This window comes from Oryctolagus cuniculus, chromosome 13, assembly GCF_964237555.1.
Source record: "Oryctolagus cuniculus chromosome 13, mOryCun1.1, whole genome shotgun sequence".
Lineage (NCBI taxonomy): Eukaryota > Metazoa > Chordata > Mammalia > Lagomorpha > Leporidae > Oryctolagus > Oryctolagus cuniculus.
The window spans coordinates 29,632,574-29,704,662 of record NC_091444.1 but is presented as its reverse complement, the minus strand read 5'-3'; the positions used below and the strand labels follow the sequence as shown (position 1 = coordinate 29,704,662).

General features: G+C 39.3%; 1 long non-coding RNA gene across 1 annotated transcript; it reads left to right on the top strand.

Annotated features, from left to right (window-relative positions):
* Positions 1 to 36,417: 36,417 nt before the first annotated feature.
* On the top strand, positions 36,418 to 57,351 carry LOC138844865 (uncharacterized). The gene is made up of 3 exons (XR_011381264.1): positions 36,418 to 36,547; positions 54,824 to 55,446; positions 57,216 to 57,351. It is a non-coding gene; the product is annotated as an uncharacterized lncRNA (long non-coding RNA).
* The last annotated feature ends 14,738 nt before the right edge of the window (positions 57,352 to 72,089 follow it).

Genomic DNA, 72,089 nt, shown 5'->3' with positions numbered 1-72,089 from the left:
TAGAAAATGAGGCTGAGCTGTTATCTGTCAGAGGCATGAAGTTCCAAGGAGGAGCTTGGAAACCACTAGGAGGAGCCAGGGGGATATGGCCTTTTCCTTGTATCCCCGTGGTCAGGTGGAACAAGAGCAGCCCAAATAAATCTAGTCTGTAGCTTAATCAAATGTCATGAACATCAAAGAGGGAAGGAAGGTGGCAAAGGGTGGGCATGGCATGCAATGAGGCAGAAGTAGTAATGGGAGTGGAGCAGCCAGCAGAGTGCTCATCCCCTACGTGGACCCCAGGGTAAAGACAATCATGAGTAAAAGCCTCACAGTGAGAGGCTGGCAGAAAAAGCAATACCCTCAAAAGATTCAGTTTCATTGGAGAATTGAATAAAGAGCCTTGTCCTCTGGAGAAGCGAAAATCACATGGAAATTTACTCCACCACAAATTCATAATTTCCAGCCCCCTTAACCACTGTGTGACCATCATTTTCCCTGTCACCATTCCCCTTTCCCCTCCTTCTTTTTGGTTCCTCTCCTACCTTTACACTGATCCAAATGGCTTGTTTGAAAAGAAGGATGAGAGCACTCTGCTACCTTTTCATATCCTATCTCAGACCTTTAATGGCTCTAGTTCAGATTATGATGACTACTTGTTGCCACGTGATAAACGCATTGCAAACGTTTAATCTTAAAATATTTTGGAAAATTGATCTATCCATTACTAAAGAGCATCTCTGATTACTCTGAGCTGACTGACTCCCTGCTCATGTAGAACCTCAAAGACTCCTGTCATCATGCACACAGAAAGAGGACATTCTCAACAGGATGAAAATAACCAAAACTACTTCCAGGAAAGTAGGACAAGTCTTCTTGTTCATGATCGCCGGCCCCTCTTCCATAGCAAAGGACTATTGAAAATATATGTTTTGTTCCTCTGTGGAAGACCCAAGAATCACAGTGGTCATTTATTAAACAGAACTTCAGATGAAGCTGCTTCCTGTCATATTTAATATTTTGTCTTCTTCCTTCCTCCCCACAGCAGGTGGATTATCATTACAGCAAAGAACCAGTCATTTTACAATAACCTGTTGAGTAATTGTACTTCAGGAACTATATGTTTTATATCAGAAACATCTGAATGTTTGTATGTTCACAGATAAGGCAGTGTAACAAGAACTTTGTGTTTTTGGATTTATAAAATAAAAACAACTGCAACAACAAACTCTAGTGATTAGTGCTTGTCCTGCAGGAACAAAGCTCTTCAGATTTTAGAGATATATTGGATGGCACAATAACATTTAATATCAAGTGTTACTCATTTTGAGAACTACCCAGCATGGCTGTACTGTCCTGCTACAAATCGGAGCACCATCACAAGCTGTACCATCCTGACTTTGCACATGAGAAGACTAAGGGAATAAAAGAGGAAAAGTGCAAGCATGGGAAGGAGGGAGGTGGAGAGGGGAGTATCACTGTATTCATAAATCTGTATATAGGAAATAAACAAAATATGAATACCTTACATAAAATTTAAAAAAAAGAAACTCAGAAGGTTAAATAACTTATCCAATCTAACATTTCTGAACCATACTTTTTCTCAGCATTGTATTGCCTATAAATAAAATATTAATGATTTATTTCAGAAGCAAAACTACACATATTGGTATATTAAAAACAGTAATAGGAAGAATGAATGAGTTTTGCAGACACTTATTTAAATGAATAGACTGGAAAGATTTTTGACCCAATGTTTACCTTTCAATGACCATCTTCCCATTATTATGGAATAATTCAGGGAAAATATATGATGGCTTAATTTCCTAATATTTTCTTTCCAAGCTGTTACTGAGAATAATACATTGGAAAATCAATGATATTACTGAAGATTTTGAATTGAATGAGACAGCATTGAGGAAGGGGAACATCTGGCTTTAAGACAAACATTTTCAAACTGTTTTCATATTTATGTCCTCATGGCTTGGGGCAGAATTACCCTGGGTTTAAGGACCAGTGTCTTTTTTCATTTAGACTCTTGACTCCCTGGGGAGAGGACTTTTCTGACCTACCTTTTTTTTCTAGAGCCTTCTGAAACCAGAGGATCAAATCAGTTACTTCAAGGTGATATCCCAAGACATTTCCTAGAGTTTTGTCACCATCGTCCTGACCTCAATCAGTTGCTCCTCCTTCCCAGCCAGCTGTCACTATGAGCTTTGAACTTGACTTTGAATGAAGAATTTGGGATAACAGGTCTGTACAAAGTGCTTTTGGAGGACAGTTATAGGTGATTATTCTTTAAAAATTAAATACAGTTCAAGTAACATCAATTACTGAGAAATGGATTGCTTCTAATAATTTAAAAGATGTTATTTTTTTACATCTAAATTAATAGTTACATAAGTTCTGGCAAGGCCTATAATTAGCTGTCAGAATCAAGGTTCACCCCAAAGCAATAAAAAAAATGAGTTCTGATTCAAATATATTATCAGAATTATTTCTGTAATCTTTCTCAAGCCAGGTCTACCTTCAGGAATAAGTAGATCTTCGTTAAAGCCCAAGGACATGGCAATTCATGTACCTCTTTATGTATCTTCCTCAGCTCCTGCTTTTGGATGCATGGTAAAACTTCAATGGATCTTTTGTTGATAAAGTTAGGTGTGAATAAAAAATTGTTATAGGCTATTGAGAAAACCAGTTGACTGAAGTTTAACTTCTGTTTTGGTTTACTGTATCTTGAGGCACTTGCACTGTGATTTAGAAGTTTAAGCCTCTACTTCCAGTGCCAGCATCCCATATGGGTGCCAGTTCTAGTCCTGACTGCTCCATTTCCACCCCTCCCTGCTAATGCTCCTGGGAAAACAGTAGAAGATAGCCCAAATGCTTGGGCCTCTGCACCTATATGGGAGACCCATCTTTAAAGATGACCAATTAATTATCTTCTGTTTTTGTTGTGTGTCAGCAGGGAAGGGAACTTGCCAGCCTTACATTGCCTGGGCTCAGGATTCATGCGATATGCTTACTCAGAGATTTTGAGGCCAAGAAGGTGTCATACTTCTTGGTCAGCTTCTTGAGCAGCTTCTTGTTCTTGTTGAGTTTGTTAGCACTTTGATGTCCAGATGGGAAATATCCTTAGCTATGGCCTTGTCACAGTGCTTCTCTCCCTGAAGACATGCACAGAGAACCGGGGATGAGAAGCAGACTTCAACCTGATGGTACTCAGGATATGTTGGTCCTTCTGGAGATCACAATTCTTCAAGGTGATGCACAGCTCCACATTTTCCAAGTTTCCTCTCCTTAGGCTGGTTCTGCTGCAGGACCTCCTATCCTGCCTATACAAGGCGTCATGAGAGAATTTGCTGCTCATGGTGCTTTGTGCTACAGTAACCAAAAAAAAGACTGATCCTTCTTCTCAAAACTGGGTCGATCCTTGTGCCTATCATCATCCAATGATGTGATGCGATGCCACATGACTTTCAAGTCTAGATCATCAAAGGAGAGATAGCTTCCTCCCAGCCCTGTTTCTTGTAACCTTTGCTGTTGGAACCCAGACTTTATGCTGTGAGGAAGCCCAGGCCACATATGGAAGGTCTTGTACACAAACTTCTGATCAGTTGAGATTATACTGACAGCAGAGTTAAGCACAAGTCATGTGAGAAAGGGAGCTTTGGAACAACACTCATGCCAGACATCACCCCACTGTAACTCTGTGGAAGTCCATGGGGTGAGAATTGGCTAGCTATGCCCTATCAGCCCCCAGAACTGGGAGAGGGAAGAAATAATGCTATTGCCTTGTGCTTCTACATTTAGGATGGTTTATTGTACAAGATGCTAAAATTGGATTCACCCAGGCAAAACCTCTTTAATAAAAGCAGCTGTCCTCATTGTAGAAAAGGAATGCATTATTGAAATTAAAATGTAAAAATACTGTAAACCACAGCAAAATAGACAGAGGATAGACATCATAAGAAAATACATTCTATGCCTCCCACTTATCTTCTTTCCTGAAGAAATAAACTAGGAGTGATCAACATACCCCTTCCAACATGGCTCTATCCACAGCCACTTGTGTCTATTAGCACACCAGGGTTTGAGTTCAAAGTAGGACAGCAACAATTCCTGGATTTCCTGGGACTACACCTATCTACATCTGGGTCATCTTTTACTCTAAAAGAGTCCTAGTTTGGACAGTAAATTACATAACTCATTATTCTCTGAATTTATCTCATCCCAATTGAAATGATGGTAGGTATGTGAAAAGTTGATTAGTCAAGTGAGATCATGTCCACAATCATGCCTCTGTGGAAAGCACAGTGGCCAGGCTTCACATCCTGCTCAGGGGACCCACAAACATCAGGGTTACATGGCTGTTCACCACAGTCATCTGAATATAAGAAGGTTCTTTACCCACTGTGATATTAAGCTTTAATGAAGCATCACTTGCAATGTGAGCATTAACATGAGAGTACCTTAGTCAGTGTGCATTTGTTCCCAAAACACCACGTAGAACTCAGTGTGCTGCTGTGAGGCCTTGCTACGTATGCTGACAGACATCAAAGAAATAAGGAGAAAAATCTTGAATTACTAAGCCCTGAAGCCATCACTTACCTAGAATGAATTCTGTCTTGTTAAGGATAATGAAAACAAAAGTCTGGAATCAAAGGGAGCTTACAGAATGCCAATATTAACTCGTTGCCTTTAGTCAATGTTATACAACAGCAAAATGAAAAGGAACCATGAAAGTTGTATAGAAAAAATATTTGTTCAGGAAGGGATTCTAGACTACTCTTTATTTTGCTTAAAAAAGTGTCCAGGGAAAGCAATTCTAGTTTGCATTTTGCTAATCTCTTCTAAGGCCTAAGAGTTTTTACCATCAGAAAACTTTTGTTTGGGGACACACACACATACATACACACACCCCCTTTCAAAGAATTTTCACATACATGTATGTCATGTTGTCATTGAGTAGACCAAACAGATCTTTTTCCCTCAAACTATATAGTTCAAACATATATCTCCAGTTATTTCAACATTTCTCTTAGGGGCTGGTGCTGTGGCATAGTAGGCTAAGCCTCCGCCTGTGGTGCTGGCATCCTTTATGGGTGACAGTTTGTGTCCTGGTTGCTCCTCTTCCAATCCAGCTCTCTGCTATGGCCTGCGAAAGCAGTAGAAGATGGTCCAAGTCCTTGGGTCCCTGCACCCACGTGAGAGACTGAAGAAAATTCCTGGCTGCTGGCTTCAGATCAGCCTAGATCTGGCCATTGCAGCCATTTGGGGAGTGAATCAGTGGATAGAAGACCTCTCTCTTTGTCTCTCCCTCTTTCTTTCATTAAATTCAAGTCTCTCACTCCCATGCCTCTTCCTTTTTCACATTTAGCTCATTCCACATAGATTTTCAAGTCAGACACCTTCTTCACTTTTCTGATTCCTTCTGGCAAAATACAGAGAAGCTCTTGTCTATGCTTTTACGAAGTGTTTAAGTTCATTACTTTAATATAATTTCCCATTATAGTATGTATGTAAGTACAGCTTTATTTTATCTTTCATATGATTTAATCAATAGGTTGTTGGAGTTACAGTGAAGGGTTTAAATTCATGTATATGCACAGGAAACAATGTCCACTGAGATTTCCTCAGCTTTTTTTGCTGTTTTCAAAGTTGTCTCCTTCAGGTCAAATATTTAAGTGACATTATAATAGTTTCCATTATTATTTTCTAAAAGATTTATTTATTTATTTGAAAGTCAGAGTTACACAGAGAGAAGGAGAGGCAGAGAGAGAGAGAGAGAGAGAGAGAGAGAGAGAGATTCTTCCATCCGCTGGTTCACTCTGCAATTGGCCGCACAGCTGGAGCTGTGCCAATCTGAAGCCAAGAGCCAGGAGCTTCTTCTGGGTCTCCAACATGGGTGCAGGGGCCCAAGGACTTGGGCCATCTTCTTCTGATTTCCTAGGCCATAGCAGAGAGCTGGATCAGAAGTGGAGCAGCCTGGACTCGAACCAGCATCCATATGCAATGCCCGCACTGAAGGCGGCAGCTTTACCTGCTATGCCACTGCGCTAGCTCCCCATTATTGTTTTAAATTGTTCAAAGTACTCATGTTTCTATAAGTTTTCTAAGATAACAAATATCCTAAAGTCTTGTATATAAAATTTCTACTGGTGTTGTTGTGGTGTAGCAGCTTAAACTGCCACCTGCAATGCTGGCATCCTATATGAATGCTGGTTCGAGTCTGGTGCTCCACTTTTGATCTAATGCACCTGAGAAAGAAGTAGAAGATGGCTCAAGTACTTGGGCCCCTGCCATCCACATGGAAGACCTGGATGGAGTCCCAGGCTTCTGGCTTTGGCCTGTCCCAGCTTTGGCTATTGTGGCCATTTGGGGAGTAAATCAGCAGATGGAAGAGCTCACTTTCTCTCTCCTTCTCTTTCTGTAACTCGGCCTTATTAAATTGATAATTTTTTTAAATATAAAATATATATAAACATTGGATACACACATGCAGTTTAGAATTGTACATGCATTTGTATATTTAGTGTATATTTGCAGAAAATATGAAATAGAATCTAGATATTATAAGAACAAAATGAGATAGTCTATTTTATATATTTATACTTCCTTATAATGTCAAAATCTGTATCCAGAGAACTTTTATTGATAAACATTGGTTCATATCTGCCAGGATCTATAAATATAAAATGTAGAATTGTAAATACTTGCTTTAAATATTACTTCAAAGAAAACTTTTCTATCCTCAGTGCCTTGCTCTATTTTCCCAATAATATTGAATGAGCTGGATTTCTCATGTAGTTCACAAGCCAATGTCATATTAATCCATGTTTAGTTCTTTATATTAATAGAGATAATAAATAATAGAGCTAAGAAAGTAAGGAGCAGGAACCATCAACAGCCCAGCATTGGAAGGAATAGTGATTTATTTCTCATTGTTAAACATCACTGTTGAAATCTGTCAACCAGCTTGAAGGTCAACGATAAGAGTGTCAATATGAAACCCATGCTGGGGATCAGTAGAGAATAACTGAAAAACATTCATTTCCTTGGCACAGATAATGAGGCACGCACAGAGATATAATAGTTTCACCTGATTTTTTTTTTTTTTACAGCCCCAAGTTCAGGGATAACACTCCTCACATGCTGTGGGAACAATACAAGCTTTGAATAACTTTAGCCTGGCACTACCAAATAGGATTAAAACAGCATCAAATTTGTTTAGTTGAACAGCATGTAACGGGCTTGCAGTATGAACAGAAACAAGGCCAGCAGCATTTCCTAAAGTAAGAAGAGGAGAAGATGAAGAGGGAAAGAAATCAACAGGAAACAGTGGAGTCGGGGCAAGTCAGGAAGGAGAAACTGAACTTCAACAGAGCCTGAGGAATGAGAGAAGTTCTTCCTACAGCGAAACCATCCACCATACCCCATGCTCTCCCCCTGTCTGCTCCTGTTCTTGCTTTTTTCAATCCAAACTTCACAGAAATCTCCATGTTGATATCATTCCCTCTTTTCTTAGCTTTTACTGAAGATTTGAATCAGGATCAAGTACACAAAGAAAATCATCAGCACAAATCAATCCTTAGGTAAAGACGATTTGTTCAGTATAGAATTAGTTTAGCTTTATTTTTATATCAGCATGAGACTTCTTATATAAATACAACTCAAAAATGATTTTTAGACTGGGCATTAGTTATTTAGAAAATATGTGTGACAGTATAGTTGGTCACAGGAGACAATAGACTAGAAAGTTTGGTCGCCGTGCATAAAATCTACCTCTACTATGGAAATTCACAACACATGGGTGGTTAAGGAGGCTGTTCTGGTGGCATGGCCTTGATAAGAAAAACAGGAGGGTAGAAGTTCCTGTTATAGAGGAACCTCTATGACAGGTTTCTAGAATTCCATCAGTTCCCCCACCGGTACTTACAATTAATAATATAATCTATGTTATCCTTCTTCTCATGGTTATGAAGTCAGGGTTTAAGGCCTGATCCACCACTCTGACATTGTGAAAGATGTGAGTTTTTTGAGATTAGATGTAAGAGTTAAAAGGCCATTTGAAGCCATGTAGTCCCACTTGCTGCATAATAGGAATCCTGCATTCCTTCCAGCTGCAGATCCTAACTCATTTCAATGACCCTTTTGAGAACTGATGAAGACTATGGACACTTGCCACCACCATAAGAACACACAATATGAAACTTTCCTTTGAAACAGTATACAGGATTTGACACAAATCACTCATTAAGCAGTTATGTATGGAGCACCTACTATTTGTGTGCCATGTACTCGTCTAGATGTTTGGAAGATATTAGTGAATCCCTGTATTCATTGAATTTATATTCATATTGCTGATTTTCCCTGGTATAAATTTAATGTTTTGAAAATAATTAACTGTCAAAATATGCCATCCTTGCCAAGCTGAGAACTGCCAAATGGAGAGCTATGCCATCGTCTAGTAGGGGCTCTTTGCTGGGTACGAGAAGCCATCTGCTCAGTCCAACATGCATTGTCACCCTCGTTCATAACCAGGCTGTTGAAATCCAGTATATTTCCACAAAATAACCTCTTTTCCAGGATTGGTGGGTGATGGTTTAGAGAGCTATTTTGGGAATTAGATGAAATACCCCAAATAAAACATTCAGCATTCTAATCTAGTATCACTCTAATCTTGACATTTTAGATTCTTTGAAATATGGATAGCACATTGGGAATTTAAAAGTAGATTCAACCTAATGGAATGAATACATTTTAAAAGAGATGATATAAGATGTGTTTGTATGTGCATTCATGTTTCAAAAGTAACTTTATTCCTAAATGAAAAATGAGGATAGAGTAGGATGTATGGGTATATGTGGATTTACATTTCAAAATTCACTTTTCCTCCTTTGCTAGAAAAATTATTATAAAATGATGTATTTTCAAGTTTCACATTGAATTACGATCCTATCCTGCAGAACATACCCACACTAGGTGGTTTGTTTTTTTGTTTTTTTTTTTTTTGTTTTTTTTTTTTTTTTTTTTTTTGGACAGGCAGAGTGGACAGTGAGAGAGAGAGAGACAGAGAAAAAGGTCTTCCTTTGCCGTTGGTTCACCCTCCAATGGCTGCCGCGGCCAGCGCACCGCGCTGATCCGATGGCAGGAGCCAGGTACTTATCCTGGTCTCCCATGCAGGTGCAGGGCCCAAGGACTTGGGCCATTCTCCACTGCACTCCCTGGCCACAGCAGAGAGCTGGCCTGGAAGAGGGGCAACTGAGACAGAATCCGGCGCCCCGACGGGACTAGAACCAGTGTGCCAGTGCCGCAAGGCGGAGGATTAGCCTAGTGAGCCGCGGCGCCGGCCCCACACTAGGTTTTACTTCATGATTTTTATAATACCAAGAACCTCAATGAGTAAAAAAAATACATTTTTTAAAGATTTATTTACTTATTTGAAAGGCAGAGTTACAGAGAGGCAGAGGCAGAAAGAGAGAGAGGTCTTCCATCCTTTGGTTCACTCCCTAAATGGCTGCAATGGCAGGAGCTGCACTGATCCAAAGGCAGGACCCAGGAGCCTCCTCCAGGTCTCTCATGAGAGAGCAGGGGCCCAAGGACATGGGCCATCTTTCACTGCTTTTCTAGCCTATAGCGAGAGTTGGATGGGAAGTGGAGCAGCCAGGACTCGAACCAGAGCCCATATGGGATATCAGCACTGCAGGCAGTGACTCTACCCTCTACACCACAGGGCCGGCCCCAATAAATAACTGCAATCAATTGTCCTGACATGTCTTAAAAGTCAATTCCTCAGCTGCAGTACCTTGACTTTAATAATCTAAGGTGTTCCACAATTGATCACTCAAACATGTCCTATCCTGTTTGTTGCTAGAGTTCAGATTCTCTAAGTCTGAAGAGAAATCTTATTCTATTTATTTATTTATTTATTTGACAGGCAGAGTTAGACAGTGAGAGAGAGAGACAGAGAGAAAGGTCTTCCTTCCATTGGTTTACCCCCCAGATGGCTGCTATGGCCAGCGCGCTGTGCCGATCCGAAGCCAGGAGCCAGGTGCTTCCTCCTGGTCTCCCATGGGGTGCAGGGCCCAAGCACTTGGGCCATCCTCCACTGCCCTCCCAGGCCACAGCAGAGAGCTGGACTGGAAGAGGAGCAACTGGGACAGAATCCGGCGCCCCGACCGGGACTAGAACCCGGGGTGCCGGCGCCGCAGGCACAGCGCCTGCCATGGGGTCTTATTATTTTAAGAACATGAATGTATCTGACTCTCTCAGGCTCTTTGAGTTGATGATTTAGTTGGCAAAATGTTCTATCTCCATCTTTCTACCATGCCTCCCTCCCTTCAAGGGCTTTGCAAACTAAAACAATTTGTAAGAACTCAGAAATCGCAACCACAATATTTAGGTAAATTGAGCTTGTTGAAAATTGCCTTGGTGATAACTTTTCTTCCTATTTAAAAGAATATGGCTGTGAAATTTGATCAAGGAATACAATCTGGATTTGGTAATCGTCTCACATTTACATAATACATGAGCTAAGACCCTTATTCTGTTGATCTTTTCCTTCACCTTCAATTTTGAAACTTTGTTCTATTCCAACCTATAATATGCCCCAGATTTTGTAATATGGTTTTCTAGACTTAGGTTTAACATATTGCTGATGTGCTAGAATACATTAAGCTATTTAAATTAAATGATCTAAGATTAGGAATTCCTCCCCCATCTTTGCTTTGTTTTTTAATCTAGCATAGGGCATGGTTCGTTGGACACTGCTTTTAAAATTTAATATACCATCTGTCATGTATAAATTGCTTCGTGCTTCTGCATTATGTAATGTGGCACCACTTAGATGAGCTGGTAATCCACACAAATATGAAGCACTTAAAATTCGTCTCTGTTTTGAGTGAGCCCAGATCACCTTTGCAAGAAGTCCATGATTCTTTGGTACAAAATAGGAAGAAATTTAAGTGAGAGGGAGAGAAAATATTAGTTCAGGGAAGAAAATACAGAATCAGACTTTTAAAACTTCTCTAGCATGGACATTTGCATAATCATACTACTAAGTTTTACATGGGCAGCTTGTTCAAGGCATAGTTACCTGGTCAGCAGGTGTCAGGTAAGCTGGCAACCAGCAGAATTCCTTTGAAAACACAACTTATGGGGGCTGGCATTGTGGCGCAGTGGGTTGATGCCCTGACCTGCAGTACTGGCATCCCATATGGGCACCGGTTCAAGACCCGGCTGTTCCACTTCCAGTCTGGCTCTCTGCTATGGCCTGGGAAAGCAGTAGAGGACGGCCCAAGTCCTTGGGCCCCTGCACCCATGTGAGAGACCCAGAAGAGGCTCAAGGCTCCTGGCTCATGGCTTCAGATTGGCACAGCTCCGGCCATTGCAGCTACCTGGGTAGTGGACCAGTGGAGGGAAGGCCTCTCTCTCTCTCTCTCTCTCTCTCTCTCTCTCTCTGCCTCTCCTCTCTCTGTGTAACTCTGACTTTCAAATAAATAAAAAGATCTTAAAAAAAGAAAGCAAACATAACTTATGAAAATACTAGATCTAAGTCCAAGGGTAAACCGACACAGAGGTCTTCTCAAACCAAATTATGTTTGAGTACTTGATAAAAGGGCTTTATAATTTGAAATAAGACTTCCCATCGCAAAACTATATGGGTATTAGTGCTAAATTATTTCTTCTACCTTAAATTGAATTTTTATATAATGTAGCATCTTATAGCATTGAGAATTGAAGTATTTCTCATGTGTCCAATGCAAACATATGTAATAGAATAAGCTTGTGAATTTTATTGAGCATTTTGAAAGTGCATTTTCTTATATTGGTAAAGAGCACAACATAAAATGTACATTTTTTTTTTGACAGGCAGAGTTAGACAGTGAGAGAGAGAGAGAGACAGAGAGAAAGGTCTTCCATTGGTTCACCCCCCCCAAATGGCCGCCACAGCCAGTGTGCTGTGCCGATCCAATGCCAGGAGCCAGGTGCTTCCTCCTGGTCTCCCATGCGGGTGCAGGGCCCAAGCACTTGGGCCATCCTGCACTGCCTTCCCGGGCCACAGCAGAGAGCTGGACTGGAAGAGGAGCAACCAGGACTAGAACCCAGGGAACCGGAACTGGCACCGCAGGCAGAGGATTAGCCTGGTGAGCAGCGGCACCGGCCAAAAGTTACATCTTAACCACTTTTAAATGTACTTTTTAAATGTATTATTTTTTAATGTATTGTTAATTTAATGTATTATTGTTAATAATATTAACAATAGTTGCATCTTGTTGTGCAATACATTTCTAGAACTTTCTCATCTTGCAAAATAATGCTCTATGTATGTTAAGCAGAAACTTTCCCTCTTCCTCTCCCCAACCCCTGGCAATCATCATTTTAGTTTCTGCTTTGTAGAGTTTGACTACTCTAGATAACTCATATAAATGGTAATCTTGCAATTTAGTTCCTTTCAACTAGTTTATTTCACTTAGCATGATGTCCCCCTTCCTATTGTGAATAATGCTGCAATGATCATGGATGGCTAAATGTCTCTTTGAGATCTTATTTTCAATTCTTTTGGATATGTACCCCAAAACAGGATTTCTGGATCTTATGGTAATGTTATCATTATTTTTTTGAGAAACCTCCATGTTGTTTTCAATACAGGTGGCATATCTTACATTGCCAGTACTACATAAAGGTTCCAGGTTCTTTATATTCTTACCAATATGCACTATTTTCAATGTTTCAACATATATCTAGTTTTTAGAGTGGCCATCTTAACAAGTATGAGCTGTTATTTCATTATAGTTTTGATTTGAATGTCCCAGATCACTAATGATGTTGAGCATATTTTTATACGCTTGTTAGCCATTTGCTTATCTTCTTTGGAGAAATATTACTCAAGTTTTTTATCCATTTTTTTATCAGTATTTTGGGGGCTGTTGTTAAGTTGTAGGAGTTCTTCACATATTTTGGATATTAATCACTTATCACAAAAATGGTTTGCAAATATTTTTTGCTATGCTGTAGGTTACCTTTTTACTCTGTGTATTGCTTCTTTTGTAGTACAATTACTATCTTTTTAGAAAGATAGCGCTGCTGGCTGTCGCCATGGCTCACTTGGCTAATCCTCTGCCTGTGGCGCTGCTACCCCGGGTTCTAGTCCCGGTTGGGGCACCGGGTACTAGTCCCAGTTGCTCCTCTTCAAGTCCAGCTCTCTGCTGTGGCCCGGGAAGGCAGTGCAGGATGGCCCAAATGCTTGGGCCCTGCACCCACATGGGAGACCAGGAGGAAGCACCTGGCTCCTGGCTTCGGATTGGCGCAGCGTGCCGGCCATAGTGACCATTAGGGGAGTGAACCAATGGAAGGAAGACCTTTCTCTCTGTCTCTCTCTCTCTCACTGTCAAACTCTGCCTGCCCCCCCCCAAAAAAAAAGATAGGGCTGCTGTGTAGCTATTGAATGTATGTCATGTCCATTTGTTGACTCATGACAGCGAAAGCTGCTGAGACTATTGATGATTCTTGATTTTTGGTTCAACTGAAGACTTCAAACAATGCTATTATTTTAAGCTACCACTATATGCCTGTTCACAACTGCATTTTACCATCTATTCACATGCCATTGGAAAGCATTTTCCTATTTTCCAGTTTGGAATCACTTCCATTCAATCCAGTTAAACAGCTTCTTGGACATTGTCATATAGCTGATTTCTTGGCACTCTTCAGGGCAATTGCTCTATTTCCAGTTCCTAGAACTGTGCTTGGCAAGTAATGGATATTCAAAATATACTTATTTTTAAATGAATGATGATAAAAGAGGCTAATTATTTACAGACCCTACTTTGGCCTGGAGCTAGTCATCATACTATCTCTTTTGGTTCATACATTTTGAGGATAAACACCTCAGTGGATTGAGGGTAGCTTAAGTGATAAGTTAATATTTGCCTCTTAATCTCTAGACATGACAAAAAATCCAGTTTGGGTGTTCTATTACTTAAGAAATTATCATGTCCAAAGTCAAATCCTAAATTATGTGCTGAGAGGGCAAGAGAAGAGAGAGACAGAGAGAGATCTTTGGATTTGTCATCTAATCCCAAATAGTTCTTTGTTTCAGTAAATTTGAACAATGCATAGATCTGACTAGCCTTATGGATTAAGTGACTGTGCCGTTTCATCATGGAGTATATACAAAGTGGGACCACAGAGATTTAAGCAAGAAGAACTTGGCTTAAACCAAATGAATGGATTTTATCAGGGGCAGCAAAGTTTCCTGATTATCAAGATGATTTTAAAAATGTAAACTGCATAGTAACAGTTGTCATCTAATGAGCCCTTAGTATGTGGCAGACATGGTGGGAAAAGGCTTACTGCTCACATGGTATTTATGATGGCAGATGAAGGAATTTGAATGCGAATTCCCATTTATGTTTACAAAAGGGAAACCAGGGTTTAGAGAATGCTATGGAACTGGTCCACAGTCATCAGCCAGGACCTGGCAGAGTTGGAATCTAAAATACAGCACAACACTCTTGACTCCACCTTCTGTCTTCCTGATCTCTCTATGTTTCTTTTCATGCTTAGATTACAGAAAGAGAACAAAACCCTGTCTATGTTCAGAGGGAACTCAAGAAAGTGATTATATTGAATTAGCCTGAGAATGGAAAGGAAAATGACTTGTTTTGATTTTTAAAAAATCATTCTGCTTTCTCTAGACTGGGCCTATAGAGACACTCTCCGTTCTATTGTTCTCATAACCTGCCTCCTTCTCTGTGTATTTTGTACAATTTCTTCCTGAGACATTGTCAGAAAAGTCATTTTCTCAAGAACCCTAAGATACTATCAGCTGAAAAGATGACATTAATCGAAGTAGAAATGAGGGCAATTTGTCTAAGGGTACAATTTCATGATAATAGGATGTTCCTGTCGATGGAAAAGTTGATATTGAACCTCTCCCCTCCCCATCCCAACTTCTACCAGAATAGCATACCTTACTCCAGAGTTTCCAAAGTAGTCTATAAAAAGTAGTCTTTTTGAAACTCTTAGAGATAGTGCTAAATAAATAAATAAAAGAAAGATAAGCTTTGAACTAGTAACCAATGAGGGCCTTTCATCCAGGAACTTGCTCCGGGATATGTCACTGGCATTTTAATGACGATAGAAAATAAATTGAGACATTAATAGGGAAAAATGTTGTCAGTGAAAATGCAAGTAGTGACTTGAATAAGTTAATCTGATTTTAATAGAAGCTAAGATCAAGAAGAAATTAAAGGTTTTTCTTCATTAATATTTTAGCACTACCTACTTTACTTTTCTCTGTTGTTAATTAAGAAAACAAAACCGTGAAGAGTGGCATGTACTGTATGTTGAGGGTGATTTTTCCCCTGACATACAGATGCAATCTCTAAACTATATGCCTGTGGCTGGAAGCTGAAGTTCTGTCCCACGGAAGAATTTGGGGAATAAAGTTGTAAAATTGTTCTAATTTCAGTTGAGGCCAATATCTGATAAAAATTTGAGAGCTTATTCAATAACAGTACTAAAAAACATTTCTACAACTTGACCAGAAACAAGATTACGACATGAGATATCTCTAGGACAGGAAGAAAAGAGTGATGTGCAGTCATTTTTAATGAAAATGATTCATGTGATAATTTGGATGTACTCTTCTCATCCCTTCTCGTTGGATCCTCACGTTGCTTTTTTTTTTTTTTTTTTTTTTTTTTTGACAGGCAGAGTTAGACAGTGAGAGAGAGAGACAGAGAGAAAGGTCTTCCTTCCATTGGTTCACTCTCTTAACGGCTGCTATGGCGGCGCGCTGCACTGATCCAAAGCCAGGAGCCAGGTGCTTCCTCCTGGTCTCCCATGTTGGTGCAGGGCCCAAGCATTTGGGCCATCCTGCACTGCCTTCCCGGGCCACAGCAGAGAGCTGGAATGGAAGAGGAGCAACCAGGACAGAATCTGGTGCCCCAACTGGGACTAGAACCCAGGGTACTGGCACCGCAGGTGGAGGATTAGCCTAGTGAGCCGTGGTACTGGCCCTCAGTTTGTTCTTGAGTTAGGATGTAGATTGAGTTCAGGAGAGCTCAGGGCCTCATTGCCTCAGTATCATCTACTAATAGCCATTGATATCTACGAATACGAAGGTAAATCAATAATTTCATGGAAGATGCATATTATGAAAAAAAAACTATGCATATATTTCAATTTTTTGTGCCAAAATAAACTTGATTTTTAATGCTTCTAATGTATGCAGAGCACTTGCCCTACAACAACTTGCCCACATGGCCGATGCCTAACTGCACTCGGAGTCAATCCTTCAGTTTGTTTGTTTTGTCAAAGTCCCATTGACTTCACTTTTGCTGTCATTCTTTTAGCAAGGACCTAGCATCGCAAGCTGGGCAGTGGAATACAGCTGGGACACGTTAGGAAACTGGCTCAGTTGTAGCCAGGTGGCCACATGGCCCAGCTACCTGAGCCAGGCTCCACCCCCATCCTAATGGGATTCCCTGCTCCTGCTTCCCTGCCCGCCCTCAGGCAAAGTTTTAAAAGGGCCTGTTCCCTTTTAAAACACGTGCTCTCTTGGCTCTTGACTCTTCTCTCTTGGTTCCTCTCTCTAGCCTCCTCTGGTCTCTTGGCTCTCTCTCTCGGCTCCTCTCTGCTCTCTTCTCTCCTTGGTAGCTCCTCTCCTCTCTGTTTCTTTCTTATACTCTCTTTCTCTTTTTCCTTCACCGTCCCTTCACTCCGTTGGGTGTTCCCCAATAAACCTTTTCCCTTACTTCGGTGTCTGGTGTGTTTTGCGACGGCTAACATTAATATATAACAGGACATAGGTTTTTGGGGAAGAGCCAGCAGTTTTTGCTTCAGGCAGTAGGCTTCAAACCCAGAATGTGAACCTGAATCACTTGCCTACAAGGTCTGTGTTCTTTTTGTTATACCATAATTCTTTTTATTATTTTCTAACTAGAAAATGAGAAATTGGTGAAGACTGAGAATTAATGCCATCTACTGAATCTTTCTAGTGAGTTACTGCCATGGCAAGACTGGCCCAGAGCTTATTACTGGCGCCTATTCCTCTCCATCTTGCAGAGAAACGTCAATCTCCCTTGCAAATGCCCGAATCCCCAGCTTATTCTGTTTTCTATGTTCTTGAATCCAAGACCTGAGCTGGATGCTTGTCCTAAGCCAAGTGCACGAGAAGTCCTCCTTTGGCCTTCATTTCAGGCCCCCCATTGCTATCTTCTGCTAAAGGGGAATTCAGCTGCTTCCAAGTGGACTCCTAAGGGGTCATTCTTTGCCTGAGTTGTGACTGGAGGTTGCCAAGACCATATGCCTCCCTCACCAAGATGTGGCCATGGCTTTTATTCTGGTCTTTCCATGGTTGGCAGGTTTCCAGTCACTCTTCATGCATCTGTGTTATATTTTGAATAAACTGCTAGGTCTTGCTGAGAAGTCCTAGCGTATGACAGGATAATGTTGAAAAGCTGATCTTCAATCGAGTTCCCCAAAACTATGTATTTTAACTTTGCCAGACTGTAAACCTTGCTAGCTCTGACATAGATCACCATTCGAATGCTTTACTGCCTTTTAGGTGAAGTCTATGGTGGTCCTTGCTGGATCTCTCTTTATTTATTGAGAAATATATCATCAGCAGCTATTTTCAAGAGGCAGCTGAATAGAAAAAAGTAGGGGGGCACTCAATCCATATACTCTGAATTACTGATATTTGTTAATGAATATGTCACCAAACTAGGTACTTACTCTTTAAAAAGTCTGGACTGCCTTTTCAGTCAACCTACTGATGATTTGTAGTTTCTTTGGTCATTTTAATTTTTTGGCATTATAATAAGCATGTCGAATCTCTTCTAGAGTTTTTCACTGAGTGACCATTTCTAAAACATTAGGTCTGTGGAAATGTCCATAAGATCTGCACATTTTCTATTTGTTTTCATTCCTCCATTGCCATCACAAAGACATTCTTATTCAGTAAGTTAAAACAGAGAACAATAATTGATATATATTATTACCATACACAGCACGAGACTGGGAGAACAATAAGATTATAACAATAAGATTAAGAGCTACATGTTAACTGAGATCATGAATGTAGGCACTTATGGGTAACTTCATTTCAAATCCTTACAGTTTGCAAGAGCTGTTCAGGAGAGCAAAATTCTGGGATTTTAGGTGTCCAGGCCAATCTATATGCAGAGCTATAACCTCTGCTGCAAAACTGAGCACTAAAAAGATCTCAAGCTATTAATAATAAACTCTCTCTTGTTCAACATGATTTAGGGTCAATATTTTATGTTTTTAGACACCATTCAAGATACTCATTATATATTTTTTCTATCCAAGCCATCAATATTTATGAATATTAGTGCCCACTATTAGTAACCAGTGGCTACTGCCCTAGTTCTTACCTGAGCAAATGGACTCATTCATCCTCTCGGTGCTTACTGTGACCCAGGTGGCACGTTCCTTCTACCATATGTCCCATCAGCCTGTAAGTACTGTTCAAAATTTAAGTGACAATTACTTCATTTATGAAGCTGGCTTTGTTGTTATATATTAAAGGCATAGTTTATTTTACTGCTTCTTCTTGTCCATTAGTGTGATCTAATATCAGAAAAACACCTGATACTTGCTCATCCATCACAACATAAATGTGACAGTCAGGACAAATTTAACTAATGAGCTGAAAATATTTTCAAAACCAGAGCTTTGTGTAATTTTTTTAATACACACACTATCTAACTCAAAAATTATATTCCCTAGCAATGTTGGAAAAAATTTCCAATTCAGGAAATATGTGCTGACCTAAAACATACCACATGAAATGTCCAAGCACTTTATCTTTTCTCAGTACAATGGAAATTAGGCTATCCAGTGAAAATGCAAAGACTCTAAAGAAATAGTATGGAGGTACCAATGCTTCTCAATAGACACAAAATCATTCAGTCATGTGAAATTGTAAGTCAGCCTTAAGTAGGTGTTATATCGGGTTCCTGTGACTTAGATAAATTCCATAATATTAGTAAATTTAACTATTTTCTTCCGGATTAGAAAATCAAACTATATTGGATCTCTTCTCTTTGTATTAATATCACATCGTATGTGAGAATTGTGCTATAGTAATTGTCACACATTTGCTGTGACCCTGAGAATCTACTGTATTAATAAATTCCTTAAATCAAAAGAAGAAATCAAGCTATAAATCGAACTGGTTGGCAATTTGAATTCTTTGCCAAGTTACACAGTTGTGCCTAGAAGCATTGACTCAAACCTTTGGCATTGGGAAAGCACAAGTAACTTGCAGCACCAAAGAATTTCCACCTGCTCTCCATTCCACTAATTCTGACTTTTGGAAGATCCATATAGAAAAGAATTCTTGTCAACTGCACATAGGCCAGGAAGAACTGATGGACTCATGCCCCGCTGAGGGCAGGCCTTCCCACCACATGAAGGAAAGAATCCACTTTCAGCTTTAGCTGGAGACTCAGACCAGTAACATGCACTTACTGTAATTTACAGATAATGTACTTTGTCATTTCAGTCCTTAGTACTCAGCTAAGTAAACCTTATTCAGAGTTTTATAACAGGAGTGTACATAGAGAAAATACTTGTTACTGAAAGTCTAGAAATCCTAGGAATTTATTAGTCAAAAGCAGAGATTAAATAAGTGACAACTCCTGATATTATAATAAAACAATTAATCATAAATAATACTTGTAAAATGAACTAAGTCTTATTTTTCATCTAATTATGTCTATTTTTTTAAATCACACTTTGGGGCTGGCACTGTGGTGTAGTGGGTAAAGCTGCCACCTGCTGTGACAGCATTCCATATGGGTGCTGATTCGAGTCCTGGCTGCTCCACTTCCCATCCGGCTCTCTGCTATGGCCTAGGAAAGCAGTAGAAGATGGACCAAGTCCTTGGGCCCCTGCATCCATGTGGGAGACCTGGAGCCAGGGAAAACCCTGGCTCCTGGCTTCAGATTGGCCCAACTCCAGCCATTGCAGCCATCTAGGGAATAAACCAGTGGATGGAAGACCTTTCTCTCTCTCTCTCTCTCTGGCTCTGCTTCTCTGTACTCTGCCTTTCAAACAAAAAAATAAATCTTTAAAAAATTTTTTTATAAAATAAGACTTTCAAGTATAAAATTTATTTTTATTTATTTTAAATGAATTAAAAATAAACATCACATTCTCCAAGACTAAGTAACCATATAAAATATAGATTTAGAAGCATTCATGTTTCTAATAACATAATTGAGCTCCTAGAGTGAGCCAGGCTCTCTGTGCCATTGTGAAGGAAGCAAAGGGCAAGGCTAACAAGATGGGAGTCAGCAAATGATGACCCATGGCATGAATCTGCCCCACTAATTGCTTTTTGAATACATTTCTGTTGGAGTACTTCCATGGCCATTCATTTCTGACCATGGTTCTGTATCTTCTGATGCTATAAGAGCAAAGTTAATGAGTTGTGACAGAGACCATATGGCCTGAGATATCTAAAATATTTACTATCTAGCTCTTCATAAAGACATTTTGCCATGCTCTGGGCTTGGAGTGAGTTGGGAGGTAGCGTGGATGAGAAACACAAGGAAATAAGATCACATCAAGTGACTTGAATAGTACAAAATCAAGTGATATGTTAGCGAGTGAACAGGGTTAGGATAGTTCCTTTGTATTGGATGCCTCCAAAAAGAGGATATTAGTGATAAGACTTAAGTGAAAAGAAGAATCAGATATGAATAACCTGTAAGTAGTTTACGCTAGGGAGAATTGTAGGTGCAAAGGCCCTGAGATAAGAACAAGCTTGGCATATTCTATACACATAAAGAAGACACTAATGTTAGAGTTTAATGAATCAGAGTTAGAGGGAGAGATGACATTAGAAGGCTTGTCAGGAACTAGAAAACTTTCAGGTCTTAGAGTGTATGGTAAAGGAATTTGGACTTTTCTTCTCAGTATCAGAGTACTTCAAAAAGTTATTGGAAATGGAATTAAAAGATAAGTTTATATTAGTGCAAACATATTTGAAATCCATTTATAGTTTTGTTTATAATATGCATGTTCCATGAACTTTTTGAAGATCCCTAATACATAGGGAATACATTGGAGTGATTTAATATTTGGAGCAGTTTGTCGCAATGATTACCAAAAATAGTTCTAAAATATCAATTTCCAATAAACTGCCTTTGTGAGTCATGAAGTTGCTTTGGTAAGGAAAATATACTCCAGGTAAATGGCTGACATTTACTTACTGGAAAACACAGTAAACAGTGGTTGCCACCATAGCCAGGGGAAAGGCAAGGATATTACATTTATTTAATATTATTTTGGGGGGCCTGCGCTGTGGTGCAGTAGGTTAATCCTCCGCCTGGGGCGCCGGCATCCCATATGGGCTCCGGTTTGAGGTCCGGCTGCTCCATTTTCAATCCGGCTCTCTGCTATAGCCTGGGAAAGCAGTGGAAGATGGCCCAAGTCCTTGGGCCCCTGCACCCACATGGGAAACTCAGAGAAAGCTCCTGGCTCCTGGCTTTGGATCAGCACAGATCCAGCCATTGTGGCCATCTGGGGAGTGAACCAGCAGACAGAAGACCTTTCTCTCTGTCTCTCCCTCTCACTGTCTGTAACTCTACCTCTCAAATAAATAAATAAATAAATCTTTAAAAAATATTATTTTGGAAACTAGCTAATGTTATAAAGCAAGTAAAATAATAAAGAGGTAAAATATTGGTGAGAGAAATTAAAATTATTTGCAGAAAATAGCTTAAAACTGAGACATGCAAAAAAACCATTATAAACTGTAAAATACACTGTTGCAAAAATAATAGTTTTCTCCATACCAGAAAGAACCGATTAAAAAGTATAATAAAGAAGATCCAATTATAATAGCAATCAGAAATGTATTTAGAAATACTTAAGAACATGCTTAAGAAAGTTAGTAAAGAAAATTTCCCAAGTCACATAAAAGGAAGCTTGAATGGTGAGACATATCATACTCCCAGATTGAGAGCTTAAAGCTGACAACTGATTCAGAATAAACTGATAAATTTAAGGCAATGTTAACTAAAGTCACATAACTATTGACATACACAAACTAAATAATTAGAAAGTCTTAGAAAAAAACATGTTCAGCTTCACTAACAAACAAACATGCACTTGTTTTGAATATGACAGGTTGCCTAACTGGCAAGCATAACAAGGACTGATGCCTACGACATGAGTAGGAGACAGACTCCACCCTAAGAATACACACTCAGGGTAAGAACTATGAGTTTTAAGGGGGCAAGTTAGAGATATGGGCTGCACGTAGATTTGATCATGAGTAGGTAGATAGCAACATGAAGTGTTCTTCAGAGTTAGGAGAAAAGTCATTATCAATAAGCATTTTAATTGTTACTGCCACACAAAAAAATCTGTGTTTATTTTTGTAAACAAAATTGTAAAACAACCCCTGCTTTAGCTAGTTGACAAAGACAAAACGAGCCAAGGACAATGAGAAGGTATTGCTCAACACACAGTATTTCAAAAAACAAAAACATGCTCAGGTAGAGGTTACACATCCATTTTAAGCAAACCATTAGCTAACTTCTGACAAATATACAGCCACCTTCCCAATAAAAATATATTGCATGTTCAACACGAAAAATGTTCCCTTTTGTCTCTTTACAGTCAGCTCTCTCGCATCCTGACTCCATGAAACTACTGCTATCTTTTCTATGACTATAGACCAGTTTTTTATTTTCTAGAATTTAAAAGACTAGCTAATGAAATTGTATATTTCTTTTACGTGATATTTTTCTATAGCATATGATTTCAAAGTTATTCGTGTTTTTTTCAGTATTAGTTCATTCTTTTAATTGCTGACTAGTATTCTACTAATATATTTAATATATTTATTATTGCTAATGTTCATTTACTCACAAGCTGATGAACATTTGGTTGTTTGCAATTTTTGTATATTAAAAACTGATGGCCGGCACCGTGGCTCACTAGGCTAGTCCTCCACCTTGCGGCGCCGGCACACCGGGTTCTAGTCCCGGTCGGGGCGCCAGATTCTGTCCCGGTTGCCCCTCTTCCAGGCCAGCTCTCTGCTGTGGCCAGGGAGTGCAGTGGAGGATGGCCCAGGTGCTTGGGCCCTGCACCTCATGGGAGACCAGGATATCAGCGCAATGTGCCGGCCGCAGCGGCCATTGGAGGGTGAACCAACAGCAAAAGGAGGACCTGTCTTTCTGTCTCTCTCTCTCACTGTCCACTCTGCCTGTCAAAAAAAAAAAAAAAACAAACTGGTAGGAACATCTGTATACAAATATTTGATTGGATATATACTTTTATATCTCTTGGATAAATACATATGAGTGGGAATCTTAGATCTTAGTAAGCACATATTTAACTTTAAAATACACTGCCAGAGGCTGGCATTGTGGCTCAGTGGGTCAAGATACCATCTGCAACACTGGCATCCCATACGAGAAACGACTCAAGCCCTGGCTGCTCCACTTCCAATCCAGTTCCCTGCTAATGTGCCTGGGAAAGCAGCTGATAATGGTTCAAGTGCTTGGATCCTTATACCTATGTGGGAGACCAGGATGGAGATCTAGGCTCCTGACGTTGGCCTGGACTAACCCATGGCTGTAGCAGCCATTTGTGCAGAAAGCCAGTGGATGGAAAATTGCTCTGTATCTCCATCTCTATCTGTAATCTGCCTTTCAAATAAATAAAATAAACATTTTTTTAAGAAAACAAAATAAAATTTATTTTATTTTTTTCCAAACTTTTATTTAGTAAATATAATTTTTCCAAAGTACAGTTTATGGATTACAATGGCTTTCCACCCCAATACTTCCCTCCCACCCGCACCCCTCCCATCTTCCGCTCCCTCTCCCATTCCATTCACATCAAGATTCATTTTCAATTATCTTTATATACAGAAGATTGATTTAGTATATATTAAGTAAAGATTTCATCAGTTTGCACCCACACAGAACATAAAATGTAAAAAGTACTGTTTCAATACTAGTTATAGCATTAATTCACATTGGACAACACATTGAGGACAGAGATCCCACATGAGGAGTAAGTACACAATGACTCCTGTTGTTGACTTAACAATTTGACACTCTTGTTTATGGCATCAGAAATCTCCCTAGGCTCTAGTCATGAGTTTCATGAGTTTCCAAGGCTATGGAAGCCTCTTTTTTTTTTTTTTTTTACAGAAGATCAGTTTAGTATATATTAAGTAAAGATCTCAACAGTTTGCACCCCCATAGAAACACAAAGTGAAAAATACTGTTTGAGTACTAGTTATAGCATTAAATCACAATGTACAGCACATTAAGGACAGAGATCCTACATGAGGAGTAAGTGCACAGTGACTCCTGTTGTTGACTTAACAAACTGACACTCTTGTTTATGGCATCAGTAATCACCTTAGGCTCTAGTCATGAGTTGCCAAGGCCTTTTGAGTTCACCAATTCTGATCATATTTAGACAAGGTCGTAGTCAAAGTGGACGTTCTCTCCTCCCTTTAGAGAAAGTTATCTCCTTCTTTGATTCTTTGATGACCTGTTCTTTCCACTGGGATCTCACTCACAGAGGTTTTTCATTTAGTTTTGTTTCTTTTTCTTTTTCTTTTTTTTCTTTCTTTCTTTTTTTTTTTTTTTTTTTTTTTTTTTTGCCAGAGAGTTTTGGCTTTCCATGCCTGTAATACTCTCATGGGCTTTTTCATTTTCTATCTTTTCTCCAACTCATCCAGGGATTAAATTATACATATTAGTCATTTAATGACTTATTTATGGTGCAAAAATGTTTTGAAATCCATACATGTGAGGGCTATTCAAAAGTTCTTGGAAATTATATATAAATTATATATATATAAATCACAAGAATTTCATGCAGGATTTTAAATATATGTCCACACAACAGAGTATATCTGTCTATGTAACAGTAAATAGGGGCTGTCACTGTGGCCTGAAGTGCCAGAATTCCATGTGGGCACTGGTTCGAGGCCCGGCTGTTCCACTTCTGATCTAGCTCTCTGCTATGGCCTGGGAAAGCAGTAGAGGATGGCCCAAGTCCCTGGGTCCCTGCACCCGTGTGGGAGACCTGGAGGAGACTCTTGGCTCCTGGCTTCGGATCGGTGCAGCTCCGGCCGTTGTGGCCAATTGGGGAGTTAACCATTGGATGGAAGACCTCCCTCTCTCTGCCTCTCTTCTCTCTGTGTAACTCTGACTTTCAATTAAATAAATCTTTAAAAAACAGTAAATAATAGAAATAGTGGTAGCATTTGTATAGTAAAAAGATGGAGGGATATGTGTCATTCTATTAACAATACCCATCTCTAAAAGGTGGATTTTGGGGGAAGGAGGATTTTCCTTTCACAGTTAATTTTCTCTATAATGTTTGAATTTTGTATAATTTGTGTAACCAAAAAAAAAAATAAATACTGAAACTCAAGGGATTGCCAGCATTGCCTAAGTGAAAGCTTGTCTAGTTGGTGCACAAATCAAGAAATTTAAGGCACATTATTTTAAAAGTTAAGTGTTTACTGTATATTGAATTAAGAGAGAAGGTGACCTTTTATGTTCAGAGTGTGAGGCTGAAAGAAATAAGTTATATTTTCTGCTTCACAGGTATTGATTGATCATAGGAATGATTTCACAATGAAAGGGAAATGAAAAACTTTAGAGTAGTCGCTGGGAGAGGAGATGGAAAAGACTTTGACAAGAAGCAAGGTTGTATTTCAAGACATGAGTAGCCAACTGGATGAAAGTATTACTAGGCTGAGTTTGAGAGAGTGATCAATACCGAGGATGACCACGATAGCGCCCAACAAAGCATTTCACATGGCTTCTCTTATTTAACCCTCATATTGATTTTGCAAAGACATGACCTCTCTGAGTCGCTATCTTCCCTTGTGAAATGAGTGTTTAAACTGTGTCTAACTCATGAGCTTGCTACAAGGATTGAAAGACATCATGGAGATGAGACACTTAGCACCATTTTGGGGACATGGAAAGGACTTACTGTTTGTGAACTGGTTGTCATTACCACCGCCATTTTACAGATCTGAACGTTGAATCTGAATCTTGCCCAATGTCTGAGAACTAATGGTACTCACAGATGAGCTTGTCTCTTTCAATATTCATGTGGAACAGTGACACACTGGAGTTCCAAATAATCCACCTGAGTATTCTGCCCTTTTGATTACTGTTTTTAGAGCAATGATGTGCAAAGATGCCTAATTGGTGTCTCTGTAGTAGTTGGTGGAAGTGTTGGTGTTACGTTCGTTATTAGAAGCATCAACAAAAACAGATCACAGATTTTCTAAAGACTATGTGCTGTAGATGGAACTTCAGGTTGGAATGCATTGTTCGTAGTCTGGTACTTAAGCATAAGGTGTGATCATCTTGTTTTCAAAGACTGGGAATAGAGAGCAGCCTGTTGTCAGCACTGTGATTCTGACATCAGAGTGACAGATGGCACAGCCTAGGGCTCTGACCGGCTTCCTCCTATCTGCTGCTGTACTGGCTCAGTGACTTTGCCAATGCAACGGGAATCTCTCCAAAGAAGAGTTTACTAAAAGGTGAGACAGTGCAAGGTGTGACCTTTACTACTGTTGATCTGAAAGGATAAAATAAGAGAAGTCAACTTTACCAGGAAAAATAATTCTGAATGACTGACAAGGAAGTCCAAGGGACAGAAGTGAAAAGGAAGGATGGGGCATGTCTTTGGTCAGAGGTCCATCATGCTGCAAGGTGGGATAGCTAGCCAGGAAACATTCTGTATGCAGGCAAATCTATGGTCAAGTGTGCTTTGATGGAAACTAGGCAGCCACAGCACAGCCATAGAGGATGAGGCTGACCCTGGTTCAACTTTTCCTGCTAATGAGGTAGTCCTGCTCAGTTGCGCAAATTGAAAAATGTCCTCTGTTGGAAGAGGGGGTGAGAATAATGGTTCAGTGAAGAGGGAAAACAATCCAGCTCACAAAGCAGGTATTTTAGCATTTGACAGGCAAACAATGAGAACATGAAGAGAAGACAAGCATCACTTGAATAGCACCCAAAAGATGGAATTTGATCTACTCGTCTCTCCTGTCTGGCACCACCATCTGCTTTGAGCCAAACTCACTATGGGGCCTGGTGGTTGGTGTATCACCTGTCTGTCCATGGTGACTAAGAGGAAATTTGAAGCAGACAGCAAATTCTTGAATGTCAGTTATCCATGTAAGCAGGCTTCTGTTTTACCAAGTTTCTCGACAGAGGGAAATCTTAAAGTTATAAAAATGACAGAGGAATGTCCATTCACTTAACCACACAGGAAAGGCCTGGTTCTCTCATCTGCAGGCTAGGTTCGTGTTGAATGGCAGACTTGGGGCCCGGGGAGGCACAATGGGAATGGCTCTTCCTATGTACTCAGAGGACATTTCTCTGGCGTCAGAAGAGAAGCAGAGAAAGGCTGAGAAAAGGGAAGGGAAAAGGGAAATGAGAGAAGCGTGTCAGTGTCGGGGTTGATAGTAGATGGGACCTGGAATTTTCTAGAGCATGTAGCTGCAGTTATTCTGTAACTATCTGAAGATTTGATTCCTCTTCTTGTGCCAACATAGGACTATGGCTATCTGTGGTGTTTGGATAATCAAATGATTGGGGTGGGATATGTATTTTTACTTTTATATGTATTGTATTCTTTCTACAATAAATATGTAGCAGTTATATATACAAATGAAGGGCTCCAAAATAACTTGTACTGAGCAGTAGCTACAAAGAAAAACATACAATTGGGGAGAAGTTGCCTATATTTCCTAGGCCTTAGAAGAAGATCTAAGATCTCACTCTCCTCCCTTATCCTTTCCTCCTCATCCTTCCCCCCGTCCAGACACTGTGCACATATATGTTGTTCCCAACCAGCTCCCAAGGTACATGTTTCATACTTACACAGATGAAAGTGGAACAGGGACAGTTCAATGAACTCCTTTTGACTTAATTTTAATTATCCATGAAAATTAATTATTATAGTTATTTGAAAGGAAGACAGACAGACAGTGAGGGACCTCTTATCTGTTGGTTCATTCTCGAATGCCCACAATAGCCAGGACTGGGCCAGGCTGAAGCCAAGGGCCTAGAAATCAGTCTATGTTTCCCTGTGGGTGGCAGAGCCCCCATGTACCTGAGGTGTCACCTGTTACTCCCCAGGCTTCTCAGTAGCAGAAAGGTGGAATGGAGAGCAGAATCAGGACCTGAACCTAGCACTCTGATACGGCATGCGAGAATCCCAAGTGGTGACCTCATTGCTGCGGTAAGGGACTCATGCATCTTAAATGAGGATTTTTGCTTCAATCTCTTCACACAGTTTTGCAATAGCTTACTAAGTTGCTTCCATGAGTAACATCAAACATGATTGTCTTCCATGACTGGGCAAGGAGCAAGGCACATTCCCTGGGTGCCTGACCCAAACCGCAGCAAGATGACAGACATGGTTTCTGCTGTTGAAGGTCACTCTGCTTTCTGTTTATACGAGGGTGCTTCAAACATCTGCAGAAAATGGATTTGAGAGATGAGTCCTTTTGTCACAAAAGTTTAAAATCCATGCATTTTTTTCATAATATGTATTCTACACAAACTTTTTGAAGACCCATCATATGTATGGATTTCAAAATTATTCTGTGACAAAATAAACTTATTTTTTAAGATTAATGTTATTGTATTTAAAGAATGGAGAGGGACTGGGGAAAGAGAAACTTTCATTTGCTCAAAATGTAAGATCATGCTTCACTAGACGAGGGTCTTTTTGCTTTTTACTTGTTAAACTGGTTCAGTGAAGCTTTATACCTTTTACTATGAATTCAAAGTATGTTATCTCAAAAACCCAAATGAGAAAGAAAGAATGGAGAGCAAGGGAGAGGGGGAAAGGAGGGATGTAGGGAAGAAGGGAATATCATTATATTCTTAGAATTGTATCTGTAAACTATATAGAATCTGTCAAAAACTAATTAAAATTTTTAAAAAATTAACACATTCTGAAGTCCTAAAATTCACATGGTAGCATAAAGATTTAGCTAGCTCACCAGTTTAATTCATCGATGAACATTTAGTTTCTAAAACATGTATTTTTTAAAGATTTTTATTTATTTATTTATTTAAGAGGTAGAATTACAGAGAGAGGGAGAGAAAGAGAGAAAGGTCTTTCATCTGCTGGTTCACTCCCCAAATGGCCACAACACCACTGCTGAGCTGAACTGAAGCCAGGAGCTAGCAGCTTCTTCTGGGTCTCCTATACGGATGCCGGGGCCCACGCACTTGGGTCATCTTCTACTCCTTTTCCCGGCCATAGCAGAGAGATGGATCAGAAGAAGAACAGCGAGGACACAAACCGGCACCCATAAAGAATGTCGGTGCCACAGGCAAAGGCTTAGCCTGCTGAGCCACAGCATTGGTCCCTAGATATACTCTTTTTTTTTTTTTTAAAGATGTGTTTATTTTATTTGAAAGTCAGAGTTACACACAGAGAGAAGGAGAGGCAGAGAGAGAGGTCTTCCATCCGCTGGTTCACTTCCCAACTGGCCACAGCAGCCGGAGCTGCGCTGATCTGAAGCCAGGAGCCAGGAGATTTTCTGGGTCTCCCATGCGGATGCAGGAGCCCAAGGACTTGGGCCATCCTCCACTGCTTTCCGAAGCTATAGCAGACAGCTGGATTGGAAGGAGAGCACCGGGGCTAGAACCAGTGCCTATATGGGATGCCGGCGCCCCAGGTGGAGGATTAACCTACTTCGCCACAGGGCCGGCACCCCTAGATATATTCTTTTTTTTTTTTTTTTTTTTTTTTGGACAGAGTGGACAGTGAGAGAGAGAGACAGAGAGAAAGGTCTTCCTTTTGCCATTGGTTCACCCTCCAATGGCCGCCGCGGCCAGCATGCTGCGGCTGGTGCACTGCGCTGATGCAATGGCAGGAGCCAGGTACTTCTCCTGGTCTCCCATGGGGTGCAGGGCCCAAGCACTTGGGCCAACCTCCACTGCACTCCTGGGCCACAGCAGAGAGCTGGCCTGGAAGAGGGGCAACCGGGGCAGAATCCGGCGCCCTGACCGGGACTATAACCCTGTGAGCCAGCGCCGCAAGGTGGAGGATTAGCCTAGTGAGCCGCGGAGCTGGCCGATATATTCTTAATTGTTAAAAAATTGAGGTCATTTTTGTTACTTTTACGTATTTCCCTTTATGTCCTAAGTTTGGCTAGCTGAATTGTTTATTTTGATTAATTGTATATTAGAAACACATTTTCAGTGTGTGCTGTCTTGAACCAACAAAAAATGTTGAATAAAAATATTATATATTGTATAAAAACCTAATCCGGGGAAAACTGAACTATCTCTTCCTGAGCATCTTTTTTGGATTTCATAGATACATAATTGTTATTTTAAAGATGAGAAATAAGTTTTCTAAAACATCCAAAATACTACAGTTTTATAGGTGCTCTTAAAATATATTTTACTAAAACGACATTGCCATTGCTGGAAATTAACAGACGAACTCATTAAAATCATTCATTAAGTGAGGCAAATTGTTTTTCTATTACAACAAAATAGCTATAGGGGCTGGTGCTGTGGGGTAGCAGGTGAAGCCACTGCCTGCAGTGCCAGCATCCCATATGGATGCTGGTTTGAGTCCCAGCTGCTCTATTTCTGATTGAGCTCTCTGCTACGGCCTGGGAAAGCAGTGAAAGATGATCCAAGTGCCTGAGCCCCTGAACCCACATAGAAGACCTGGAAGAAGCTCCTGGCTCCTGGCTCCTGGTTTTGGATAGGCCCAGCTCCAGCCGCTGCAGCCATTTGGGGAGTGAACCAGCAGGTAGAAGACCTCTTTCCCTCTCTCTCTGGCTCTGCCTCTCCATAATCCTGCCTTTCAAATAAATAAATGAATCTTAAAAAAAAAGAAAGAAAGAAACTGCTGTAGCAAAATCACTGTGTTTTTAGTCTTTGTCACCAGTGATATAAGGAAGACCTCATTATTGTTCTTCCATTCATGTCACTCTCAGGTAAGGGCTTGTTTTCTCCTTCTTTAGTATGACCACATCTCAATTAGAAGATTCTCTAATCTAGAGATTCCTCACTGTCAGTCAATGGAAAACTCATATGACCCTGCAGGAATATGTACTTTTTCTCTTTGGTCTCTTTTGCCCCAGTGGGCGGTTTGTAGCAAAAGACAAACTAGTGGGTGTCCGAGAGAAGAAGGAATGGTAGAAATCCATGCATTAACGCATTGCTTTGATCTTGCATCACAAACGATCTACCATTCCATTAGATCTGTCCTGTGGGAAATTGGAAAAATGCATCTGCTGGTTTCTGGCACAGCACTTGCCTTTTTCAAGAATGGCCATCTCAGGAACACACCTGCACTCCAGCATAGATTCTGTGCGCCGGAACAAAGGGGAGGCGGAAGGACATTCTGTAACATTCCAAACTGCTTGCAATGCGCCATGTATTAACAGACCCTCTTGTATGTTAGATCATTCTCATTACAATGTCTGCTAATGCCTTTTGTGAACAGGAACCTTTGTAACTTAAGGAAGGGAAAGTAATGACATCAACAGCTTTTGCTAGATCTCAAAAATATATGACTGTCATCAGCATGACAATTTTTTACATCAATAACAAATTATATTTTTGGTAAATAAATACAGGAAGCTGCTTTTACATTTATCTGAAAAACAGGATCAACACATGCAGAGATGTACAAAACATTTTTAGAGGATGTTCAGCTTTATGGGCAAAGATCCTACTAAACAATCCAAACTAAAAGCAAAATGAATACAAACTAAAAATTTCTGGAGGAAAGCATTGTCAAGGACTGTGAAGGGTCTCAGATTTTACTCCATTTACAAGCTTTCAAGTTAACCTGACATGGGTTCATGGATGCTGGCAGAGGACATGAGCCTCTTGGGTCAGGTATGAAGGCCAATTTCTTAGACCAGTAATAGTAGCCAGAGTCTCTGCACTTTGCTCTGACTCCCTGAGTTTCTACTCCCACAGGGTGATGCAAACAGTCGGACAACACCTGCACATACAGAGGGTTACATTATGGGAGAGGAATTCCGAGCTTTGAGTGTCTGAATCTTTTATAAGGAAAGTAAATATGCTTTCCTCTTGCTCTTATTTCAATTATACTGATTAGTAGCATGTATTTCCTTTACTTCTGAGCATTGTTTCTACCAAAAAAGACTACAAGAAAATCTTCTGATAGCCCTGCAGGGAGATATGGCCTCTGTCACCCCAGGCTGTTTGTGATGTGAATGTACTTGAAAGAGTCTAAAATAAAAGACAGGAAGTGATTTACTTGTAAGATACACAGAAATATGAGAAGATGATGTAGGGTTGTTTCCCCATAAAGGTATTTATTTGGGAGTGGTGATATCAGAGTCAAATCTTACCCATTACCACTTGACCTCAGATACAAGCTGTATTTATTTATTCATTCATTCAATGAGTCATTCATTCATTCAGTGAGCCAGTCACTTAATGAACATTTACAGAGAGCTTGCCATGTGCTAGATATTATGTAAGAAACTCGGGGGCCAGTGTTGTGGCATAGAAGATTCAGCCTTCGTCTGCTGGCTGGCATCCCATATGAGTTCCAGTTCAAGTCCTGGCTGCTCCAGTTCCGATCTGGCTCCCTGCTGGTGCACCTGGGAGGGCAGTGGAGGATGCCACAAGTGCTTGGGCCACTGCATCCATGTGGGAGACATGGTAGAGACTCCTGGCTCCTGGCTTTGGCCTGGTCCAGCCCCAGTGGTTGTGGCAGTTTTGGGGTTGAAATAGCATATGGAAGAGCTCTCTCTACCTCTCTGTATCTCTGCCTTTCAATCAAATAGATAAATCTTAAAAAAATAAGATGGATAAAATTGAGTATATATCCTTTAAGAGGTTACATATAAGAGAAACAAATAGTAATTGAAAAGATGATGTTAGTAATAGCCAGGAGAAATTGTACTGCATGTTTACCATTGTTTTCTCTTCCTGAGAACACATAAAGATCACACTTATAGCCTTTGTTGTTCTTGTCATTACATTGAAAATACTGAGTTAGTTCTGGTTCACTGGATCTGGACATAAATGGACCTGAAGCAACAGGTCAGGTCCTCCAAATTCTTCCATGGACCGTGAAGCTCGGTCTACCTTTGCCACGTGATACACAGAAGGCAATAAAATCCACATCAGATTTGCATGAGCAAGAAACAAGCCTCCTCTTGTTTAAAAGTGAGCAAACAGAATCACAACAAAATGTACTACATAGAATAGAGATTTTATTTTCTCACTACCATGAACAACCTTGGGGCAAAAATTACAACTTCATTTCATTTACAGTTCTTAGCTCAGGTCCAGGAGGAGGGAATATGCCTGTCTTTCAAGTCATGAAGGAGATTGTTCTAGTCATTGGAAGCATTGAGTCAAGAGAAAAGCTTATTTTGTTTCTTTACTTTAACTTTTTTTAAAGATGAAAAATGCTTAAATATGTTCACAGATGAAAGAAATACATCATGGAGAAGGGAAAAGATAGCCATAGAAAAAAGGGTCTTAAAGAAAGGGTGGAAGAACCACATCGAAAGACTAATGGGCACATAAAACATCAGCATCTTCTCACTTGAGCATATGGGAACAAGGAAGAACAAAACTTTGAACGGCAGGTTTGTTTTTACATAAGGCAAGGGAAGTAGAGAAAGTACAGAGAGAAGAGTTTGAAGTATAGATTCCAGGCATTAACAGAAAAAAAGAGTTTTTCATCCTCTTTTAAATACCAAATATATTTAATATCTCATTTATCTACTTGGCATTCTGTTAGGCAGCTATCAACATCACTATTATTTTTGTAGATGATTAACTGAGATTCACAGAGATGAAGTAGTTTACTAAGGTTAGACAGCTACCAAGTGTTAGAGTCACGTTGCTTCTGCATTAGAGGAACCTGAGAGGGAGGCAGAGTGAACTATTTATATCAGTGATATCGGGGAGTTATACTCAGGTTGCTCATCAGCAGGTTTCCTGCCAAACCACCTGTGGCAGGGAGCTGGGCAAAGAGGCATCTGCCAATGGATGTGTGCTCCACACACCACTTAGGCATCGAATGGATTTTAACCAGGTATAAAATGGAAAAATTAGCCAATCAACTGGCTATTATACAGAGGCCAGCACACTGGTTGTTACTAATTTAGGTCCATGATGCTAAGTGACTTGAACGGTATTTCAAGCATCTCTTAGTTACAAGAGCCTTCATGTGAAAACTAATACTGATGGCATTAAAAGGAAATGCCGAACCTTTCATATCTCAATAGTTACACAGCCTTAACATTCTCATAAATATTCCAATTCCATTAAAAACATAAGCACACATTTTATGAGTGGAGGGATCTATCAAGTCATGGGTGTGAGACTACAGAATATTTATTATCTTGATTTATTAAGACAACGATCAATGTCTGAAATTAGAGATCCAAAATTTTATTTGTTCAAAAAAGTCACCTTTAGTTAGTTCACCATGCATTCTAGAAGTCAGATACAAATTAAACCTTGAGAATGCAATGAGATAAAAATTGATAATTACAGTTGTACTTATGCTGGGGACCTGGGAGAATTCTGACAGGAGAAGTTTGGTACTGATGTTCTGGGAGGTACCTGGAAATCGTCAGGGAGCACTACCCAGCAATGGAAAGGGGTAGTAGACTATGGGGAAACAATGAACAGGATTTGTAAGGTGGGCTTGGTAGATGCTGTGCCGACTCTGCTCCAGGAGCAGTGTATTTTTCTTCCACAAGACACTGCTTTCTCCAAGGTCTCAACCTTCATGAGACTCAGAGTAAAGTGGCCCATCTAGCCCAGCATTATGCATTCCCACAGCTGCCAAGTGAAGGGAAGGTCTTGATTCCACGGGGAGTTCTAGAGTTGACGACATGACTGCGAGATGACCAAAGAAGCCTTTCTCCATCCTCTTAGAAAGAGGAGTCGCATGCCAAGTACAAGCCTTGACTTGAAGGAGCCAGAGTCCTCTGTGAACTCTAAACAGTCTCTGTAATGGCCTTACCCAGGCACTGTGGGGATTCTATGTCTTCATGTTACAGAGGCAGAGAGCCTGAGAGCTTCCCTTGTTTCAACATCTGCCTTCCTGTGTGGTCCACATGTAATGATCTGTTCTTAATCTTTCCAACTTCAGTCTTGCTTCCTGGAATTTAAGCTCTGATTTTTGCTTGCTTAACTTCCTGTTGACTACTTTGGACCGTGCTCTGGAAATGTGCTACATGCTCCAGCCTTGCCTACGGTTCTAATTCTGGACTTTTCCTGGCACTCTCAGGGTGTGTCTTGTGTCCCATCTCCTACTTCCGGCACTCACTTAAAACCTCTGATAGTTCAACTCCCCAAACATGTTTCAAGAAACCACTAGAGCTCTGCTAGTCTTGGTAAGGCATCCAAAACACCTCACTAACACAGTTTTTTTTTTCAATTAATTAATTAATTAACTTATTTGGAAGTCAGAGTTACAGAGAGAGGGGGAGAGACAGAGAGAGAGAGGTCTTCCATCTGCTGGTTCACTTCCCAAATAGCTACGATAGCCACTGCTGGGCAGGTTGAAGCCAGGAACCAGGAGCTTCCTCTAGTCCAAACACTTGAGGAACTGAAAGGTTGTCATCATGGAGGCAATGTAGAATGTAGGGGCCCAGGTCTTTAGCAGGGAGCTGGATTGTAAGTGGAGCAGCTCGATGTCAGTGTTACAGCGGCAGCTTTACTCATAACACCACAATGCTGGCTCCTAAAACAGTTCTTTAAAACTTTCATCAATAAGCTTAGGAGGGTATTTCAAAACATTCATGAAAAATGGAATGTCCATGCCCACTGTCTTGAAAACTTCCATGGAAAAATGCATATTATGGAAAAACTATCCACGAATTTCAAAATTTTCTACTCCAAAATAAACTGTTAATTTCATCTTCCCACAAACAATTTGAAACACCCTCCTGCGATTGCAAATTAGTCAAATCTGCTTTGAGAACAGTCTATTGGTGCAATATAATCAATTAATAGCATTAGTATAAAGCTCTTGAACACTTAATATATAGGCAATATTCTTTTATAGTAGCATAGGGTAACAAATGTAGACTTTGAAGTATCCAGCCATATCTATTGCTACTAGGCCCCTACATTCTACATTGCATCCATGATGACAACCTTTCAGTACCTCAAATAAACTGTAGTGTTGCATCTATTGGTTATATTTCATTCATCCTAGAGGTTTTTTCCTGTAGAAAGACTTCCCCAATTATCTCACTTCCAAATCTGATTTTGCTCCTCATCATTTGCTCTGTGGCCCTAAAAAGCCTACACTATTGCTGTACACTGTGGTTATTCCTCCTCTGCCTCCTTCATGATTCACAAGCTCCCTGACCACAGTGAGCCCTTCAGTTTCATTCTTTGGATTATCCCTACCCTCTCAGCTAATACCTCTCCAAGGAAACCAGGACTTGAAGAAAGTTAACGGTAGAGAAGTAAGCTCAACATTCTGCAAAAATATTTCCCGTCAAAGAAATTTTCAATTCTTGGTAAGTAATTATTAAATTTTGGAGATTGTGTAAATGTCTGTGAGGACTTGCCTTTGAACAAGTCCTGTTGATTCTTCCAATACTGGTTTTAATACTAGTGTTGAAGAGAACACCTTGCTCTGAAAGTTTTTGCTAGGCTCAGATGAAATGTAATTGATTTCTAGTGTAGAATATGTTGCTTTTGTGACTTGCTTAAGATTTCTTCATTCTCAAATGTTACTTCTGAATCATTGAAATTATAAGCCACAGAGGAGTTCACTTACTGTTTTTAAAGGTTTATTTATTTATTTGAAAGTCAGAGTTATGGAGAGGGGAGAGGGTGAGGAGATACTTCCAACTGCTGACTCACTCGCCAATTGGCCAGAGTGGACAGGCCTTGGCCAAGGGCCAGGAGTTACATCCAGGTCTCCCACTTGGGTGGCAGGAGCCCAAGTACTTGGGCCATTCCTTGTTGCTTTTCTCAGATCAGCAGGGAGCTGGATCAGAAGTGGAGCAGCCAGGACTTGAACTGGCACCCATTTGGGATGGCAGTATTGCAGTCAGTGGCTCTACCTGCTACGCCACATTGCCAATCCTTATTGTTTTTCTTTATTTTTTAACAGCTCTCCACTTCCTGTTACCCCAAGAAAGTGATAATTAGGGTACAGAGTTTTGTGACCTATCAATTGGTTTGCTTTTATGATTTCCACATCAAGCAAATACTCAACCAAATTGTATTTTCATTCTAACAATTTTTCTTAGCATAGTTAATACCCCAAGCAAACAAAATCATAGCTTCCATTTGCATAAAAATTAAAACTTCTCATTCCAGATCCATTGATTTCATTTCTGCCAAGTGATATAAAAAACAAAACAAAACAAAACAAAACTATAAGGCTGGTGCCGTGGCTCACTAGGCTAATCCTCCGCCTTGCGGCGCCGGCACTCCGGATTCTGTCCCGGTTGCCCCTCTTCCAGGCCAGCTCTCTGCTGTGGCCAGGGAGTGCAATGGAGGATGGCCCAAGTGCTTGGGCCCTGCACCCCATGGGAGACCAGGAGAAACACCTGGCTCCTGCCATCGGATCAGCGCGGTGCGCTGGCCGCAGCAGCCATTGGAGGGTGAACCAACGGCAAAGGAAGACCTTTCTCTCTGTCTCTCTCACTGTGCACTCTGCCTGTCAAAAAAAAAGAAAAAAAAAAAACTATGTGGAATTTTTGGTGATATTAGAATTTCTATGAATTATAATAAAATGTATTCTTTTACAGTAAATATGGATTTCTTAACATATATTTATTACTATTAAGGTGTTTTGAAATAGAAAGCACATTGGATTAATTATAGGTTTTGGCTATGGAGAATAGGTTGGATCAGATCAAACTTCCCACCATGATTAATTATGAAAGCTAGATAAAATTCAGAAAAGAAAACAAAGTCATAAACAAAGCCCCAGAGATTTAAGAATATCATAGAATAAGTAAACAGAGAGACTAGGAGTCAAGGTTTTAGAGAGAAGGAAGACATTATGAAGCAGGTGGTTTAGACTTGCTGCTGCCTCCAGTCTGACTGCATGCCAGTTCACACTGAGAGATGCAGAGGCTGAGCAGACAATGGTGGCCTAGGGGCTGAGGCAAACTGGTTGGATTGGGAAGAGACAAAGTGGAGTTTAGGACTACCAGGGTATCCAGGAATGAAAGGAAGGAAACTGTAGAGAAATAGGCTTAACGTTGTGCACAAAATTTCTCTTTTAGGAATTTCGACACTATTCGTGGTGTATGTGAAGTGAGAGATCAAAGAACAAGCAAATGTATTGCCAAGGGACTAAAACTCTAATAAGCCAAGATTGTGTGTTTGTTTTAAAATATGATCCTGGGTACACAGCTTGAAGTTTAAGTCTACCCAATAGGGAGAAACCTAGAAAACTCTCCAGATGCTCAGAGGAGATGAATGAAGAGCTAAACCCTGAAAATAAGAGGAGCAGTGTACATAATAGCATCACAATACCTGAAATATCACTTTGAATCATCTCAATCTATGATTGAGTCAATATAATTCACCCATGATCTGATTGCCCGAAGAAAGTTAAATCCTCTTTGGAGAAAGTAATATAATCCACACTTTCTAATGTCATCATCCAAAATTAATATGCATGTCAGAAAACAGGATCAATGAATAAAAGTAAGGTAGTGAAACGTATTCATGAGTGACCCAGACACTGAAAGTACCAGATAGTCCTTAAAATAACTATAACCAATATCATGAAATAGGAAAAATTCTGGAACAATGACCAGAGAATTGAGAAAAAAAGCATAACAAATTTTAAACCTTAAAATGATAATAACTGGAATTAACATTTTAATAGGTAGACCAACGAGCAGTTATGTAGAGTAGAAGAAATAATTAGTGAACTGGAGTATAGGTTTATAGGAAATATCTACATTAAAACATTCAGAAAAAAGCAGAGACAAATGAGATGTGGTAAAGTGGTTCAAAAGTGCAAGCAATCTGATTTAATCAATTTTCATTATATGCATGAGTTGAAATATTTCACTATGCCCCATAAATGTGTGTATAATGCCATGTTAATTTTTTAAAAGCAAATGCTTTAATTTTTATTCTCATAGCATTTTCTTGCTAGAACAAAGGAATGCATTTAACCCTATCTCATCTATAAAAATGCTTGAAAAAAACTAAAATCTCAAGTCTTTCATACAGGCAGCAGAATACAAAACATGGTTAATGCCATTCCTGAAAAATTCTCAGAGTAGCAAAGATTCCCCACATAAGACAATGGTTCATTTAATAATGCAGAAACATTCCAGTAAATACAATACATTGACAGCATCTTGGAGTTATGATAGGATTTTGTTAGGACTTGCTAGGTCACTGAGGCCATGTTAATTTTTAAAAAGAAAAAATTGATTTTTTAAAAAGGTAAATGACACGAAGACAAATTTGAGTAAATAATTGACTAAGAACTTTCTAAGCCTGATTAAAAATGTAAATACTGATTCAAGAAGCTCTATAAATCTCACATAGAGTAAAACTGAAGAAAAGCACACCAAAGCGCAGCTTTTTTTAAAAAGAAATTATTAAAAGCATCCCATCCAAATAAAATAAAGATATATTGTTAAATAATTTTATTAAGATCAAAGAATTTTTTCAGCTTGAACACAAAAATTATAATTTTCAATGTGCTAAAAGTGACCATGAATATATTCTTCAAAAATGAAAGTAAAGGAAACCACAACCACAAAAATACTCTAAGAGGGGACATCATCAGCAGATATAACACATGCTGATCTGACGAAAAATAATCCTGGATGGAAACATGACAATGCAAAAAGAACAAGGAACATCAGAAAGTATAAAAATTTGGGTAAAGATATGCCAACATTGACTTTTTGAAACAATTGAAAGAGTCCTATGGCATTTCAAAAATATATAGAATGTGAACATATGGAAAGTGTAACTTGAATTTAAGAGTAGGGAAAACAGAATTGTGAAAGTGTAAATGTTAGATGGACTCTTGTAGGCAGAGGAGGCCTATTGTATTCTCCAAAGTAAATACCAAAGAGTAATATGAGCATGTACAACTACCAAATTAATAACAATTGAAAATGAAAAACGTATTTTATTAATCCAAAAAAGGCAAGAATTTTTTTACGATAGGAAAGATATGGGCTGGCATTGTGACACAGTGTGTTAAGCCAACACTTGTGAAGTTGGCATCACATATCATGGTGCTAGTTCAAGTCTGAGCTGCTCTGTTTCCTATCCAGCCAGAGGCTGATGGCCCAAGTACTTGGCTTCTGCCACCTATGTGGGATGTCTAGATGGAGTTCCTTACTCCTGGCTTTGGCCTGGCCCAACCCTGCCATTGTAGCCATTTGGGCAGTGAACCAGTGAGTGAAAGATTTCTTTCTTTCTCCATCTCTCCTTCTCTCTCTGTCATTCTGCCTTTCAAATAAAATAAAACAAATCTTTTAAAAATAAGTAATATAAAACTGGTGGGTCAAATAGAAGACAAATAGTAAAATGTGACTTAAACTCAAATGTAGCACTTGCAACATTAAATGTAAGTTGGGAGAATAACATAATTCAATGGCAAAATCTCAGACTGATTAAAAGTCAAAAGTTGACTCTTAACTGTTTATAAGAAACACAATGTAAAATAAGTGTGCAAAACTGTTGAAAACACAAAATGGTAGAAATGCATACTGCACAAACATTAGAAAAAAATGTACTTGTTTTGGTTATTCTAGATGTCAGATGAAGCAGACATCGAAGGGAAATGAGTATCAGGAGAAAAAAAGCACTTGATAATGATAAAGCATTAATTCATCTGAAAGATATAATAGACTTATATTTATATGCAGGCAATACTGCTTCCATTTCACTCCCTCCATTTCTCTATGTAAATGGTGAGTTGAATATATTGAATTCAGTTTAGATACGATGAATTAAGAGGAAAAATGGAAATATGTAAATCCACTATCAGAGTTAGAGATTTAAGAGACTTCTCTGAGTAACAAATTTGTAGACCAAATAAAATATAGACCAAATAAATATGCCCCAAGGACAACATATGAAGCATTGCATATAAAACTGCAGAATATATATCATTTTAAGTGCTCATAAAACAGGTCTCAACAAAGCCCAAAGTGTCGAAATTCTAGAGAAATTGTCTCGAAATAAAACATAAAAAGTATAAATTAGCCATATCAGGAGTGAAAATGAAGAAATTTCTACACATTCTATACAAGATTTTAAAAATAAGAAGGCCGGCGCCGCAGCTCACTAGGCTAATCCTCCGCCTTGCGGCACCGGCATACAGGGTTCTAGTCCTGGTCGGGGCGCCAGATTCTGTCCCGGTTGCCCCTCTTCCAGGCCAGCTCTCTGCTGTGGCCAGGGAGTACAGTGGAGGATGGCCCAAGTGCTTGGGCCCTGCACCCCATGGGAGACCAGGAGAAGTACCTGGCTCCTGCCATCAGATCAGCATGGTCCGCCAGCTGCAGCGCGCCGGCCATGGCAGCCATTGGAGGGTGAACCAACGGCAAAGGAAGACCTTTCTCTCTGTTTCTCTCTCTCTCACTGTCCACTCTGCCTGTCAAAAAAAAATTTTAAAAAAGAATATTTTGAACATCTTGCCAATGTATTTGACAATTTAGATAAAACATAAATTCCTTGCTGTACACTACATACTAGTAGTCAAGAAGAAATTGCAGCCTGAATAATTCTGATTCTATGAAAGAAATTGAATTCATAATTTAAATCCTCTCACAAAGAAAATTCACAGCCAGAAACCTTTGTTAATAATCCCTCAAGGAATTCAAGACTGAAATAACATTAATCTCATAAAAATACCTCCAGAGAACATTAAAAAAAGAAGAAACACTTTTCAGGTTGTTTTATACTGCTAACACAACCTTGATACAAGTTTCTGAAGATAAAATTATAGAAAATCAAAATACAGTTCAATCTTGGGAATATAAATGCAAAGCTACCTTATCAAATATTAGCAAATGTTATCTATTAATATATTACAAAGACAATACATTAGGTTTATCTATTCCATACATGCAAGGTTGGTTTAACATGTGAAAATCAATGTTTTTCACAATGTTAAAAGAATGAATAAAAAATAATATGATCTTCTCACTATAATAGTATATGTAAAATATTAATATTTATAATTTGTTAAGTTTGAATAAAATCTCAGAAAATTTAAACAGAAAACATTTTCCTTAATCTTGCATATCTATTGACTACCTACATGAACTTCATATTTAATGATAAAATAAAAACTTGTGATGAGATTGAAGCCCTAACACAATTTCTGTTCAATATTGCAACAGGAGTCTGGAGTCTAGCCAGTTGAGTAAGAAAAGGAAATGAAAATTAAAGCTAAAGAGAAATAAAACAGTCATTTTCAGCTGTCATAATTATGTAGATAATCCAACACGCCTATAAACTCAGAATAATCAAATTATAATCATTGATGTATAAAATCTATATACATATTTCTATATATTTGTATCCTATACTACTTAAGATTTTTAAAAATGTTTTTAATTCCAAAAATTAATTACCAAATACTTAGGGAAAAAATGTAGTGAAAGAAATACAAGAGCATAGAAAACCTGAAAATGATTCTGAGATAAATTAAAAAGACCTAAATATGTGTAATGACATATTGTGATCATTGGTGAAATTTTAAAATACTGTAATGAAATCATTGGTTCTAGTAATGATCTACTAGATTTAATGCAATCCTAGCCAAACTTCTAGTAGTAGTTTTTAGAGGAAATATAAAGGTGATGTTAAAGTTGCTATCAAAAAGGAAAGAAGTGAGAATAGACAAAGTAACCTTGAAGAGGATGAAGTCTATAGCTTTACCAAAGTGTTTACATATGTGCATCAGCAAATATGTACCAGAGGGGTGGGTGTTTGGTTTGAAGGTTAAGATGTTTGCATCTCGGCCGGCGCCGCAGCTCACTAGGCTAATCCTCCGCCTTGCTGCACCGGCATACAGGGTTCTAGTCCTGGTCGGGCGCCGGATTCTGTCCCGGTTGCCCCTCTTCCAGGCCAGCTCTCTGCTGTGGCCAGGGAGTGCAGTGGAGGATGGCCCAAGTGCTTGGGCCCTGCACCCCATGGGAGACCAGGATAAGTAAGTACCTGGCTCCTGCCATTGGATCAGCGCAGTGCGCCAGCCGCAGCACGCCAGCCGTGGCAGCCATTGGAGGGTGAACCAACGGCAAAGGAAGACCTTTCTCTCTGTCTCTCTCTCTCTCACTGTCCACTCTGTCTGACACACACACAAAAAAGATGTTTGCGTCTCATATTGGACTACTTGAATTTGAGTCTCCACCATGCTTCCTGGTATAATGTACACCCTGGAAAGCAGTAGATAATGGCTCAAATACTTTAGTCCCTGCCACCCATGTGGTATACTAAAATGGAGTTCCTGGCTCCTGGCTTTGACTTGGTAAGCTCTTATTGTTGTAGGTATTTGGGGAGTGAACAAGCAGATGGAAGATCTTTCATTAATTCATTCATTCATTCTCTCTCTTCTCTTTCTCTCAAATAAGTAAACTTTTTTTTTTTTTAATCGTACACTAGAAAATCAGATCAACACTTACTTGCAGCAGCCCCAAGGAACTCAAATGCCCGTCAGTGGAATGAGTGAGCTGGTTTTGACACATTCTACAAAGGAACTGAGCAAGGGTGCAAGTGGATATGATACCATGGATAAATTTCACAAACATATGATTAACTCAAAATAACTGCACACATAAGAGCAAATGCATGTGTACTTTGTATAACTCCACTTATTTAAAGTTCAACAACCTTCAAAACTAATTTTTGGTGATAGAAATTTGATTCACAGTTATCTTTGAAGGACTATTTACTGGGCTATAGCACAGAGGAGATTCCTGGGATCCTGCTAATATACATATTTTGATCCATGTGGTAAGAGAGTATATTTCTCTGTTAACATTCTGTGAGCTGTCTTCTTTTGATGTGTATACTTTTCTGGATGTCTGCCATACTTAATAAAACAAAACTTGATGTTCCACTAAATAAAAAAGCTCAACTAAGTAAAATGATCATTTTGCCTTTGACTATAATAAAATATGTTATGTCAAAAGCCAAGAAACAAACAAACAAACAGGGGGAGAAGGGTGAAGACAGAGGAGAGAGGGAATAGTATGTTCTTAGAATTGTATCTATAAAAATAAATAAATTTAGAAAGATAAGCAATTTCTCCTTTCTGATATCTTGTATTATCCATGTTTGCAGGGATGGTCCTAAACTACTATTTATAATGGAAAATGTTTTTAGCATTTTTATATATAAACAAAAAATCCTGGTTGAATGATTGTTTGGAAATTTGCATTCCATATTAAGCTACTGCTAAATCTATTTCATCAGAGTAGTCATCAGGGAAATAAACACCAATATTTAGTACAATGCACATCTTTTCCCCATAATAAAGGGAACAATTTGCTTTTATAGAACACAAATTGTTCATTTATTTCCCATGTTTTTATGATGAGTAGATTATTTCACATTCTTTTCAAATGCCTGCAGGAAAATGCAATAATCACAACTCATCTCTATGATGTTTTCTGTCAGCTGCAGTTTAGGGGCTGGCCATCAGTTTGCCCTGGTGTCCGGGCCTGCACCCAGCCCCACATCTTAACTCAGTGTCATGGTGACCCCAAGGACCAGATGTATTCACGTTGCACAAGCTGCACTTTCTGGCTGAGCACCTGCTATTCTGAATAGAAATGTTGGCCCTCCAAATAATTAATTATGAAATTGGCATTTGCAAATACTGTTTTCTATAGAAAGTAATAAGCACTGAATAGAGAGGATCTATATTTGGCTGAGTTTAAGAGGAAATGAATGCCCAAAGCACATTTTTCTCTGATCAGAAATAACCTTTCACCCACAATCTGCCTAACTACCTGCCGCTGACTTGCATTTTAGACCACCAATCTCATTCAACATGATGGATTTTCTTAGGAGTCTCATCGAGAGCAATCTCTTTGTTTTGACCTGACTGGTATCAGGCAATTTAGCTCCAGTATTCCCAGAGAGAAGACATGGTGCCTCAGAAAAAGCAAGATCAGAGGAATGTAACCTTATTTTTTATTTATATAAGGTGAATAAATTTCATGCATTTCATATACACAGATTTAGGAGCATAGTGATGCAATCTTCAGTGCTTTCACACATCATTGTAACCAAAGGCTGGGTACGTAGTAAGAGGCTAACTCTCCAAGACTATGTTTTGCTGCTTATTTGGTATGCTTCAATTTAGCAGCTACTGTGGAGCATGCACTTGACACCAAGGCTTCCTTATACTACAATCTACAATGCCCTAAAGTAATTTTTATTAGAAATTCTGAGTCTCTGTTTTAGTGAATTTTATATATATATATATATATATATACATACACATATATATATATTCAATATCTATAAAGTACCTATCATGCAATGGAAAATATTTTAGAGTAGTAATCCAACGTATAAGTTGAAAATAAAGAAGCATGAGGACTGTACAGAGCAATTTCTTGCTCTTATCCAGTCCTCAGGAAGATCCACACCACAGTTGCACAGGGAAGTTTTCTCTCAAATACAATGCTCTGGTCAAATACAACTCCCTCACAGGCTGTGCTTTATCACTTGTGTCAGTAAAACTGAAATTGAACTGTTGGATAGAGAGTCCTCTCTGGGGTTCAAGGACTAAATCTTTCACATACTCTTTTTCACCAAGAAGGCTGTCCATAGCATTTAGCTGAGTTCGCCTTCCTTCTTTATTCTTACGTATCATGGAGTACACAAAATGCAGATTTAAATAAAGTCTTGAGGCATCAGAGGCAACCTTTAACACTAGTGCCTCTTCTTTTTTTCCAAGGGCTAGTTTCAATGCTACTGATGATGGAACTGAGATGGTCATTGATCATGAGCAAGTTACATTCGCTTCTGGGAAAATGAAGGTGGAACTTTTCCTATTCTGTTTTGACTTTCCATTCAAACCTTCTGTACTCGGTAAGGGAGAGAGAACACTGAAGAAAAGAAGGGGGATGGAAGGCCAATATTTTTTTAAATAGTATATTACAGCTAGCAGGATTATCATCACCGTTTTACACTCCAGAGATAAGAATTTTGTTGAAGGTCACACATCTAAGAGGGGGTGAACAAGGCTGCAAACCCAGGAATAAAGGTATCAGAATAAATACCCAGGAGCCCCACACTGTACTGCTTCATCAGAACAAAAGAAGAGGGGAAGGGAACAATACGGTCAAGGGAAATTTTAAAAATACAAGAACTGAAATGGGTGTGTTTTTCACATTCAGGGATTCAATCAACTGTGGCTCAAAAATATTCACACAAAAAATTGTGCCTGTATTGAGCATGTACAAAATTTTCCCCTTCATAATTATTTTCTAAACAATAAAATGTTACAAATCTTTACACAGCATTTATATAGTTTTAGGTGTTGTAAGTAATCTAGGGATGATTTAAAGTATACTAGGAAATACGCATAGGTTCTTTGCAAATACTGTACTATTTTCTGTAAGCGATTTGAACATCTGTAGATTTTGGTATCTGCAGGGAGTCTCAGAACCAGTTCCCCATGGTTACCAAAGGGGCTATATTTAGAAATAGAAAAAAGTCAAAGAGGATAGAAATTTGAGAAGGAGGGGACTGAGAATTAATGGAATAATATTTCTATGCAGGAGGGGAAAGAATTAGAAGCAGGTGAGAAGCAAAGTCTCCTTTTCCCCAGGGACAGGCAAAGAAAGAAAAACATGTGTGTAGATAAAAGTGCTTGAGGTGATGAGAAAAGTTGACAAACGGGCTTTTCTTAGAAGGCTTCTCATTTTACAGGAAGGAAGGAGGATGCAATGCTTTGAGCATCTGGAAGGACAAGGAGTGGGACTGAGGGTGAGAGATGTAGACCAGAGGAATGTGGGTGTCGGTATCAGCAGGGAGGTCTGTGTGTCAGATGTGTTTGGAGAGCTGCACCTTAGTGGGTATGAAATATTATTTTGGTATTTTAAAAGTCTAAAACCTAATTTACATATTGAGATTAAACTAAATGATTGAGTTATTAAATGCATGTGAAAAGCAGAAATAATTTCTAGTCCACGGGTTTAAACAAATCCTAAGTCTGTATGTGTCTAAATCAGAAGCCATTATTAGGGCACCACAAGTCTTCTATTAAAGGAATAAATGTTAATTAGAAATTTTTCAGAAAAAATCAGAAGGATAATATGACAGTATCAAAACAGTAGACATTGGTATAGGGGATGACTTCTTAGAGAAGACCCCCAAAGCACAGGCAACAAATGCAAAACTAAACAGATGGGATTATATTAAACTCAAAAGCTTCTGAACATCAAAGGCAATAATCAATAGAGTGAAGAGACATTCAACAGAATGGTGAAAAAGTATTTGCAGGCTACTTATCAGAAAATGATAAATAATCTAGAATATATCAGTAACCTTAAAAATTCAACAACAAAAAAACAACCAATACAGTTAAGAAGTGGGCAAATGGCATTCAGAGACAGTTTTCTAAAGAAGAAATACAAATGGTTAACAAATATATGAAAAATGCTCAACATCACTAGCCATCAGGGAAATGCAAATCAAAACCACAAGGAGGTATCACCTCACTCCTGTTAGAATAGCTAAAATCCAAAAGACAGAGAGAAACAAATGCTGGTAAGGATGTGGAGAGAGGGGAACACTTAAACAGTGTTGGTGGGAATGTAAATTAGTGCAGCCACTGAGGAAAACACTATGAAGATTTCTTAAAAAACTAGAAATAGACTTGCCATATGATCCAGCAAGCCCATGACTGGATATATACCCAAAAGACATGAACACATTGTATCAAAGAGATACTGGCACAACCATGTTTATAGCAGCACTGTTCACAATAGCCAAATTGTGGAATCAACCGAGGTGTCCATCATCAGATATATGGTTAAAGAAAATGTGGCATACACACACACACACACACACACACACAGTGGAATATTATTCAGCTATAAAAATGAAATTCTACCATTTACAACAAAATGATTGCAACTGGAGAATATCAGGTTGTGTGCAATAGCTGGATATTATTCTCCCTTATTTGTGGGAGATAAAATTTTAAAAAATAAAAAAAGAGAAATACCCGTGTGTATCAGTATTATTGAAAATATGGTTTTCCACTGGGATCTCACTCACGGGGATCTTTCATTTAGGTATTTTTTTTTCCCCCAGAGTGTCTTGGCTTTCCATGCCTGAAATATTCTCATGGACATTTAAGCCGGATCTGCATGCCTTAAGGGCTGATTCTGAGGCCAGAGTGCTGTTTAGGACATCTGCCATTCTGTGGCTCTGCTGTGTATCTCACTTCCCATGCTGGATCATTCTCTCCCTTTTTTATTCTATCAGCTAGTATTTGCAGACACTATTCTTGTTTATGTGCTCCCTTTGGTTCTTAGTCCTATCATTATGATCAATTGTGAACAGAAATTGATCACTTGGACTAGTGAGATGGCATTGGTACATGCCACCTTGATGGGATTGAATTGGAATCCCCTGGTATGTATCTAACTCTACCGTTTGAGGTAAGTCAGCTTGAGCATGTCCCAAATTGCACATCTCTTCCCTCTCTTATTCCCACTCTTATATTTAACAGCAATCACTTTTCAGTTAAGTTTCAGCACTTAAGAAGAATTGTGTATTGATTACAGTATTCAACCAAAAGTATTAAGTAGAACAAACAAAAAAAAATACTAAGAGGGATAACATATTAAGTTGCTCATCAACAGTCAGGGTGAGGGCTGATCAAGTCACCGTTTCTCATAGTGTTCATTTCACTTTAACAGGTTTCCTTTTTGGTGCTCAGTTAGTTGTCACCTATCAGGGAGAACAAGTGGTATTTGTCCCTTTGGGATTGGCTTATTTCACTCAGCATAATGTTTTCCAAATTCCTAACAGGGATCACTTTTCAGTTAAAATTTAAACACCTAAGAATAATTGTGTGTTAATTACAGAGTTCAACCAATGGTACTAGAACAAAACAAAACAAAAAAATACTAAAATGGATAAAGTATTACATTGTACATCAACAGTCAGGACAAGAGCTGATCAAGTCACTGTTTCTCATAGTGTCCATTTCACTTCAACAAGTTTCCCCTTTGGTGCTCAGTTAGTTGTCACCGATCAGGGAGAACATATGATATTTGTCCCTTTGGGACTGGCTTAATTCACTCAGCATGATGTTTTCCAAATTCCTCCATCTTGTTGCAAATGACCGGGTTTCGTTGTTTTTGACTGCTGTATAGTATTCTATAGAGTACATGTCCCATAATTTCTTTTTTTTTTTTTTTTTTTTTTTTTTTTGACAGGCAGAGTGGACAGTGAGAGAGAGAGACAGAGAGAGAAAGGTCTTCCTTTGCCGTTGGTTCACCCTCCAATGGCCGCCGCTGCAGCCGGCGCACCGCGCTGATCCTGGCAGGAGCCAGGAGCCAGGTGCTTTTCCTGGTCTCCCATGGGGTGCAGGGCCCAAGCACCTGGGCCATCCTCCACTGCACTCCCTGGCCATAGCAGAGAGCTGGCCTGGAAGAGGGGCAACCGGGACAGAATCCGGCGCCCCAACCGGGACTAGAACCCGGTGTGCCGGCGCCGCAAGGTGGAGGATTAGCCTATTGAGCCACGGCGCCGGCTATGTCCCATAATTTCTTTATCCAGTCTACTGTTGATGGGCATTTGGGTTGGTTTCAGGTCTTAGCTATTGTGAATTGAGCTGCAATAAACATTAGGGTGCAGACCACTTTTTTGTTTACCAATTTCATTTCCTTTGGGTAAATTCCAAGGAGTGGGATGGCTGGGTTGAATGGTAGGGTTATAGTCAGGTTTCTGAGGAATCTCCAGACTGACTTCCATAGTGGCTTAACCAGTTTGCATTCCCACCAACAGAGGGTTAGTGTCCCTTTTTCCCCACATCCTCGCCAGCATCTATTGTTGGTAGATTTCTGAATGTGAGCCATTCTAACTGGTGTGAGGTGAAACCTCATTGTTTTTGATTTGTATTTCCCTGATAGCTAGTGATCTTGAACATTTTTTCATGTGTCTGTTGGCCATTTGGATTTCCTCTTTTGAAAAATATCTATTGAGGTCCTTGGCCCATCTCTTAAGTGGGTTGTTTGTTCTGATGTTGTGGAGTTTCTTGATTTCTTTGTAGATTCTGGTTATCAACCCTTTATCAGTTGCATAGTTTGCAAATATATTTTCCCATTCTGTTGGTTGCCTCTTCACTTTCCTGACTGTTTCTTTTGCAGTACAGAAACTTCTCACTTTGATGCAATCCCAAATGTTAATTTTGGCTTTGACTGCCTGTGCTTCTGGGGTGTTTTCCAAGAAGTCATTCCCGGTACCTATATCTTGCAGGGTTTTTCCAATGCTCTCTAATAATTTGATGGTGTCAGGTCATAGATTTAAGTCTTTAATCCATGTTGAGTGAATTTTTGTGTAAGGTGAAAGGTAGGGGTCTTGCTTCATGGTTCTGCACATGGAAATCCAATTTTCCCTGCACCTTTTATTGAATAGACTGTCCTTACTCCAGGGATTGGTTTTGGATCCTTGATCAAATATGAGTTAGCTGTAGATGTTTGGATTGATTTCTGGTGTTTCAATTCTGTTCCAGTGGTCTATCCATCTGTTTCTGTACTGATGCCATAAACAAGAGTGTCAATTTGTTAAGTCAACAACAGGAGTCACTGTGCACTTACTCCTCATGTAGGATCTTTGTCCTTAGTGTGCTGTACATTGAGATTTAATGCTATAACTAGTACTCAAACAGTATTTTTCACTTTATGTTTCTGTGTGGGAGCAAACTGTTGAAATCTTTACTTAATGTATGCTAAACTGATCTCCTGCATATAAAGAGAATCGAAAATGAATCTTGATGTGAATGGAAGGGGAGAGGGAGTGGGAAAGGGGCGGGTTGCGGGTGGGAGGGACGTTACAGGGGGGAAGCCATTGTAATCCATAAGCTGTACTTTGGAAATTTATATTCATTAAATAAAAGTTAATAAATAAATAAATACATAAATAAATATAAAATAAAAAAAGCAGAAAAAATATGGCTTTGTCAATCTTTATTTTATACCTCCATCAAACCAATGGTTAAGAATGTTATACTACTATTGTTTTAATGAACTGTGATTACTTTAAAATTTACTGTATATGGGGGAAATGGTTATCTTTCCCCTCAATCGTTATTTATAGCCCTTGCCTTTATGCCTGCTAAACTAAAGCTTTTGCATTTGACTTGTTATACTTTTTATTTGGAACAGCACTAAGCCCTTGACTGTAATGCTATCTCAAAAACTTAAACAAGGGAAGAAGGCAGGAAAGGAGGGAGGGAGGGAAAGAGGAAGCCTGGGAGGGAGAGAGGGGCAGGGAGGGAGGAATGGAATAACATTATATTCTTAGAATTGTATTTATGAACTACATTGGATCTGTTAAAAACTAAAAAGAACCTAAAAATTAAAAAACAGTACAGGTAATTTAAAATCAGAAAGTGTAGTTATACACAATGAAACTAAAGGAGAGGAAGGCAAGCTGGAAAGGCTCTCTTTAAACAAGAGCATCTCATGCTCACTGTGAAGATTTCAGTCTCTCCTTCCTGTAAGCAAAAGTCTCCAAAAGTATCTCTTTCGTATTATAAGACCAGCGAGTATTATGTGAAGATGAAAGAGTTGGGAGATGTTAGGATTGGTGTAACACTATCTCATCAACATTCTACTTATAAGCAAAGAATCAGAATTTTTAGATGAAGCTTGTATTTTGCATGAAATAGCAGATATCTTAATGCATGAATGCTGTTATACATTTTCTTTTCAGGTTGCATTTACAAAACAAATATAACAATATTTCATCTTAGAATGTTTACTATTTTTACATCATCATTATTTTATATATTTACCTTACTAATTTCAAGGCCAATTTACAGTTTTAATTTTATTATCTAATAGAATTATAATGTGTTTAATATTGTGTACACATTCATTTATACCTTTATTGGATTTTTTCTTTTAAAAATCTACAATGTTTTAATTTTTATTAGTTTTTAAAAATATTATAATTTTCCATATATACTTTAAAAAATGAAATATTGTTATTAGTATGATATTTCAAAATTATAGTGAGTAAAAACTGAAATGTTAGTTTGGTATTTTTCTGCAGTAATTCAATCCAAGCAATTGGACAGACTAGCATTAAAATGACTGATCGTAAGTTTCCATCTCTGCTTGTCATTAATTAAAGCCAAAGGCATCTAATAAACTGAGGACAGAGGGAGGGGTATTGAAACTGAAATCTAGTTAAAACAGGCTATAATCCTTTCAGTTGGTATATTAGCCAGGGCCAGTTGGAGGAAAAAGAACCACACTGGTAATTCTAAGTGAAAATTTTTTTACTAGATAGATGCTTGAAAAATCACTACAAAGGTTGAGAAGAATGTGCAGTAGACTAGGTCTCTGTAAAAGGCTTCTAGAATAAAATGGCTAAATCAACCAGCAAGGGAAGCAGCTACCCTACCACAATGAGAAATTTAGGGGACTTAGTGGGAGCAGTGTTTAAGCTGATGAGTTAGGAGTAATCTGGGTATTTGCAATTCAGAATCAGAAAACTCCTATCTTTATTGCTCCAACTAACTGCCTCTTGACACCAGCAAAGATGGCAACAGTATGCTAGAAGGCTGATTCCAGTTCACCAAAACTACCAAAACTGCCTTTCTATACCTGCAAAGCTAATAACAGAACATTGCAGCCAATGCAGCAATAGCCCCTGTCCATATCTCTGCTTGCCGCAAGCAACTGACAAACATAGCAGGGGCACAGCCTCTACTCATTCCTGCTTCCAAATCTTACATGAATGGATCCAAGTGGCCGAATTAAAATCACATTCAGAACTCAGTTGTGTGGGAAGCACATACTTCTTTGAGATGTTAGTGTCTATAGTAAATAAGGTTAAGCTAGTGAGAAATATGGTCGCACCATGTTCACCATGGCTGGGAGACCAAATTATAGTATAACAAGTACAATATTAAAACTGATTGCTATAATATCATAAAAGATTACCCAAAGAGACCTGTGTCCACTTATACAAGGTATCTAGAGTAATCAAACTCAAAGAAACAGAATATAGATTGGTGATTGCCAGGAGCTCTGGAAAGGAGATAATAGGGAGCTATTTTACAATGAATACTATAGTTTCACTCATTCTAGAAGAGAAAGTTCTAGAAAGATATTATATGACAGTGTGCATACAGTTAATAATATTGTAGTATACACTTCAAAATTAAGAGAGTGTAATTATGTTTTTTTAACCACACTTCAAAAATAGTAAAAGCAAGAAAAGGGCCTACGTGGTTCAGGGATTTGTGGTTGCCCCTGGATTCTGAGCATAGTGATCATTATTTACAATGAATTGAAATTGTGCTTTTCAGTTGTTTTCTCTTTAGACCTAAATGTCAAGTGTTTTAGACTTGGTTTGTGGCTGTTTTTTTTTTTTTTATTATGATAGGCTTAAAATCACCTCAAAGCAAAATCTACCTGCAAAAGGCAAATTTTTTTATTTCATTATTTTTAAAAAAACAAGCAATTGCCATCAAGTTAAATAGACACCCCTTCCTAATAGCTCTAATTGGAAAAAAATCCTGATGCTGGTATTTTACTTTAGTTGTAAAGATTCTACAAAACTTTAGAGATCTGAGATGATACTTCCAAATTCGTTATTGAATAGAGCAGATATAGCATGAAACATTCAAGCCACTTGCAAGACAGCAAATTTATTGTGAAATTTGTTCGTTCAAGTCCTTTGTGCTTTACAAACATGTACATATGGATATAGCAAGAGGCACACGTTTGATTATTGAATGAAGGAACTTACTTTATGTGTAAAAAGGCCAAGCACCTAAAATGTAAAATTAAAATTTCTCTGTAGATTTGAAATACATATAATGCCTTTAATCTCCAGTCAACTCCAGTGAAACAAAAAATTCTTATAAGCTTCATATAAAAAATTGTTTTCGTGTTTCACGTATTGTTTTTCTTTAGGCTGGCGAGTCAGCTGGTTTTTGTGGAGAGAACAGGGATAAGAATGTTGGATCCTTTTATTATTGAGAAATTTTATAGATTTCAAGGAATTAAATTAATCTGGGGTTCAAGAGTCCTGTGTCATGAAGCCTACATTAAATTCTTAGGATTATTTGTCTTGACTTTGTGGGGGATATTTTATTTTTAAGTTCCTTGCAGGTTTTCTAAAGGATAACTTCCAATTCCCCAATAAGGTCGGAAAAGTCAAACGGAAACAATATGATCCATTGTACCTATTTAGAAACGCTATTTTCCCTGGTCACTGAAAAGGATGGAATTCAATTTCCTTGTCCTCAGTCAGTCCCAGTGTCTGCTTTTTCCAGGGATATGGGTAATGATTTTTAAAGAGGAAGCTTATCCTCCTACCCCTGTCTGCGATAGGCGTTCCTAGCGTTCTTAGCGTATTGCACAGGAGAGGCAATTTCCCAACTGCTCCCAGAACTCACCCCCTCACACAGCTTGTGTTTCTAAACAAAAGGCCTTTTAGTGCACAGACACAGATCTTGCACATGTTTCTTATCTTGGTAAAACTGACTGCAAAGGTCAAGTTTAGGGTGATCTCCTTAAACCCGCTGGATTCCATCACCCTCATATCTGGTTTGTTCTTTTTCACAGATGATTTGACGACTCCCAGAGCTGATCCAAACAATACAGACTCTGTCTGAATCACAGGAAAACTCCTGGAAAGAAAATGAAAAATTCAGTCCATTATGTGGTATCCAGATACCTGGCTGCTTGATATGGGGGAGACCAACACATCTGGATGATGCTGTCTGTGCCTGGACTGTGGGTGGCAGAAACAGGGAAAAAGAAGAATCAGGGTGAAGAGAACCAAAAGGAAGCCAGGGAAGGAGTGGGGGGGGGGGGGGAGCTGGGCAGACCACACACAGGAAGTTCGCAGAATATCCAGGACAAGGAGAGAGTTGGGGCTTCTAAAAGGGTTGATAGTCTAAGCAAGGGAAATCTATTCAGGCTTATGTTAGGTTTGAATTTTGCTAACCTGAAGGCTAGATACTTCTATCCTTTCAAAAATGTACCAGAGATTTTCAAACACTTTCAACAAATAAAGGGTCAAGAAACTAATTTTACCAGCTCTGTCCCACATTTCCGAAGATGTTTCACATTGTTCTGACTTTCAGCTCAAAAATCAGTCTTTTGCCCAGGGTCACCTCTGAAACGGACAAAAAGCGTCAGATACCAAAGTTTATTGTCGAATTAAAAGTCTCTTTGGAGGAGTGGTAAGTCAGCAAGTGTTTTTGGTTTGTTATTAGGGCAATAATGCTGGCCTAAGAGAATGAGTCAGGAAGTCCTCTCTCTGCTTCTGTTTCATGGGAGAGATTGTGCATCATTTCTTCCTTGAATGCGTGGTAGAATACAGCTGCAAAAAACATCTACACTAGATGCTTGCCCTTGTGTGGGGAAGGATATTCATTTTTAATCAATAGCTATGATCTTGTGTTCTTTGTGTGAGTTTTGGAAATTTCTCTTTCAAGAAACTGATCCATTTCATCTAAGTTATCAAATTTGTGTGAAGGCATTATCTAGACTATTACTTTACTATCTTTTTAAAATACGTGGGATTAGTAGCGATGACCCCTCTTTCACTTCTGATGTTGGCATGTCTGTCTGCTTTCTTTTTTAAGGATGCTTGCAGGTTTATCATTTTTAACGATTTTTTTTTTCAAAGAACCAGTTTTTTGGAGTTGTCATATCACATCAAGTTAAGCTACTGCCTGTGCCACTAGCATCTTGTAAGAGCACCAATCCATGTCCTGGCTGCTCCACTTCTGATCCAGCTCCCCCTGCTAATGTACCTGGGAAGCCAGCAGAAGAAGATGGCCAAAGTGCTTGGGCGCCTGCCCCCACTGGGGAGACCCAGATGAAGCTCTTTGGCTCCTGGCTTCAGTTTGGCCTAGCCCTAGACATTGTGGCCCTTTAGGGAGTAAACCAGTGGGTAGAAAAGTCAATCTCTCTGCCCCTCTCACTGTAACTCTGCCTTTCAAATAAACAAATACATAAATTTTTTTTAAAAGTATGGATCAGAAGTGGAGCAGACGAGACACAAAAAACCCACAAAGAACCAGTTTTTCTGTGTGTCATTGATTTTCCCTTGTTGTTTTTCTGTTTGAAACTTCATTAGTTCCTACTCCGGTTTTTATTTCTTTTCTGCCACTTTAAGATTAAATTGTTCTTCTGCTGGCTACGCGGCTCACTAGGCTAATCCTCCACCTTGCGGCGCCGACACACCGGGTTCTAATCCCGGTCAGGGCACCGGATTCTGTCCTGGTTGCCCCTCTTCCAGGCCAGCTCTCTGCTGTGGCCAGGGAGTACAGTGGAGGATTGCCCAAGTGCTTGGGCCCTGCACCCCATGGGAGACTAGGAGAAGCACCTGGCTCCTGCCTTCGGATCAGCGTGGTGCGCTGGCTGCAGCGCGGCTGGCTGCAGCGCGCCAGCCGCGGCAGCCATTGGAGGGTGAACCAACGATAAAAGGAAGACCTTTCTCTCTGTCTCTCTCTCTCACTGTCCACTCTGCCTGTCAAAAAAAAAAAAAAAATTGTTCTTCTTTCTCTAGTTTCCTAAGGTAGAAATTGATGATTGATCTTAGATATTTCTTCTTTCCTAATATATGCGTATAATATTAACATTACTCTAAGCATTGCTTTTACTTCACCACTACCCCAAATTTTGACAAATTGTTTTTTATTGTTGTTTGGTTAAAATATTAAAATTACTCTTGAAACTTTTCTAATCCACTCTAGTTAAAATTTTATAATTTAACATTCAATCCTCCTACTCTTTCCTTGCTTTATGCTTCCCCCATTACTTGTAACATTCCAATATACCACAGAATTTCATTATTATGCATGATTTTTTTCTCTCTCTCTTGCTAAGATTTAAATTCTACTAGGAGGGCCAGTGTTGTGTGTGTAGTAAGTTGAGCCGCTGTCTGCAGCCCCAGTATCCCATATGGATGGTTTGAGTCCCGGCTACTCCACTTCCAATCCAGCTCCCTGCTAATGGTCTGGAAAAGCAGTGGAAGATGGCCCAAGTGTTTAGGACCCTGCACCCAAGTGGGAAACTCAGATGAAGCCGCTGGTTTCTGGCCCCTGGCTTTGGATTGGCCCAGTTGTGACTGTTCAGGCCATTAGGTGAGTGAACCAGCAGATGGAAGATGTCTCTCTCTTTCTCTCTCTGTATCTCCTTCTCTGTTATTCTGCCTTTCAAATAAATAAGTAAATCTTTAAAAATTTCTAATAGGACAAAATTCAGGGATCTTTGTCAGCTTTTTTTTTTTAATGATGTACAAATATTTAGAACTACATCAGATAACAGTGGTCACTTATCACATTTGTAATACAAATAAGAGATTTTATAAAAAATTTGACACAGAATGTAAGAGAAGGACAAAGAATCTTTGTAAACAGGGTTTTAAAAATTTTTGATAATATATTTTTATATTAAAACTTGTTTTTCAAATTCTACATGTATTTTTTTGAAAATTCAACTTCATATATCTGAGTGAAGATTTTGTGCCCATTCGATCTCATCTGATTAGAACAGAACATGCTTTTAATATAGTACACCAGACACATTTTTATGTCTCTGGAGTCCAACTAATCGCAAATTCTGGCAACTCTGAGTCAGAGACCAATGATTTCCAGTCAAACTGTAAAATCATTCGCTCTGTGAATCACAGCATACAAATCATATTTTATGTCCCAAAGAAATGAAAATTTATATAGTGTGATTGATGAAGTCATTATTCATCTTTGGGCATAAAATATGACATGAAATTTCTCATACATTATAAGTGGCTGAATCAATTAAGAGATGGGAAACCTGACTGAAATATTTAATGGCCAGAATTTGAAGCAGAAGATTATGCTTTATAGAAATGAATCTATAACACTCATTTTGCTTCATTTCTCTGTCACGAAATAGCACTCAATGGGAGAATATGCTTCAGTGGATACCCAAGCAATATTCATCATCTAAGATGCATATCTAGTGCATTACAGCAATGTCTTGATAAAGAGTGTCATGGCTATTTATAGGTATAATTTAAATTGAGATTTCATTACCCAAAAAATTCCTGAGAAGAATCTTATGCTTCCATACAACTTAGCCAATTTTGCACTTCTCTTTTTCTGTCCTACTTTGCCCTAGACAGAGAGGGCTGTCAGTCTAAGATGAACACTGCAGCATGTCCACCGTGGATGGCTCAGCAAAGGAAGCTAACATACTTTAGAATAGAGTTCCCTCTCAGTGGGTCATTCCTCCCTTATGGAACACTTCCATTTCCAGCCGTATTGTCCATGGGTAAGAGCGAAGAAGTGAAGCCTGCAAACCACATATTTCCAAGGCTCCTGTGCATGTTGGCTTCGAGTTGGATCCTGCTATGGGAGCCATTGGTTGACCACGGGAGGAAGGGCAGAAGGGATTGCCTTGCCTTTGAGGTTTTTCTGCTCACTCTGCTGCTCAGGCAGGGCTTCAGGGGCCCTGAGGGTGGCTGTGTGCAGAGGGGCTGGCTCCTGGATTTTGTCTTGGCTGCCGTTAGGCAGCATGAACTGCAGCCAAGGTACATCAGCACCTCTGGAATCTGGTTCAGAAGCAATTATAGCATCCTGATCTTTAAGTTACCCCTTTTCCCTTTTGCTCATTCTGTCCCTAAAGCACCTTTATAAACAACATCTTTCACTCAGTCTTTGCTGCCTGACAATTCTATAGTGAATTCCATCTTTCTTTCGAGTCTATATATAACCCTGGTGCCAACAGTTATCCTAGAAAACAAACCTCAACTGTTGGGAATCTGGGATTTGCTATTGACCAGTTTGTGCTTGAACATCAAGCAGCCTCAATGACAAAGGAAAATAAAGTACTCAGAAGCTAAGGCTCATAGTGGCCTGGGATAAATTGTCTCTTAATGGCAAGACTTCAGGAGAATAACTGTCAGCCTTAACTAGTTTAAAAGTGATGATTGCAAGGATCCTGAGGTTTGTTGGATGCTTCTAACTTCACTTCAGTTTTAGACAGAAAATAAAAAGTTCAGGATTTTATAGTCTTGGTTCTATGTTTAGTCAGAGACCCTGAAGTCCAAACTGATAGCCAGGCAAGAATCTTTTATCTCCCATAACCTATACACTCAGGACTGATGCAGCATAGAATCAGACACCAATGTTTTCCCTGTGGGTGGTAGAATTGCGTTATAACTAAAGCTTACTCCTTTACCAGGTATCTTGTATAGACGTTGGGGAATTAATGGGTAAAGGATGGAGCCTTCAAATCTGGAATGGGAATGAGGACAATTGAATGTATTCCAATGAGTCTCAGGAACTTGAATCTGTAAAAACATCAAGTGCCCTTCACTTTCAAAAGCTCTTCCTCCAGGCCTGATGACTCTATTCTTCCCTTCTGGAAAAGTGTGCAGTTCCCTTACAGAATTCTGTTGACTTTTTGCAAAGAATGCTCTTCCTTTTCCTGACCCACCCATCTTTGCCTCTAGATTCATAACCAGAAATAGATCCCAGCATGCTCCAATGAATTAATATGAAAATAATGATTATATTTTGTCAGATTATATTTGAAAACAGTTAGAGAATATGTATGGGTATGGTTTTTAAGTGGGTAGCCCAGGGGGCTGTATATAATGGACTCTTGTTTTGTACGGATGATGGGATCTCGAATGGCTGAGGCAGGAGCCAAATAGCAATGTGTATTTGCTAGATAAAGACATTAAAACGTTCATGGAATTAAGAGATGAGTTCACTTTGGTGCCAGAAATAAAAATTCATAAAAATGTATATTATATAAAAACTATAATTTCAAAAACTTCTCATCCCCAAATAAACATCTCTTAGTTCCATTTTGCATGAGCCTTTTGAAGAACCCTACTGTTTGTGCATTGGGGGGCTACAGTGACATGAGTTTCAGCTTGCAGAGATTTTTGGCAACAGCTAATTTTTAAAATATATTGGTGGCCTAACATATAATTGATTTAAAACTCTAGGGCTGGGGGTGGGGGAGATTGGAGACTGCATGGAAGGGAGTCATATTTTCTTACCCAATCTCCAGACATGTGGTAGATGCTTCAAAGACCTAGGCCCAACTGAATGAAGGGGAAGTTGAGTGTTCCTGAAGGAGGTCCCTGGACATCCTAATAAGAACCTACTATACATCTTCCCAAAAGGAATCTGAACCCATCTTCCTGGACGTCTGTATATACTGGGTAAAGGGACAAACCTAGACTTTTATGATTATAAATCCATGGCTCTGAATTGCTAAATACCTGTTCATTTCAAGTGCCATTGTGGACCCAGTAAATATTTATGGAGTTTTGGTCTGATGACATCTTTGAGTGGGTCTAATGAACATGGAATCATGTCATTGTTGCAGTTTTCTGGTGCATAGTGGAAATGACATTCTTGACAATAGGTAGAATTGTCACTGCGGATTTGGTTGATTGAGGATCATTACTATAGATAAGACCAAGTAAAAGCCCTTGCAACATTCTATCTCTATTGAAATAGAAACTAAAAGCAGTATCTCATCTATAGGTAGTTATTAGGGATTAATTCACTACCAAAATTTGAAAAATGCAGAAGTATCAATTCTGTCACAACCTAATTAATACTGTCTTTTGAGAAGAAGACAGATGAATCTTAGAAAATGTTGGTTTTAGAAATGTAATCAGGCAATAATTCCCACTACAAATGCTATACAAGATGTAATTTCTTTACTGGAGCAAATCAATAGAGCCTTTAGGATGTGGTATGTAGTTATTGATCTGTCAGCATCAGAACCTCAGTACCTCTGAATTATGCCAGTTTCTGGATAGAGGCAATAGTAGCATGATGATCTCTAAGAAACTCCTGCTTTTTCAGCCCATAAATCACCTTTATAACCTGTTTCCTTCACTCTTTTTTCCTTTTCCATACCACCTGATATAGAAAATGTGCTTGTATCTGGCCAGCACACAAGTATACCTTCATTTGGAGCATTACTATTTCACATGTTCTCTTGATTACAATCTAGTTTGCAAGGACCATGATTATCTCAACACTCTATGGAACATAATGAGGATCACTAATAGGTCACAGGTAGCTGATTTATCCTGGTATAAGCAACTTCTAGATGACCTAGAACAGTGGTTGACAAAGTGTGGCCCCTGAATGAACAGCATTGACATCTGGGAAGATGTCAAAAATTCTCCAGTCTTAGCCCCATCCAGAGCCTACTGAATCAGAAACTTGAGGTGGAGATCAATCTGTGTTTAATATGTCCTTAGCGTAGCTTGATGAACATTAAAGTTTGCAATTCTCTCTTAGGAAATCAAATTTGTGTGAGACGGTAGGATGTAAACCTCATAAAAATTCAGGTGTCCAGTACCCTGGTGGGGTTGGAGGAGTCTAGTCTTCTTGGCATCACTTCTAGAATAGAAGATAAGTTGCTTCACCCTACGTTACCCCTGCTATGACAGCAGTATAGTGCTGGGCTCCTCTGTGGAGTTTTGAAGCAAATAATACCACATGTCAGTGTGTTGCTTTCCCTTATATATGGAATAATTTGCAGGGCTACCAAAATGGAGTGAAGCTCAGTGCTCTGCCACTTGGTGGCCTATGTATCTATCATAGGTTGGGATGCTCTGTGGATCTTGTGACATGCTTCAGCAGGAAGATTCCAGAACAGAGCTTGAGGGATCTCCAGGAAGGCCATCCCCTCTTCTCTCAACAACCACCTCTTAAGAAATAGTTTTTGATTTGCTTTGTGGTCCTGATTAAAAAAAAAAAAAAAAAAAAAAAAAAAAAAAACTGTTGCTTGGTCAGTGGACCTGCCCATTATAAACCAAGTGCTGGTCTACCACACCCTAACTGGTCATGAGCAGCATTATTTTTTTTTTTTTTTTTTTTTAGTTGATGACACTTTTTTTTTTTAATTTTTTTTTTTTAAACTTTTATTTAATGCATATAAATTTCCAAAGTACGACTTATGGATTACAATGGCTTTCCCCCCATACCGTCCCTCCCACCCACAACCCTCCCCTTTCCCACTCCCTCTCCCCTTCCATTCACATCAAGATTCATTTTCGATTATCTTAATATACAGAAGATCAGCTTAGTATACATTAAGTATGGATTTCAACAGTTTGCTCCCACACAGAAACATAAAGTGAAAAATAATAGATGATTTTTTAAAATGATGATGAAATCAGAGCAGACCTATTGTCATGTTTAATCCCAGTGAGAGTCAAGTTGGGAATTGATAATTTCTTTTTTTTTTTTTTTTTTTTTTTTACAGAGGATCAGTTTAGTATGCATTAAGTAAGGATTTCAACAGTTTGCACCCCCATAGAAACACAAAGTGAAATATATTGTTTGAGTACTCGTTATAGCATTAAATCTCAATGTACAGCACATTAAGGATAGAGATCCTACATGAGGAGTAAGTGCACAGTGACTCCTGTTGTTGACTTTACCAATTGACACTCCTGTCTATGGCATCAGTAATCTCCCTATGCACCAGTCATGAGTTTCCAAGGCTATGGAAGCCCTCTGAGTTCTCCGATTCTTATCTTGTTTAGACAAGCTCATAGTCAAAGTGGAGGTTCTCTCCTCCCTTCAGAGAAAGGTACCTCCTTCTTTGATGGCCTGTTCTTTCCACTGGGATCTCACTCGCAGAGATCTTTTGCCAGAGTGTCTTGGCTTTCCATGCCTGAAATAATGAGCAGCATTATTTTAATTTGGTAGAAGCAGGCATATGGGATTAGATCTCATCAGATCCTGAAAAGTCAAGTAAGCTGCATGAGCCAGTGGCTCACACTTATAGGACTACTATGCCTGCTTATTGTAGCCATCCCTCAGGCCACAGCTGGAGGCTTGTGGGGAATTTGGAGCAAGGTCATACCCTTTTCTACTAACAACTGTTGGCCCTTTGAGAAGCAGCTCCTGGTTTTCTTCCTCTGGTCAGTAATTGGTAGAAGAAAAACTGGAATCCTGTTTACATGTGGTTCTGTTGACATGTTTGCAGGAGATTGAGAGAAAGGAGGAGGAGGCCACTTCTAATTCCCTGCTTTTGGAGACACCTGAGGCATTGCAGCAGTAACAGCCAGCTCCTCCCTGGGGTTGCAAATGCCTGGGCTCTTGTTATTCAGTGACAGAGCAGCTCCAACAGTGGGAGTGGTGGTGCCTTTTGCAGCATCACTGAGAATGTCCGTGGGCTCCTCCATGGGAGTGTGGGCTTCTGAGCTTCTGTTCCACTATCGTGTTGGCAGCAGGTAGCAGGAGTTGTGGGGCATCTTCCTTATGTGGCACAGTGGTTCCCTCTGCCCATTCCTCTGCCACATCATCTTGAATACTTGTAAAACTAATTCCTGCTCCAAAATCTCGGAAATATATGGAGTGGTCTCTGTTTTCCTGAGAAGTTGACTGATAAACCTCTTGGGAAAGCAGAGACAGACATGTTAAGTAACTTGTACGAAAGTATAGACCCTGGGGGGAATCCTCTTGGAAACATTAAGCTAATGCTGGATCTCTTCTAGGTTTATATGGAGTTTGAAACCACAATGTAGTATGTTGTTTGTGGCCTGTAGTAGTTAGGGAATTGGAAAGGAGCTGCTGGTGATATTATATATAAAACTATTATATAGCATTATAATAGTTTTATATATAATTATATTATATATTATATATATTATAAATATATAAAATATATAAATATATATTTTATATAAAATATATAAAATATACATAAAATATATAAAACTATTATATAGTATTATAATAGTTTTATATATAACTATATTATATATTATATATAATATATATTATATTATATATTAGTTTTCTGCCAAAGAATGTTTATACAGGGTGGCCTTAGGGCTTTTGTTACTAAACTTTTTAAAATACCTTAAGAAAGTAGCCTTGCTAAGAAACATCCAGGTATTTAATAATGCCATGAATAAATCTGAATACTTATGCTTTTGAGCTTGCTCTAGACTCTTCTAAGTTTTGGTTTAGAGGGAAGAGCAGCCTCCTTCCAACTCACACTTTATTTTCTTGTGTGTGGGGTTCCAAAAATCTGAGGGGTGAGAAAAATGAGAGCTAACTCCCAACTCCCAAGATACAGGATGAGGAGTATCTATGGGCGAACTAGCTTTGTGGTGCAGCAGGTTAAGCTGTTGCATGCAGTGCTGGTGTCCCATTTGGACGCCAGCTTGTGTCCACGTTGCTAAACTTCCAATCCAGGTCTCTGCTAATATGTCTGGGAAAGCAGTGGAAGATGGCCCAAGTGCTTGGGCCCCTGAACCCATGAAGGAAACCTAGAAGAAGCTCCTGGCTCCTGGTTTCAGATTGGCCCAGCTCCAGCCATTGGGGCCATTTGGGGAATTAACTAGCAGGTGAAAGACTTGTCTCTCCTCCTCCTTTCTCTTTGTAACTCTGTCTTTTGAATAAATATAATAACCATATTTAAAAAGAGTATGTATAGGCCGGCGGCATGGCTCAATAGGCTAATCCTCCAACTTGCAGCACCGGCACACTGGTTCTAGTCCCGGTCAGGGTGCTGGATTCTGTCCCGGTTGCCCCTCTTCCAGGCCAGCTCTCTGCTGTGGCCAGGGAGTGCAGTGGAGGATGGCCCAGGTGCTTGGGCACTGCACCTCATGGGAGACCAGGATAAGCACCTGGCTCCTGCCTTCGGATCAGCGTGGTGTGCTGGCCGCAGTTCGCCGGCCACATCAGCCATTGGAGGGTGAACCAACAGCAAAAAGGAAGACCTTTCTCTCTGTCTCTCTCTCTCTCCCTGTCCACTCTGCCTGTCAAAAAAAAAAAAAAAAAAAAAAAGAGTATGTATAGGAGAATGTATAAGGAACAATGGATCATATTGGAGGCCAGATATCTTATTTTTTCCTTTTTACCCCATTCCCATAAATGTAGAGGTCTTCAGAAGTAGATACTCAGCAGACTCATAGAATGGCAGATGTCCTAAATAGCACTCTGGCCTCAGAATCAGTCCTAAAGGCATTCGGAGCTGGCTGAAAAGCTCATGAGAGTATTTCAGGCATGGAAAGCCAAGACACTCTGGCAAAAGATCTCTGTGAGTGAGATCCCAGTGGAAAGAACAGGTCATCAAAGAAGGAGGTACCTTTCTCTGAAGGGAGGAGAGAACCTCCACTTTGACTATGAGCTTGTCTAAACAAGATAAGAGTCGGAGAACTCAGAGGGCTTCCATAGCCTTGGAAACTCATGACTGGTGCATAGGGAGATTACTGATGCCATAGACAGGAGTGTCAATTGGTAAAGTCAACAACAGGAGTCACTGTGCACTTACTCCTCATGTAGGATCTCTATCCTTAATGTGCTGTACATTGAGATTTAATGCTATAACGAGTACTCAAACAATATATTTCACTTTGTGTTTCTATGGGGGTGCAAACTGTTGAAATCCTTACTTAATGCATACTAAACTGATCCTCTGTAAAAAAAAAAAAAAAAAAGAAAAAAAAAAAAAGAAATTATCAATTCCCAACTTGACTCTCACTGGGATTAAACATGACAATAGGTCTGCTCTGATTTTATCATCATTTTAAAAAAATCATCTATTATTTTTCACTTTATGTTTCTGTGTGGGAGCAAACTGTTGAAATCCATACTTGATGTATACTAAGCTGATCTTCTGTATATTAAGATAATCAAAAATGAATCTTGATGTGAATGGAAGGGGAGAGGGAGTGGGAAAGGGGAGGGTTGTGGGTGGGAGGGACGGTATGGGGGGGAAGCCATTGTAATCCATAAGTCGTACTTTGGAAATTTATATGCATTAAATAAAAGTTAAAAAAAAATGAAAAAAAAAAAAAAGAAAATGTGTCTTATGAAAACACCACGCAGTGGTTCCTGACCATTGGGAGACAGGAATGTTCCATAAGGTAAGCGAGCTTATTGACTTGAAATACTCATTAAAATGTGTTGCTCTTTCCCCAAATTATAGAAAAATGATTTAATAGAAGGCATTATTTGCTTCATCTTTGAATTTACATAAATCTTTAAGACCTGCTCTCCCTCTTTATCCACTGATAGAACACAAGGGCAGGCCGGTGCTGCGGCTCACTAGGCTAATCCTCCGCCTTGCGGCGCCGGCACACCGGGTTCTAGTCCCGGTCGGGGCCGGATTCTGTCCCGGTTGCCCCTCTTCCAGGCCAGCTCTCTGCTGTGGCCAGGGAGTACAGTGGAGGATGGCCCAAGTGCTTGGGCCCTGCACCCCATGGGAGACCAGGAGGAAGCACCTGGCTCCTGCCATCAGATCAGCGCAGTGCGCCGGCCGTGGCATGCTGGCCACGGCGGCAATTGGAGGGTGAACCAACGGCAAAAGGAAGACCTTTCTCTCTCTTTGTCTCTCTCTCTCTCACTGTCCAGTCTGCCTGTCAAAAAAAAAAAAAAAAATACAAGGGCAATGACTAATTCTCCAGATATTCCATGGACTCCCAGTCCTATTTAGATGTTCAGATTTTAAGCACATTTTCTGAAACACATCCTTGTCTACACCGCAATTTCATGATGTTCAGAGAGGAATGCCATCCTGTTCAGGGACTGGGCCTCCTCAGCACATTTGAATGATGCTGGTAAGCTCCAGAGGCCTTGATGGTTACAGCCATTTATACAACTGCCTCTTTGACGATCCTCAGATGTATTAGCCCTAATATTCATTTCACATGATTCTTAGAAATTCTTATAAAAGCCTCTATCTTTCCCATTTTTACTGTAGAAGCAGTAAAATTTCACCTTTGGCGTTCCACTGCTTCAATATTGCAAAGTAACCTAGGGGCTGGTGCTGTGATGTAGCAGGTAAAACGCCACCTGAAGCGTCAGCATCCCATGGGGGTGCTGGTTCAAGTCCTGGTTGCTCCACTTCCAATCTGCATTTCTGCTATGGCCTGGGAAAGCAGTGGAAATGGTCCAAGTCCTTGAGCCCCTGCACCCACGTGGGAGACCTAGAAGTGCCTAGCTCCTGGCTTTGGATTAGAGTAGCTCCAGCCATTGTGGCCATCTGGGGAGTGAACCAGCAGATGGAAGACCTCTCTCTCTCTCCCTCCCTCCTTCCCTCTCCCTCTCCCTCTCCCTCTCTCTGTAACTCTGCCTTTCAAATAAATAAATAAATCTTAAAAAATAAAGAAAAATAGCTAACCCCTCTGTGCTTCATCTCTACAATGGGCTGATAGTTCCCATATGATAGAGATGTGAGGATTGAATGAGTGAATCCATATTCAACCCTAACAAAGGGCTTGTCATCAATTTTTTTTAATGTTTATTTTCACCTACTTAAAGGGCAGAGAAACTCTTACAGGTTCACATGCACACATACACACACATATGGGGTGAGGGGCAGAGAGAAAGAAAGTGTTTTCATTTGTTGGGTTACTCCTCAGTGCCTGCAACAGCCAGGGCTGTGCCAAGACAAATCCAGGAGACTGTAACTTCACCCAGTTCTACCATGTGGGTAGCAGGGCTCCAGGAACTTTAACCATCATCTTCTGCATCACAAGACACATTAGCAGGAACTGGATTGGGAGCAGAGGTCCTTAGAGGTGAACAGGCACTCTGATATGGGATTGGAGGCATCCCGAGTGGCAGCTTAATCTGCTTTGCCACAATGCGCACCCCTACAAAGGACTTGCCATTCTTTACCACAAATATAGGGAGCACAGACAAAAAAAAAAGGTTGAACTCATTTTTCAAAGATTAAAATGTTCTCTCTTAAGAGAAAGATTAAAAATTTAGTGAAACTAAACTGCCAAATATATATTCTGATGCTATATTATTACATTCCATTGTGGTGAGCTCATTCCCCCTAACCACAGGGAGGCAGAAGTTATGAAGTCATCTACTTCTGACTTGTTAACTAGAACTTTCTCTGCAGTGATGGAGGAATAAGATCAAAGTACTGTTGTCAATTTATTTGTCACTCTGCATTCCCAGTTTCAATGAGGACTCGGCTACTCTCCCCAATTCATCGTTTCCTGTTTAGGTGAAGTTGCTACTTTCATCATACTCACCCAGTCTGACTTTCAGCATAAACCAAGACCTTCTTGCTAAGTGTTCTGAATCCCACTATCAGCCTATCATTGCCGTTCAGACTCTGGCCTAATCGGTTATTCGTCCTGCTGCAGAGTGCAACATCCACAGCATTTTCATTTTTGATTTTTTGTTCTCAACACATTGATTCACTCCTCTGCCAAGAAAACTGAAAAATCATAGACTACTAAAATGAAGACTGCCCAAACTGCCTACCTGTCAAGGATCTTAAATGTTAGCTTTGCACTGCTAATGAGGTAAAAGGCACAGTGTATAATTAGCAGTAATAGCAGCCTTTTTATAGTCCTATCCCACCTCACCCCAAAGAAAAGTCAATGTGTTCTACATTTTAATAGTGAGAAATGAGTAGATAGGAGGTGCAACTGTATCCCAGGAGTCAGTGGACTCAGTGGTTTAACCTAGATCATTGATTTGTCTGCTTTGGGTCCTGCTGTAGGCAAGATTTTGGAGAGAGACTAACTTGTGAAGCAGTTTTGGAAGAGACTTTGTTTCGGTCTTCTCACTCAAATCTCTCCTGGGAATATTTTGTTCTAGGACACCATGGTCAAGCCCATGGTGGGTAGTCCTGGTTAAAAAAATAATTGATCTTCAAATAAGAGCTCTGTTTGCCAGAAAAAAAATGACTAATGAGGAAAAAATAAAGTGACAGTTTTACAAGGGGGAGATGTTCTTTCCAAAGCTGTGAGGTAGCAATGTCAAAATCCCTCCTTGCCCATCTCCATTCTTACTCCGCTGCACCATGGTGAATCTATTCAGGGAGAAGTCAGATCTGGTTGTTGTTGGATGGATGAGCAAACAGCTTAGTGGAGGCTCATGTGAAGTCAGTTTTCTCCTCTTAACTGGCTTCTGTATATGAATGGTACAGAGTTACTTTAGATACAAAGATCTCCCAGTCTAATGCATGTCCTCTGAGTACATACTATTTGGAATAATCACTTAGTCCCATATTAGACGTGGAGGATGAAGATATAAGGAAGAGTATGACAGTTTCTCCCTGTAAGGAGCTGGTGCCAGAAGAAGACAAGTGATGACATAATTAATCACAGGGGCTTGGACCCGGTAAAAGGTAACAGAATGGAGGGATGGTTTGAGAGCTGGCCAAAGGTTAGACTGTAGCAGAGAATGCTTACTAAAGGAGATAGGCGATCCTGAACAGGGGTTTTAAGGTTTGGAAGGAATTTTCCCAGTAGAAATGCTGAGTGGGTTGTAGGGAGGGAGAATGAGAGGGAATAGAATAAAGTTCAGAGAGAGAAATAGTAGATGTCCAAGTGTTTGGAAACACATTACCTAATGTTCATTCTAAAATTTGGAAGTTTATTTCTCCAGACAAGCTATACAATAGCATTCAGTTTATATTTAAGAACTTAATAACAGGAGGAAAACTCGCATGGATTACAGAGTTTAGGTGAGAGAACCATGAACATTTTCTTGATTAATTATGATCAGTGGGTCCCAAGAAGGGACCTTTGGGCACAGCATTGCTGAGCAAAATCTGCAGGCACGTAGTTCAAAAACTTCAGCCAGGTTGTGCCTCCCTCAGCCTGTGACTTCAAGCAGAGAAGAATTGCAGTAACGCTTTTGTTGGAGGTTCTGGTTTCATTTATGAAGAAACTGGGGCCCAAAAAGATTATGTGACTCATCCAAGATCACATAGCGAATTGATTACAAAGATAAGCCAGCAAGCTAGACTCCTGATGTATAGTTCAACTCTTTCTCTAAACTATACTATTTCCTGTTCTCCATTTCCCAGACATCCATAATTTAAAACTTGCAAAGCACGGGGAAGTTGCAAGTTTACCCAGCAGGTCAGAGAAATAACCATGATTCCTCACTGTGTAGATGTCTGTATTGGGCCAAGGATGTTGTAACAGCTATTGTTGCTGTTATTATCATATAGTATCATTCTACTGGTGACAATTGTCTTATTTTCTTATCTTTGACATTCTATGTTTCAAATTCTGGCCAATTTTGGGTCAATGGGAGTTTTGCTTTTTTTTTTAATTTATTTTTCTTTCAATTCTTTTAATGGTCTTGGTTATTCAATCCATTATTTAAAGGAGACTGGGCAAGTCCATAAGAATTCATGAGAACATTTGTATTAGTATCCAAGAAGTGCATTTCTTTCTGAAACATATCTTCCATATTTTCACTGGATAAGCAAACAAAAAATACTTATTTTGAGGAGTTATACTTAATATCCTTAGCCTATAAAATTTAATTTAGTGGCATTTTTAGTTCTCATTTATGAATTCATCTATTTATTCATCTCAGCACCATGGTCTTCATTCAATTGAAAAATAGTGTCTGTGTTTTTGTAGATTTTATAATCTGTTAAATGAAGTGAAAAATTTATTTGCTAAATTATTAACACTCCTATGTTTGAAATCCATATGGATACAACTGTTGGATTTTGGTGATCTATGCAAACTAATAATAGATGATTATATCTTTATGATTCAAGATTGACAAGTGAATTAATTAGGTTATGTATTCATAGATTATTGATTCAAATCACTAGCTTCTGGTCAACACTGTGTTTGCAATAGAGGCAATAGAGGGTCACATTTCTTCTTGGCATTAAGATAAGCAATATAAACACACTTTAGGTCAAGTGAACAAACATTACTGTTATTGGCTGAATTATCCCTATCTCTCAAATTATTCCATTGATGTCCTAATCCCAGTATCTCAAAACATGACTGTATTTGGAGATAGTGTATTCAAAGTTAAAATACGGTCATTAGGGTGGGCCTAATACCATGTGAGTGGTGCCCTTACCAGAAAAGAGAATTAGGACATACACAGGCAGAAGGAAGACCATGTGAAGACAACAGGAAAGAGACAGCTATCTATGAGCCAAGGAAAGAGGCCTTAGAAGAAACCAACCCAGCCAACACATTGACATCATAATTACAGCATCCGGAGTTGGAAGGAAATAAATTCTGTCGTTTCAGACCCTAGTCTTGTGCTACTTTACTATGACAGTCTTAGCAAATAATTGTTTATATGAATAAAGGAAAATTATGTCTTTATCACTTAAAATATGCTACACTGTGCTTTGGTCATAACCCATAATTCTATGTGTCTTAGAAAAAAGTATTTCTAGTCCATGCTACACTCCTATTTCAGTTTGTAGGCTCTGCTCCTCATTGTTTTCATTCAGAGACAACTGAAATGATGGAGAATGGTATCAACGTCTACCATGCTATGAGAAGTCTTCTAAAAGCCTGTAGTCCATGTGTAAAATGAAAAACCTATCCATGTATTTCACATTTTTTTTGCATCAAAATAAACACTTTCTTTTAATTCCAGTTCCCACAAACTTTTCAAAGTACTTTCATACTTATTTTGTTTAGGATTTTCAGTACTCAAGTTTAAAAAAAAAGGGAGTGCAAGGCAAAAATTTGCCAAAATGATTGACATAAAAATTGTCACAATTATCTTGATGATAACCCCAATCATAATACCTTCTTTTTAGATCTCAGTGACGGCCCTTATCTCCAATCCTATTTCTCCATATCATTAATGTAGTATATAAATGTAGAAACAAAGGGGAAAATTGAAAAGAGGAAAGGATAAGACAAGCCTGTAGTAGACAAATACTTTGAGTATTATCAGCCTCATTACAAATTAGATCTCATTTGAATTCAGACTATCACTCAATAAAGAATAATATCACTTTATAGATTAAAATATCTGAAGCTAATAATGATGTTAACTTTCCCTGGGGTAAAAAAGTCCTTATAAATCCAAAGACCTTGCTCTATTCCTTACACTATGAATATTTCAATCTTTAGCTG